Here is a 67,988-nt window from a genome sequence, read left to right as displayed (position 1 = left end):
AAAATCTGGAGCACACCTACCGTATCTTCCTTGATCACACCAAACAGACCATAGAAATATATGATCCCTTAGATAGCCTGGCCCTATGCCATACAGTACTTTCAAGTTGGAAATTGGCAACTTTAACTGCACCTAGAAACCAACTGGTAACCAGAGCATATTGTGAAGCAGTACAGGTAGGGTCACAGGTTCATGTGCTGCTCCTGCCATTACTTGTGTTGTTGCATTCTAGACCAGTTGTGGCTTCTGGGCGGTCTTCAAGGGCAGCTCCATTGCAGTAATGCAATTGTGAAGTGGCCAGGGCATGACTGACTGTTTGAAGAGCCTGCCAACTCAGAAAAAGGTGCAAATGTATCTGTGCAAAGCCCTCTTGGACACAAGTGCCACCTGATCTTTGAATAGGAACTGAGAGTCCAAAGGACCGCAAGATTGTGCCCTATGGGACACAATCAGATGGAAAAGTACCATCCCATTGAGACTTAAAAATGGAATTGTATTCCTAGAACTGATATGTTTGTGTGTGTGCGGGGGGGGGGAGGAGACAACCACATAGTCTTTCTAATATTGAGCCTGAACCTCTTCCTCCCATCCAGACCCACTTAGCTTCCACATATAGAGCTACGACTTCAACAGCATTGCCTAGAATGGTACAGGATTAAGACTTAAAACTGGATATAATCTGCTTACTGATGATACTGGATCTCAAAACAATGACCTCATCTGGAAAATTCCTTGTAGATGTTAAAACAGAAGGGGAGAAAACGTTGAATTCTGCAGTACTGCCCAAGTGGCAGGCTATGGGCTCTGTCTCTCTCCACCCACCATCACTGATTAGAATTGGCAACAGAGAAAGAACCACTGTAAAATAGGGTTTCCCAACCTCAACCCTCAAAGTTCAACACGATACCATGAAAGCCATAGAGAGATCAAGGAGCACAAGGTGAGAGGCAGTACGTCTTCCTGATTTCACCATAATCAGCTAGCATGACCAATGTGGATAATTATATTTTCCTTCAATTTTTGGTAGCTGAAATAGTGATTACTATTACTATTTTAGGTTATGTGTTAAAAATCACCTTGAGATAATACTCTATATAGTGTGCTTCTAAATCATCAAGACCTAGGTAATGTTACTGAAATCGTGTATGTCTTGATGAAGGGGGAAGTCCTTTATATATATCTTTTCTTTTTTCATTGTTTTTCTCTGCATTCTTTTCATACTAATTAGTTTGCATTGGGTTTTGTTTGCATTTGCAAACTTTAATAAAATTATTTTAAAATACCATCAAGATCTTCTGATAAAAATGATTTATTCTGAACTACATCATAGACTGAGGGCTTATCTGCACAGCATGAGCATGGCCCACTCTTTCTCAAGGACAGGAATGCACAGCGTTGTCCTCTATCTACCTTGGGAATGCAGCTTTCACCCATCTTTTTCTGCTATGCATCAGGAATGTTTTTCAACCTGTTCCAAAATAGCAGAGCAGATTTGCGCTTCATTTCATTGTATGCAAAGACCTAAATTCCATGGCTCCTCCGATTCCTGTATTTCTTTCAATCTGGATTTCTGGTGAACGTGTATGTTTTTTCATCTTCTGAAGAAACCTTGATTGACAAATCCCTTTTTTACCCCTTCAGTTCATCCGTTGATCACTTTTTAAAAATAAATTAGTAAAATATTGAAAGACCAATCTCATTCCCACTCTTCTTCAGTGATAGAATAGTGAAAATATCAACAGAAGAAAATATTTGTAGCTGAAGATTGAATTGTGGAGTCCTTAATGCTCTCTGAGCCTGGTGGTTTTCCAGCATACGTTTCATTATCAAACTAGGTAATGAACTACTAGGTAACATCAGTGCTAGAAGTCTAATCATCTAGCACTGATGATGTTACCTATTTTGGTAATAAAATGTCTGCAAGAAAACCAAGTTCAGAGCACCAAGGACCCCACAATAGTAAAAAGTGAAAGGCTGGACCTTCTTCTCCAGTAAATTTTGCAAGAATTTTCCCAGTTTTGCCTTAGAGCCTTTCTTGCCCTGGGGCCTTTCTTGGGCTCTTCCTCAAATAACAGGAAGAATGATAAAACTGCTTTTCTTTTTATTGGTCTAAAAGTGGATGTCTAAATAGGAAGATACCTAGTATGAAGGATAATCAGCACAGGGGGCTAATACAAAAATTGTATCAAAGGGACCCATATGACTGAAAATTCTGCCCATGCAAAGGTGGGAAAAATTTTAAAAATTCAGGAATCAACAAACCAGTGCTGTTTTAAGACAGTCTGGACAAAATTCCTGGCCATCACCCCTGAATGGGATTTCTTAAGCAAGCTTTATTCCTGGCTGCTTTAGACATAGTATATAGACTATGTAATACTACAGTGCAGAAAAGCATTAGGTGACAGTAAAATCTGCTAACTGACACATTAACCCCATTTCTAGATCTAAAAATGTTGTCAGGAAATTCTTATGATTCCTAAGTGCTGCCCTTTACAAACCACAATTTTACTATAGTATTAGTACTACTTATTGCTGATGGAAGTAGCAACTACAGTATGACTTTCCACAATTAAAGTATAATGTATAAAGTAATTGATAATCCACTTTTATCCCACGATATTGATCAACACAAAAGAGTGGGGGTTGGCTATGACAAGAACAGGGCCCTTATGTTAAGTGAGAAATTTGTTAAATGAGTTTTGCCCTTTATAACTTTTCTCGCCACATTCGTTAAGTGAATCACTGCAGCTCTTAAATTAGTAACACGGTTGTTAAGTGAATCTGGCTTCCCCATTGACTTTGCTTATCAGAAGGTCACAAAAGGACTGACCCCAAGTATCATAAATGTGGGTCAGTTGTCCAGCATCCAAATGTAAATCACGTGACTATGGGGATGCTGCATCGGTGGCAAGTGTGGAAAAACTGGTCATAAGTCACTTTTCTCGGCACTCTTGTTACTTTGAACGGTCACTAAATAAACTGTTTTAAGTCGAGGACTACCTGTACTGAAAAAAAGACAGCTAATCCCACTAAACCATTTTTCTAGAAACTCAAAACAACCGTACCTTAAAATAGGGCATTACTTGGTCCTGCCTTATACTTATGCTTACATCACCAAGTGAACTATTGCACCCCCCACCCCGGAGCGGATTAGGGACTCGCATTTTCCAGACGCTGAGGAAGCAGCATCCGCCATTAACTTCCCTTTGGGGTTTTCCCGCCTTTTTTTCCCAAGCGGCCGGAGGAAGGCGCGCGCCCCAACCGCCAAGCCCTCTCCTCCATCTCGGCTCGCGCCTTGGATGAGGAATTGTTCTCCCCTTCTCTCCTTCCTCCTCCCCCCATTTCCTTTTCTGAGGGAAGAAACTCCTTTCCGTCGCCATGCTTTTCGACGGGCGGAGGAACGCCTTTCTCACACGCACATCCCAGGCTGAGGTGGTCGCCGTGAACTCCTCCCTCTTGTTGTAATTCAGGGGTCCTCAAAGTTTGACAACTTGAAGACTTGTGGACTTCAACTCCCAGGATTCCTCAGCCAGCAAAGCTGACTGAGGAATTCTGGGAATTGAAGTCCACAAGTCTTCAAGTTGCCAAGCTTGAGGACCCCTGCTGTAAATTAATCCTTCCACGCCGTGAGCAGAAAGCCTTTCTAGCGTGGTAGCGTTTCAAGGACTGCAGTACTCGGTGGCTTGGCAGTTCCCCTGTTCAGTCGATTTAACGCGGGCAGATTGCTACCGGTAATATCGTTGCTAATTGGTTGTCAGACAAACCAGGCCGCATTTTTTTTATTATTATTAAAGAGTCAAAAAAAATTTTTTTTTACAATACATATCCCCAAAACCCACCCGCCCCAAACCACCTCCCTTCCCCCCCCACTTCCCAGAGCTGAATACAGGGTCATAGATATAATAATCATATTCTAACTAAAATTAACCATTATAAAATTAACCAAATTCATAATGTGCTTTAACTCTCCTTTAACATTGATACATTCAAATTATTAAAAACATAATAATAACTTAAACAAAATATAATCAATACTAATACTAAAATTAATAACAATCTAAAATCTACTCATAAGCTAAATGGAACTTTTTAGTCCCATATTCTGAATATAATCTATCCATCTCCTCCAAACTGAAATATATCTTTCTTGCGAGTGATCCTTCAAATAAGCAGAAATCTTAAGACATTTCTGCAAGATTCGATACCTTAAGTACCCATTCTTCCATAGTAGGCAAACTATCCTTCTTCCAATATTGTCCCACCAGGCCGCTTTCTTAACTGTTCCCAACCGAACCTTAATAGTAATCAACTAATGGAACATGTAGTTCATAGCTATTAGCCCTTAAACAGTGCCTTGTGAGCTATAATCTTTATTTATATAAGACCTTGAGGACTGCTTTAAAATTCCCTGTCTTCCTAAGTGAACAGCATTCTAAAAAAATGATTACATGCTACCATTTACTTTTTTTTAAAGGGGGAGGGGCTCAAATGTCCTAGAATCTGCCATTTATAGTGGGTTGGATTAATTGATCGATTGATTATATGCCACCTATATCGTCAAACTTTACCAACCACACATGGGTTGGAAATTCCAAATCATTTGGCCAAAAGAAATAATTTGGTCAGATGTCTTCGTATGGAGAGATTAAATAATTCTAACTTCATATTTTTTGTTTAAATACATCTGAAGTTGTGCCTACTTTATCCTGGGAACAGTTTATTCCTTTTCTAATCCCCCTGTGTGTGATGAGAAATAAATAAAGTAATATATTTGTTTCTTGACAGTGTGACACACTGGGAAATCTCTTCCAATTGCATGAAAACATCACAGTGTCCTATAAAAGGGAGAAAAGTATTGTTCCTAATTAGGGGGATTTATTACTACATATTCTAAATGCTTCTCCACTTCTAACCATATAAGGCCTAAAACAGACTTGTTGCACAAATGTAATATGGTATACTAACCCCCTTTCAAAGCCAACCAAGACATGAATGCTGCAACCTGAGGATGGGTTTTTTTTAATATTGTTTTAATTTATTGGTTTTAGTAATTAATTATGCCCCTTCATGGATTACTGCCTTGTCGTGGCGAAGGGGCTTGCGTAATTCAATGAAGCTATGAGCTATGCCGTGCAGGGCCACCCAAGACGGACAGGTCATAGCTGAGAGTTCTGACAAAACGTGATCCACTGGAGAAGGAAATGGCAAACCACTCCAGTATCTTTGCCATGAAAACCCTATGGACAGTACCAAAAGGCAAAACGATATGACGCTGGAAGATGAGCCCCTCAGGTCGGAAGGCGTCCAATATGCTACTGGGGAAGAGCAGAGGGCTAGTACTAGTAGCGCCAGAAAGAATGAAGCGACTGGGCCAAAGCCGAAAGGACGCTCAGCTGTGGATATGTCTGGTGGTGAAAGGAAAGTCCGATGCTGTAAAGATTTTTTCTCCATAGGAACCTGGAATGTAAGATCCATGAATCAAGGAAAGCTGGACATGGTCAAACAAGAGATGACAAGACTGAACATCGACATCTTAGGTATCAGCGAACTAAAATGGACAGGAATGGGTGAATTTAATTCAGATGACCATCAGGTATACTACTGCGGGCAAGAATCCCTCAGAAGAAATGGAGTAGCCTTCATAGTCAATAAAAGAGTAGGAAAATCAATACTGGGATACAATCCTCAAAATGACAGAATGATCTCAGTTCGAATCCAAGGCAAACCATTCAATATCACAGTAGTCCAAGTCTATGCCCCAACCACCAGTGCTGAAGAGGATGAAATTGACCGGTTCTATGAAGCCCTACAGCACCTTATAGAAGTAACACCAAAAAATGATGTCCTTATCATCATGGGGGATTGGAATGCTAAAGTAGGAAGCCAAAAGATAACTGGAATAACAGGCAAGTTTGGCCTTGGAGTACAAAATGAAGCAGGGCACAGGCTGATAGAATTTTGTCAAGAGAATACGATGGTCATAGCAAACACTCTTTTCCAACAACCCAAGAGACGGCTCTACACATGGACATCACCAGACGGTCAACACAGAAATCAGATTGACTATATGCTCTGCAGCCAAAGATGGAGAAGCTCTATACAGTCGGTAAAAACAAGACCAGGAGCTGACTGTGGCTCAGACCATGAGCTTCTCCTTGCAAAGTTTAGGCTTAAACTGAAGAAAGTAGGGAAAAGCACTAGGCCACTCAGGTATGAATTAAATCATATCCCTGTTGAATATACAGTAGAGGTGACAAATAGATTTAAGGAATTAGATCTGATAGACAGAGTGCCTGAAGAACTATGGACAGAGGTTCGCGACATTGTACAACAGGTAGCAACCAAAACCATCCCAAAGAAAAAGAAATGCAAGAAAGCAAAATGGCTGTCTGAGGAAGCTTTGCAAATAGCTGAGGAAAGGAAGGAAGCGAAAGGCAAGGGAGAAAAACATAGATATGCCCAATTGAATGCAGAATTCCAGAGAATAGCTAGAAGAGATAAGAATGCCTTCTTAAATGAACAGTGCAAAGAAATAGAAGAAAACAATAGAATAGGGAGGACCAGAGATCTTTTCAAGAAAATTGGAGAGATGAAGGGAACGTTTCATGCAAAAATGGGCATGATAAAGGACCAAAATGGCAGGGACCTAACAGAGGCAGAAGAGATTAAGAAGAGGTGGCAAAATTACACAGAAGAACTATACAAGAATGAGCTTAACGTCCCAGATAATCACAATGAGGTGGTCACTGACCTCGAGCCAGACATCCTAGAATGTGAGGTGAAGTGGGCCTTAGAAAAGCTGAGCAACAACAAAGCTAGTGGAGGTGACAGTATTCCAGCTGAGCTATTCAAAATCTTAAAAGACAGTGCAGTACAAGTGCTACACTCAATTTGCCAGCAAATTTGGAAAACTCAACAGTGGCCACAGGATTGGAAAAGATCAGTTTACATTCCAATTCCAAAGAAAGGCAGTGCCAAAGAATGTTCAAACTATCGCACCATTGCACTCATTTCTCATGCTAGTAAAGTCATGCTTAAAATCCTACAAGCTAGACTTCAGCAGTATGTGGATCGAGAACTACCAGAAGTACAGGCAGGATTTCGAAGAGGCAGAGGAACTAGAGATCAAATTGCCAACATACGCTGGATCATGGAGAAAGCTAGGGAGTTCCAGAAAAACATCTACTTCTGCTTCATTGACTATGCTAAAGCCTTTGATTGTGTGGATCATAACAAACTGTGGCAAGTTCTTAAAGAGATGGGAGTACCAGACCATCTTATTTGTCTCTTGAGAAACCTATATGCGGGTCAAGAAGCAACAGTGAGAACTGGACACGGAACCACTGATTGGTTCAAAATTGGGAAAGGAGTCCGGCAAGGCTGTATACTGTCGCCCTGCCTATTTAACTTATATGCAGAGCACATCATGAGAAAGGCAGGGCTAGATGAATCAAAAGTTGGAATTAAGATTGCCGGAAGAAATATCAACAACCTAAGATACGCAGATGATACCACTCTAATGGCAGAAAGTGAAGAAGAACTAAAGAGCCTCTTGTTGCGGGTGAAGAAGGAGAGTGCAAAACTTGGGTTGAAACTTAACATTAAGAAAACCAAGATCATGGCATCTGGCCCTCTCAATTCCTGGCAAATGGATGGGGAAGAAATGGAGGTAGTGACAGATTTTGTTTTCCTGGGCTCCAAGATCACTGCAGATGGGGACTGTAGCCAAGAAATTAAAAGACGCTTGCTCCTGGGGAGGAAAGCCATGGCAAATCTAGACAGCACACTAAAAAGCAGAGACATCACCCTGTCAACAAAAGTGTGTATAGTCAAGGCTATGGTCTTCCCAGTTGCAATGTATGGCAGTGAAAGTTGGACCATAAGAAAGGCTGAGCGCCAAAGAATTGAGGCCTTTGAACTATGGTGCTGGAGAAGACTCCTGCGAGTCCCTTGGACCGCAAGGCGATCAAACCGGTCAGTCCTAGAGGAGATCAATCCTGAGTGCTCTTTAGAAGGCCAGATCCTGAAGCTAAAACTCAAATACTTTGGCCACCTAATGAGAAGGAAGGACTCACTGGAGAAGAGCCTAATGCTGGGAAAGATCGAGGGCAATAGAAGAAGGGGACGACAGAGAATGAGGTGGCTGGATGGAGTCACTGAAGCAGTAGGCGTGAGCTTAAATGGACTCCAGAAGATGGTAGAAGACAGGAAGGCCTGGAGGAATGTTGTCCATAGGGTCGCGATGGGTCGGACACGACTTCGCAGCTAACAACAACAACAACAACAATTAATTATGGGGCTTTGTAATTTAATTCTTTTTAAATATTTGTATTACTGTTTTTTATAGTTGTTTTATTGTTGTGAGCCGCCCTGAGTCCTTCGGGAGATAGGGCGGCATATAAGTCCCATAAATAAATAAATAAAATAAATAAACCACGACGAAAAGCATGAAAGTAAATTCCAAAATATTGATTTTGTAATTCACATTTTAAATGTTTATCAGGTTTTTGCACAATGAGTAGATGGGAAGATTTGATGTAGCCCAATTTATAAATGAGTTTTATTTGTGGATATTCCATTGGATATTTTATTACGTCCATAAAGCCTGTTGTTGTAATTAGCTATAAGAGGCTTCTTTTTTATAGAATTTAGAACTGTTATGGTTTGTTTGTTACAAGATGATAAAAATGTCATCTTTTTCCTGTGAAAGAACTCTGTTGTAGATCAAAGCTTTCAGTGAGGAAGTACTTGTTAGTGATGATGGATCATGCTTATAACAACACTCTTGAGAACAGAGCAGTTGTGCAATTAACTACAGTTTTGTCAACAGAAAGTATTAGCTATTCCTGAAATTAATATTATAGCAGTTTATATTTAGTGAGTATCTGCTTTATGAACCATTATCTCTTCCTATTTAACTCTATTAAAATTCATGTATACTTTAGTTTTTATTGCCATCCTGAGTACAACAAAGAACTGGCTGCCAATTTTACTTGAATGAGAAACATTCAGTAAGATACCATTATGGCAGTTGGATGAGATATGCCTAGCATTTATTTGGGTTATGGATATACAATTTTTTGCAGGCCAGTGGCATGGGGGGGTGAGTTGGTCTTTGTTCTTTTGTGACTACATAGAGACTCTAAGCTGATGCCCTGCTTTATTCCTCCCCCCCCGGCTTTGCCAGTTTCTGTTCTACAGCACCTACATAAATAAAGATTTCTATTTTTTGCTCACATTTTGAATCAAAAGAATGTTATTGATTCTTTAAATATAGGAGTATATCTAATTTATGTGCTACCAAAATTGCACAATTCTGGTAATTTATAATTATAAAAAGACAATGTACAAAATGTAAAAAGTGCAATAAAATTAAACTTGAACATGAACATAACAGTAAATTTTAAAATGCGATGGAACCAATTCATATTAGGGAATATCAATTTTTCAAAGCCCTTTAGAAAAACTCCATTTGGCAGGTTTTTTTTTTAAAGATAGTGTGACATCTAGAAGAAGTCTATTCCACAAAATGGAAGCCTCAACAGAGAAACTGTTTCAGGTCTCTCCTAGATTTCGCCTTGTGTATTCTGGGAACCTGCAACATATACAACCAGCAGAAACAAATTGGGTAGAAAGAGATGGCTCTGTAAATACCAGGAACCAATTATTTAGGGTTTTAAAGGGTAAACCAACACTTTCAGTCTGGAAACCTATAAGAAGCCAGTGAAGAACCCACAATATAGATCAGAGGTCCCCAACCTTTTGGGCACCAGGGACCAGTCCTGTGGAGAGAGGTTTTTCCATGGACCGGAGGGTGCGTGGTTTTGTGTGCTGCCTGCATCTCACACATGGGGCTTCACTTGTTTGTGCAGACCGGTTGCTGACATGCTGTGGCCCGATACTGGTCTATGGACTGGGGGCTGGGGACCCCTAATATAGATGGTATGTCCTAAAGGTGCTTTTTCAAAAGGGAACTGGACTTTCTTGTTTGTTTTTTTTGAAGACAGTTCCCTTCTCATCCAAGTTTCTTCAACTCTGACTGGATGATGGGGAATGGAATTCCTTGCAGACAGCTGGTTATTTGCATTCTTTTAGAAAATTGTTGAGGCCACTTGGAGGTTTGTCTGGCCTCAGGGTCACCTGAGTAGTGTAAATGGGTATAGAGCCTTGGACACAGACAAACCTCCAAGTGGCCTCAACGAACCTCTACAAGAATGCAAATGACCAGCTGTCTGCAAGGAATATAAATCCTTCCATTGCCCACCATCCCAGATGGAGTTGAAGAAACTTGGATGAGAAGGGAAACGTCTTCAAAGAAAAACAAGAAAGTCCAGTTGCCTCCTGAAAAAGCACCTCTGGGATAACTAAGACCTGGATGACTGAGAATCTCCATAGACATATATATATAAATGGTATGGTTATATGGTTACATTCTGCACCAATTCCAATTTTTAGGTAGTTCTCGAAGCAGATTTAGTAATCTATCCTAGTGGTGATGAGGGCATGAATGAAAATATCATTGCCATGTATATTCACTCAGTGTCTATGTGTACTAGACGAAACTGGGTTAAGGCCTCCTTGATCACAGCCTCCTATCCTAGCAATAGCTTGGAGTACTGAACTGTCACAGACCTGCTCTTTCAGGAAGAGTGCTACCCAGGGCTTTTTTTGTCATAGAACGCTCAGAACGGAGTTCCGGCACCTTTTTTGGATGGAACCTTGTAGGGTAGGCAAGGCGGGTTGTATGACATGTGTGAGTTCCTGCACCTTTTTCTTTTACAAAAAAAACACTGGTGCTACCCATCCAGAATAACTGTTGGAACAGATAGAACTAGATGGTCTCTGGACAAACAGCAGCTGCCTTGTTCGAGTTCAGTCTGACTTATTTTGTCCTGTCTAGATCCTCACAGCTTCCATGTACTGAAACAAAATAGTCACGACATCTATAAAGGTATTCTTGGAATCAGGAAACAAAAAGCAAAACATGGAAAATGAGGGATATTTCAGCCTTAAGAAACAAGCAGTGCTTCAATCTTAGGAATTTATGAAGATGGGGTAGGGCACAGAGAACACATCTTAATGTACCTATTAACAATGAATGCTTTTTTAAAAATTTAATTTTGAAAATAAGTAAGTTATTCCTTTCCCCCCCGAAATTAAACTGATTATGTGTGAATCTTGCTTCCTGGATCATGTATTGCTATTGAGGGTTGAAAATATCTGGCTCATTCCAGGATACAATATACCACTGAGTGAAATTAGCATTCTCATGATATCAATCCTTGAACTGATGAATGATTTCATACTGAAACAGAAGAGGTAAAAGGAAATCCTCTCTGGGAACATCAAGGGAGTGACCAAGGGAATTACCCACAATAAAAAGTTCCTCCAGTTCTCGATCTTGGATATGATCATATGGATCATAATATGACCATTGACCATATTATGATAATATAAACATAATATGGTCAAATGGTATTAAATGCAGCCTGGAGATCAAAGGACCAGGAGCAGCGCACTCCCTCCAGCTCTTGACATAGGTAATCAATTCCAGCAATTAAAGCCATTCCAGCCCCATGTCCAGGTCTGAACCCCAGAGTGAAAACAGTTCAGCTATTTCATTGCCTCTAAAAGACTTTACAGCTGGAGCCAAAGGATCGTTTCAACACTTTCCCTAAAAATGAGATGTTGGAAACAGTGGTAATGTATTCATTAGCAGTGGTTCAGATACTTTCCCCCCCTTTCTTTATAGTAGATTCAGGGATTTGACATGTAGAGGCTATATATGTGTAACCATATATATGTATAGCTCAGAGAAATGTAAATAATAGAACATCCAAAGATTTCCTATGTACGTTCCAAAAGAAAAAAGTAGCAGTCTTTTTATACAGCTAAAAGTTATAGAGTTCAGAATCAGTTATACCTATGAAAAAGTTCAGAATCACTGACCATAGAGATCCAGTTAAGATTTTTCTTCTTTGATTTTTTTTTAAAGAGAGAAGAAAGGTCAAGAATAGATTGAGCAAATCTTAAGAAAAACATCCAATTTTTTTATTAAATGTAACTTCCTAATTCCTTAGCGATGCCACAGGACAGCATTGGTATCAGCAACAAGAACATCATTTTGAATGCAGGCCAGTACTCGGAAGAACAGGTTCTAAAATGCACATTCAAAGCATGTGATCCAGAAGAAACAGGTAAAAAGCATTTTAATATCATTTGGAAGCACTCAGCATTTAATCAAAGAACCCCTCTTTGTTTTGGTAAGAATTTTTGAGAATATAATGATGTGCCATATTATTTTACCAATGGTACTCGAACAGAAAATTTAATCTCAGTTGAATGGGGTTTGATTTAATAGTAGTCCTTGCTTAACAACTGGCCTGTTTGGCAACTGTTTGAAGTTACGATAATACTGAAAAAGTAACTTTACAACTGATTCTCATACTTAGTTGCAGCATCCCCATGGGCACATGATCGCCATTTGTGCGCTTCACAGGCAGCTTCTGACAAGCAGAGTCAGTGGAAAAGCTGGCAGTAAAATCTCAAGTTGCGGTCATGTGACATCTCACTTAATGACCATGTTGCTGAGTGACAGACTTACCACTCTCAATTGTTAAGGGATAGAAAGTTCCAGTTGTTAGAGAGAAGACTACCTATATTTTGCTAGTCTTAGATCTCGCTAGTCATTATCCAGGTATATCTTCATTCTATGAGGGATATAAGCTTGAAAAACAAATGAAACCTAAAGTGATGAAGAAACTAACATAATTTTTCATGCTTGTGTAGTATAGCAGCATATACCACAGAGTCCAGGCTGACAGTGATTTTTGGTTATATGCAGATTCTCATTCCAACCGGTGAATTCTGTAGTAAAATAAGTTTTGTAAGATGGGTAGGTAAAGGGCATTCAAGGACTTAAGTCATTTTGTCACTAGACTTAAAGCATTTTCCGACCCATTGCGACCCTATGGACAACATTGCTCCAGGCCTTCCTGTCCTCTACCATCTTATGGAGTCCATTTAAGCTCACGCCTACTGCTTCAGTGACTCCATCCAGCCACCTCATTCTCTGTTGTCCCCTTCTTCTATTGCCCTCGATCTTTCCCAGCATTAGGCTCTTCTCCAGTGAGTCCTTCCTTCTCATTAGGTGGCCAAAGTCTTTGAGTTTCAGCTTCAGGATTTGGCCTTCTAAAGAGCGGTCAGGGTTGATCTCCTCTAGGACTGACCAGTTTGATCGCCTTGCAGTCCAAGGGACTCGCAGGAGTCTTCTCCAGCACCATAGTTCAAAGGGTTCAATTCTTTGGCGCTCAGCCTTTCTTATGGTCCAGCTTTCACTGCCATACATTGCAACTGGGAAGACCATAGCCTTGACTATACGCACTTTTGTTGGCAGGGTGATGTCTCTGCTTTTTAGTGTGCTGTCTAGATTTGCCATGGCTTTCCTCCCGAGGAGCAAGCGTCTTTTAATTTCTTGGCTACAGTCCCCATTTACAGTGATCTTGGAGCCCAGGAAAATAAAATCTGTCACTACCTCCATTTCTTCCCCATCTATTTGCCAGGAACTGAGAGGGCCGGATGCCATGATCATGGTTTTCTTAATGTTAACTTGTGGGCCAAGTTAAAAAACAACAACAGTGGATTCTCTGGCTTCATTTTCCTTTTCCATCAAATTTTTACCTGCTTAGCACGGGGGTGTCAAACTGCTGGCCAGCAGGCCGGATGTGTTATGGCGAAACCACGCCCACCCCATTGCCCGGCAGTGGAAAAAAAGTTGCGATGCGTCGGGACAGGTCACGTTGACGTTGCGAGTTTGACACCCCTGTGCTAGCAGAAGAAATATCTTCCAGGCTTGTGTGCAGTGTGGAGAGTTTGAATGGGTACTTAGAATTACAAGCTTACCCGCTTGTTAAGTTGTTTAGGAGAGGAACCTCTCTCAGTGGTCCTTTTGCAGCCCTTTTCTGCACCTGGGACCAGCCACATTATTTCTTCGCACGTTCCAGTGCTATTCTGAAAGAATGCTAAGCCTGAGTTCAGGAATACCCCAGCTGGTAGGTAAAACACAGAAGAGGGATGCAGAGTGAAGTGGGAGGGAGTAATGCTAACAAGCACACCTTGTCTTTAACTAGTGCTGCAAGGGAAGAGTTGGGCCTGCCAAAAGGACCAAGTAGTTCATTCTGAATTTTATCTGTTGCCATTTGCACCCAGTTGTAGCCAATAGCTGGATTAACTTGCACCAAAAAGTTAGTAGTTAAAAGTAGTTAAAATTGGGGGGGAAATATGGCCACTACTACGCAAAACTTCAGCGGCCAAAAAGCCAACGCAGTCCTGGGCTGCATCAACAGAAGGATAGCATCAAAATCATGAGAAGCGATAACACTGCTGTATACCACACTAGTGAGGCCACACTTGAAATACTGCATACAGTTCTGGTCCCCGTGATACAAAAAAATAATAATAAAAATGCCGAGACCCTAGAAAATGTGCAGAGGAGAGCAACAAAGATGAAAAGGGGTCTGGAAGCTAAATTGTATTTATTTATTTTATTTATTTATTTTTGGGACTTATATGCCGCCCTATCTCCCAAAGGACTCAGGGCGGCTAACAACAATAAAAATCCAATAATACAAAAGTTAAAAAAGATAATGAGCAGTTGAGGGAGTCCAGTATGTCTGGGCTGTTGAAGAGAAGGATTATGGGGGACATGATAACTGTCTTCCAGTACTTGAGAGGCCGTCACAGAGAGGAGCGGATTGACTTGTTCTCCAAAGCACCAGAGTGCAGGAGAAGAAGTAATGGGTGGAAGTTTGTTAAAGAGAGATCCAACCTAGAAGTAAGGAGAAATTTTCTGACAGCGAGAACTATTAATCAATGGAATAGATTGCCTCCTGGATTTCTGGGTGCTCCATCAGTGAGTTTTTCAAAAAATAGACAGGAAAGCCATTTGACCAAGAAAGTATAACGCCTCCTGACTTGAGCAGGGGGTTGAACTAGAACAGGGCTTTTCAACCTTTCCCCCCATTGTGCCACTTTTAGGATAGGGCAACATCCGAGCACCACCAGTCGCCTGGCAAGGTGTCAACTTGATGACCCCCCCCCCAAAAAGGAAAAAACTGATGAAGTACAGGTAGTCCTTGACTTACAACAGTTCGCTTAGTGACAGTTTGAAGTTACAATGGCACTGAAAAAAGTATACCCCAATCCACAGCCAAGCAAGACACCTGCCTGCCTGCCCGGTGGCGCTCTTCCTCCTGTCCGAGGTTTTCATTGTTGTGAACATTTCTGTTGAGGATTGGCAGCAGGGGTGGGGTGGGGTGGTTGCATGACCCTGGGACACTGTGACCGTCATAAATATGAATCAGTTGCCAAGCATCTGAATGTAAATCACAAGACCCTGGAGATGCTGCAACATTCCAGCTGATCGGCGCTTTTTCTAGGCTCAACAGACATCCTGGGATCAGTGCCACTTTCCAGCTGGAGCCTGGCGCTTCCACTGAGCCTTGACAGCCCCAAGAAGTGCTGATCCTGGCGCATCCACTGAGCCTTGACAGCCCTGCAGCTTCAGCCGTCTCTCGCTCAGGCTTGTGTGGTGCTGCCACCGGTTCAGCTCATTCCCCTCCCCCGCTACCACTTTTCTAGGATGGTCGCGTACCACCTGCCAGGTGCCAATGTATCACAGGTGGTACCCGTACCACTGGTTGAAAAGCCCTAGACTAGAAGACCTTTAAGGTCCCTTCCAGCCCTGCGGTTTATGTTGTATGAAACTACATTTTGGATAACAGAATATTTGTAATGTATTCAGTGTTGATAGAACTAGCAAACAACATATGGCAGAACCTGGCTCTTTCCCAGTTTAAATCAATCTGTGCAGCACAGTGCTCCTACTTTTCCAAAAGAGCTACCTCTGATCAATCTGTAAGATCCGACAAATGGGCAGATTACTCTGTGGAAGTTAGGTATCCAGTTTCACTCAGCCTTTTATAAAATAGTCATGGAAGGCAGTACTTAGGATGGAAGGCTATGCCCACAGTAGCCTAAGATAACCCATAAATTGTGGGCAGATTGCAGCTCTTGACCACATAACCTGCCTCATAACTGTTCGATATAACAGTAGCTAAATGGCTGCACAAAATGCTGGGGAAATTATCATAGGAGAAAAATGAACATATTTTTATCTTATTTAAAAAAAGTTTATTAAGTGGAATATCTAAAGTTAATGTAGAAAAAATAATAACATATAATTAACACAGGGAAATGATATATTAAGCTGAAAATGTTTTAAAATTTAGTGAAAACGTTTAGGGTATTTTAGACCTTTCCCTACTTCTATATTGAGGCTTCAGTATAGAATGTTTTCCTGCAAGTGATTTTCTGCGTTCATAAGAAACTCATTTAAAAAAGGAAACAAAAATTATTCTACATTAAAGATTTCAGACAAATTTCCTTCTGTGTTTCCTAAGCCTTTATTCATTTACAGAGCACATAGTTTCTTGTAGTGGTTAAAGCACCAGGCAGGAAATATGAGACTGTGAATTCTAGTCTTGCCTTTGGCACAAAGCCAATTGGAGACCTTGGGCCAGTCATTCTCTCTCAGCCCTAGGAAGGAGGCAATGGCAAACCACTTTTGAAATCTTGGCAAGAAAACTGCAGGGACTTCTCCAAGGCACTGTCTCAAAGGCACTGAAAAAAATGTTACATGCTAGTCATGTTTAACAATGACAATCTCTCTCTCTCTCTCTCTCTCTCTCTCTCTCTCTCTCTCTCTCTCTCTCTCTCTCTCTCTCTCTCTCTCTCTCTCATACATGAAGATACACATAGCTGTTCCTCTTCTCCTCCTCCTCTTCCTCCTCCTTTTTTATCTGTCCTTATATGTAAAAACTAACAAGGGAAATCAGTTTAATATCTTTGGCCTTATATATTAGTTTTCTCCCCTTCATGGATTACTGCCTTGTCGTGGCGAAGGGGCTTGCGTAATTCAATGAAGCTATGAGCTATGCCGTGCAGGGCCACCCAAGACGGACAGGTCATAGCAGAGAGTTCTGACAAAACGTGATCCACTGGAGAAGGAAATGGCAACCCACTCCAGTATCATTGCCATGAAAACCCTATGGACAGTACCAAAAGGCAAAACGATATGACGCTGGAAGATGAGCCCCTCAGGTCGGAAGGCGTCCAATATGCTACTGGGGAAGAGCAGAGGGCTAGTACTAGTAGCGCCAGAAAGAATGAAGCGACTGGGCCAAAGCCGAAAGGACGCTCAGCTGTGGATGTGTCTGGTGGTGAAAGGAAAGTCCGATGCTGTCAAGATTTTTTCTCCATAGGAACCTGGAATGTAAGATCCATGAATCAAGGAAAGCTGGACGTGGTCAAACAAGAGATGACAAGACTGAACATTGACATCTTAGGTATCAGCGAACTAAAATGGACAGGAATGGGTGAATTTAATTCAGATGACCATCAGGTATACTACTGTGGGCAAGAATCCTTCAGAAGAAATGGAGTAGCCTTCATAGTCAATAAAAGAGTAGGAAAAGCAATACTGGGATACAATCCTCAAAATGACAGAATGATCTCAGTTCGAATCCAAGGCAAACCATTCAATATCACAGTAGTCCAAGTCTATGCCCCAACCACCAGTGCTGAAGAGGATGAAATTGACCAGTTCTATGAAGCACTACAGCACCTTATAGAAGTAACACCAAAAAATGATGTTCTTATCATCATGGGGGATTGGAATGCTAAAGTAGGAAGCCAAAAGATAACTGGAATAACAGGCAGGTTTGGCCTTGGAGTGCAAAATGAAGCAGGGCACAGGCTGATAGAATTCTGTCAAGAGAATGTGATGGTCATAGCAAACACTCTTTTCCAACAACCCAAGAGACGGCTCTACACATGGACATCACCAGATGGTCAACACAGAAATCAGATTGACTATATGCTCTGCAGCCAAAGATGGAGAAGCTCTATACAGTCAGTAAAAACAAGACCAGGAGCTGACTGTGGCTCAGACCATGAGCTTCTCCTTGCAAAGTTTAGGCTTAAACTGAAGAAAGTAGGGAAAAGCACTAGGCCACTCAGGTATGAATTAAATCATATCCCTGTTGAATATACAGTAGAGGTGACAAATAGATTTAAGGAATTAGATCTGATAGACAGAGTGCCTGAAGAACTATGGACAGAGGTTCGCGACATTGTACAAGAGGTAGCAACCAAAACCATCCCAAAGAAAAAGAAATACAAGAAAGCAAAATGGCTGTCTGAGGAAGCTTTGCAAATAGCTGAGGAAAGGAGGGAAGCGAAAGGCAAGGGAGAAAAAGAAAGATACGCCCAATTGAATGCAGAATTCCAGAGAATAGCTAGAAGAGATAAGAATGCCTTCTTAAATGAACAGTGCAAAGAAATAGAAGAAAACAATAGAATAGGGAGGACCAGAGATCTTTTCAAGAAAATTGGAGAAATGAAGGGAACGTTTAATGCAAAAATGGGCATGATAAAGGACCAAAATGGCAGGGACCTAACAGAGGCAGAAGAGATTAAGAAGAGGTGGCAAAATTACACAGAAGAACTATACAAGAATGAGCTTAACGTCCCTGATAATCACAATGAGGTGGTCACTGACCTCGAGCCAGACATCCTAGAATGTGAAGTGAAGTGGGCCTTAGAAAAACTGAGCAACAACAAAGCTAGTGGAAGTGACAGTATTCCAGCTGAGCTATTCAAAATCTTAAAAGACAATGCAGTAAAAGTGCTACACTCAATTTGCCAGCAAATTTGGAAAACTCAACAGTGGCCACAGGATTGGAAAAGATCAGTTTACATTCCAATTCCAAAGAAAGGCAGTGCCAAAGAATGTTCAAACTATCGCACCATTGCACTCATTTCTCATGCTAGTAAAGTCATGCTTAAAATCCTACAAGCTAGACTCCAGCAGTATGTGGATCGAGAACTACCAGAAGTACAGGCAGGATTTCGAAGAGGCAGAGGAACTAGAGATCAAATTGCTAACATACGCTGGATCATGGAGAAAGCTAGAGCGTTCCAGAAAAACATCTACTTCTGTTTCATTGACTATGCTAAAGCCTTTGATTGTGTGGATCACAACAAACTGTGGCAAGTTCTTAAAGAGATGGGAGTACCAGACCATCTTATTTGTCTCTTGAGAAACCTATATGCGGGTCAAGAAGCAACAGTGAGAACTGGACACGGAACCACTGATTGGTTCAAAATTGGGAAAGGAGTCCGGCAAGGCTGTATACTGTCGCCCTGCCTATTTAACTTATATGCAGAGCACATCATGAGAAAGGCAGGGCTAGATGAATCAAAAGTTGGAATTAAGATTGCCGGAAGAAATATCAACAACCTAAGATACGCAGATGATACCACTCTAACGGCAGAAAGTGAAGAAGAACTAAAGAGCCTCTTGTTGCAGGTGAAGAAGGAGAGTGCAAAACTTGGGTTGAAACTTAACATTAAGAAAACCAAGATCATGGCATCTGGCCCTCTCAATTCCTGGCAAATAGATGGGGAAGAAATGGAGGTAGTGACAGATTTTATTTTCCTGGGCTCCAAGATCACTGCAGACGGGGACTGTAGCCAAGAAATTAAAAGACGCTTGCTCCTGGGGAGGAAAGCCATGGCAAATCTAGACAGCACACTAAAAAGCAGAGACATCACCCTGTCAACAAAAGTGCGTATAGTCAAGGCTATGGTCTTTCCAGTTGCAATGTATGGCAGTGAAAGTTGGACCATAAGAAAGGCTGAGCGCCAAAGAATTGAGGCCTTTGAACTGTGGTGCTGGAGAAGACTCCTGCGAGTCCCTTGGACTGCAAGGCGATCAAACCGGTCAGTCCTAGAGGAGATCAATCCTGACTGCTCTTTAGAAGGCCAGATTCTGAAGCTAAAACTCAAGTACTTTGGCCACCTAATGAGAAGGAAGGACTCACTGGAGAAGAGCCTAATGCTGGGAAAGATCGAGGGCAATAGAAGAAGGGGACGACAGAGAATGAGGTGGCTGGATGGAGTCACTGAAGCAGTAGGCGCGAGCTTAAATGGACTCCAGAAGATGGTAGAGGACAGGAAGGCCTGGAGGAATGTTGTCCATAGGGTCGCGATGGGTCGGACACGACTTCGCAGCTAACAACAACAACATTAGTTTTCTAGTACAGATTTGTTTATATTTATATCAGTTTAGCCTGTGTTTCATTAAAAGAATAGTACATATAATTTTGGATTGTCTATCCACATTCTTAATCCACTCTATTCTGATCATAGGACATGTTTCTGTTTCCCACATCATTGAATACTTACAAGAAATGACAGGGCAAAGCTGTGAAGACTGGAGGCTTCAGTCTCTCTACAAGAGATTGGACCCTGAAGAACAAGGACTTACTGTTGATTTTTCTACCTTTTATTCTGTTATGAAAGATTGGATTGCAGACTGTCAACAGGAAGGGTGAGTATTAAGAGTATTGAGAAGTTGTCTTACAGTTTGCTCTGGCATCAATATTAACTTTCCCAGATTAATCCATTTGTAATCCATTAATCCATTGTTCTCAAATGTTGTGATTTTTGTGATATTATATTAAAGAAAGTTAGGCATGATAAATGTTTGTTTTACTTTATGTTCATGTCACCAATTTTCAGAGGCCTTACATGGTTAACAATGAACAGTAAACAATGAACATTTAAAATTCCCCCAAACCAAATCCATATAAAACCCAAATCCATATAAATAAGCCACGTGTGCTACAGATCTGATCTGCATTTTATGGAACTCCTCTACTGCTATCTGGAAAAGAAAAGCTTTGCAAGTTTTCTTGAAATACAGGAGGGATAAAACTAAAAAGTTGGCCTGAAATTACCACAGTCTCAGTACAGGTATCAGCTATTTTGTTTGAAAATGGAAAGATTGAAAGTTGTAATACAGCATTTCTGGGAGGCGCCTATTTAATGGAGGATGAATAAAATGATGCTTGCAAATATCCTGAAAGTAGGCAGCTAAATCTCTTGCCTTGAATCTCAAAGAGTCTGTTAATGGAGTTAAATGTTGCATTTTTGGAAGAGTGGTCATTAGTGTAAAATTGCAGGATTTAAATTTGCCATATCTGGAGCTATTTGAAGCCAAGAAATTAAAATGATTCAAATAAATGGCATAATTGTGCATTCTGAAAATTGGTCAACATAATGGATAAATATTACTGCCAAAATTGACTAAGTAAAATAGAGTATTTCCAAACTTTTGTTTGTTGGTAATAAAGTTTGGTGTAGGTTCGTCATCTGTTGGTACTTCTGGATTCCTGTTGCACATGGCGGAGTATGCTGCATGAGAATGCAGTCTGGCATGTGGATTTGTAATGTGGCATTTTTTATGTTTCGTTGCCCACAGTTCAATAAGGTTACATATTTTCACCAAACTGCAAATAACTACCTTATTCCAGTAGCAAGTCTCTCCTACCCAAAGAGTGAACAGTCTTGACTCTTTCATCAAGTGTATTCTGCCCATACAGGCAATATTAATTCTGGTTTCTTTATTCTTGCTGCTATCTTCATCTATGTTTCTGTGTGCCTGTAACTGAATACTATCATTTTATAATATATCCTCAACCTTCACTCCTGAGTTTTGCCATCAACATTTCCAGTACCCATTTTTTTATTTTATTTTATTTTAATTCCATTTATATCCCGCCCTTCTCCGAAGACTCAGGGCAGCTTACAAGCTTAGCAATAGCCTTCATTCTATGTATATGCCTGCTTATTAGGGCTTTCACACACACCCCAGCGGCATTATTACAAAGTCAGCTTAATTGCCCCCAACAATCTGGGTCCTCATTTTACCTACCTCAGAAGGATGGAAGGCTGAGTCAACCTTGAGCCTGGTGGGATGCGAACCTGCACTAATTGCAGGCAGCTGGTGTTACTTAAGGAGGCATTAGCCCACTGCTCCACCAAGGCTCTTGATCCTAGATGAGATGCCCGGTTTTGAAGAGTTAAAGTGCATTTGTATAAACGTTTTGATCAAAATATGGCAAACATGATCTTCAGTTTATTTTTATGTCAATTAAGAGTCTTCTTATAATTCCAGAAGGTTGGATAAATATTCTGCTAGCACTTAGTAGGACAATCAAATTAAGGTTGTGGCAAATCAAAAGGTCATTCAGTGCTGATTTAGTTCCTCAAGTTACTGATTTTCAATGGAGAAAATATCTGATTTTCTCCTTGTTCAGTATTTATACAGTATTTATCCACATGCATAGTATCCATTTGGACTGTCAACTGGACTTCCAGTGGGATGGTAATGCAGGGGGCTGCACGTACCTAAGTTTCAAATGATACTTCTAAAATTTATTCCATAAATATTGTGCAGGAGCTTTTTTTAATTGAAGCACACAGCATCAGTATCAGCTGTAGTTTGACTGCGACAAGCTAAGTTTGCAGAAGTGCGGTATGCCAATAATAAAGAATGTAAACTAAAGGTGGAACTCCAATAAACGTATCTCACATAGTATCAATTTTGAGAAGCATGTGTTAATTATAAAGACTGATAAGAGAAGTAGTTTTATATTTTTGTTTAGCTTTCTCAATAATGAACATGAGTAACCTCTTCAACACAATGTAGAAAAAATATGATATACAGTAATGCTATTTCAAGATGTAATATCTTCTGGAATTATTCTTATAGTCAATCCTTACTCTCTTGCTAAGATAGTTTTAAAAAGAATTATATGCCACAAAATGTCATGTATTCAAGGTAAAAAAAAAGGTTTTTTTAAAAAAATGTTCTGCTTACTTTCTACATATATGTGGTATATATACAATCTAGCTAACTGACTTACAGTACTATTTGTCAGCCACTATGGAAACATTTTGAATAAGAAGTGAGGTGAATAAGGTTTTAGATGTCTAGTACACAACAAAAGGTATATATACCCAGTATTTTTGATAATAGATGAAATGGTGAAAGGTTACTTCCACTGAACCTATAGCTTATATCAGAAGAACAGTGAATACTGTATGTCATGGTTCCGATAGATGAAACCAGTAAAAGAACTTCAAGGCAAGAATTCTTCTTTAAAGAACATTTTATTCGGAAACAAAATATCGGCACTTACATAGTTGAACCCAAAACTGAGATTCCTCCCCCCAGATACAAAGTAACAAGTTGCAATTCTCATCCCTGAAACGCTGTCATAAATCACATTCCCCAATTAACGCAAGACGCAGGCTTTCCTCGCCGGCCTCTCAGCCCGCCAAAATCTTATCAGACCATGTCCTTGGGTTCCCATACTTCTACGCTGTTATGGCTAGCTAAACCGTCAAGCGTTCATCCCACCCACCCCTTCTACATCTGAACTCTAAAAGAATAGAAAAGGCACGTTAGAAGCAAAAGTAAAAATGGCTGCTGATTCCCTGTTGTCAGAGTGACGACCGCCATTGTCACAGCGTGGACAGAATTATTGGCAATAGGAACTGTCCGTTCACAATTATTCTGGACCCCACAGTTGTAACGAACAATTTGTTGCTTAAGATAAAATATTTGATCCAATGTTGCATACCATACGTAGGCTATGTAATGATGAGTGTGGCATAGTTAGCATTGTAATGGAATATCATTGCAAAAATCACTTTCCAATTTATTGTTTGGGTTTTTTTTCTGTTTTTTCCCCAAGAAGGGAAGAGGCTACTGATTTGACAGACCGTATCGAGGACTTACACCATGACAACAAACAGCTAGCAATGCAGAATGTTAAACTACAGAAAACTATTGAGGCTGCTGAAGAGCTCAATTCAAGACTCTCTGAAGAGATTTCTCAATTGAAAGGGAAGCTGAGAAGGTAAATGGCAGAACTGCCTTACATGATTGTAAGGATTGATAAGGATGAATCTCAGAATGCAACTAGTACATTAAGAATGTGAGAAAGTACTTAGGAAAAGGAAAAATAATAATAATTTGACGCCTTTATGGAGCATTATGCATATATTAGGGATGCGGTGGCTCAGTGGGTTAGGACGCTGAGCTTGTCGTTCAGATGGTCGGTAGTTTGGTGAGTCGAATCCCGAGTGCCGCGTAACAGAGTGAGCGCCTGTTATTCGTCCCAGCTTCTGCCAACCTAGCAGTTCGAAAGCACATAAAAATGCAGGTAGAAAAATAGGGACCACTACGGTGGGAAGGTAACAGCGTTCCGTGCACCTTTGGCGTCTAGTCATGCCGGCCACATGACCACGGAGACGTCCTCGGACAAGCGCTGGCTCTTCGGCTTTGAAATGGAGATGAGCACCGGCCCCTAGAGTCGGAAACGACTAGCATGCATGTGCGGGGGAACCTTTACCTTTACCTTACTATGCATATATTGCTGAAATTTAAACATAGAAGTAACTCAGTGAGGGATCAGTACAGACCTTTGAAATATTCCCTCTACACTGAACATGTCTTAACACCTCATATATTTTTCTCTGTCAACATCTTTTTATAATGTTTTTTTTTGCTTCTTTCTGCAGTGCCAGCTTCCCAATATAGGTTTGTGCCTAGATTAACTTCTGTCTAAATTTTGAGCTATTATTTCTCCCTTTCTTTTTCAACTTTGTTTTCTGTTCATCACATATTCATGTTAATAAAGTTTAAAGGCAGACTTCAGACCATTACGACTGAACACATACTTTATTATATTACAGCAACCAACAAACACTGGAACAAGCTAAAGTCTTGGCAAATGAATTGGAAGATCTGAATTTTTTTTCAAAAAGTATGGAGGAGGAAAATAATAGATTACACATACAAGTGCGGCAGCTGGTAGGTCTCTCTGTACATTTAATCTACCCTGTAAGGTAACTATATTGCTAAGTGATGCAGTCATTAAGCCTTGACAAATCAAGGCTTGAACTATCTTGCTTTGCATGTAACGAGTCTATCTCATATATTAGTTTCCCCTTTTAAGTTGCATTACTGAAATAAATGAACTTTTGCACAATATTCTAATTTTTCGAGTTTCACCTGTATTTACAATTATTTTAAAAAGTGACTTACTATTGGTCCCCACACTTAGGATCATCACAGTGTCTCTAAGATTACATGATCAAAATGTGGGTGTTTGGCAACCGGCATGCGTGTGTGTGTGTGGGTCACACGATCAATGTTTGCGATCTTCCCTGGGGCTTTCCAACAAGCAGAGCCAATGAGGGAAGCTGGATTTGCTTAATGATTGTGTGATTCACTGAATGACAATAATGATTTGCTTAATAAGCGTAGCAAAAAAAAATTGCAACATTGGAGGCAACTCACTTAATGACTGCATCGCCATGAAAATATAGCATGGACACAACTTTTTTCAGAACTGTTGTGACGGCCATTCGGTCAATATGTTTTCTTCTATATACTTTAGGAAAAAGAGCAGCATCTTCTCTCTGTTAAGATGGATAACCTTCAGGATGAGGTAAGGTAAAGAGGGGGAGAGTTCAGAAAGTGAGGTTATAGTAGTTATGCCTGAAATAATTGCAGGGCTCACTAGCCACTTCCGTTTAACAGAATTTCAAAGGCAGCAGAAAATTGTACCAGCTTGAAATTTTCTATCCTCATTGCTGATCCCTATCTAACTTCTGTTCCAAGTCACTACAATTGCCTAACCTGCCTCTGAGATACTGAGTAACAATGCCTAACACACATTCTTACTTTAAGGCTGCCTTCCGATAGTGTCAGAATAAAAGTGAGATATTTTTTAACACATGTACAGCTAATAATCTTTTATTTCAACAAGAATCACTGCATGAAATTGCACGTTACCCCCATAAAAGTGTAATTGTATCTATTAACTACTCGTTGCACGTTGGATTTTATTATCTTCCTCACTAAGCTGGAAAAGAAACTAATCAAAACACCATCAACACACAGAGGTAAGAAACATTAATAATCTGTTCTATTTGTCTTCCAGAACAAAAAGTTGCTTCTGGAAAAGGAAAGCTCAGAGGGTAAAATCAAAAAGCTATTTAAAAAGAAAGCCAAAATGAAGGTATGAATGAGCTGAATTGTATACATAGTTTATCAAAAATGTCAGTGTACCCCTAGTTGGGTAGTTAACTGCAGTGCTTATAATTTGGTTATCTGATTGCAACTACCGTACTTGTATTTTTATTTCCTCATAGTCACAACTCTCTGAGTATGAAAATCATATCTCCTGCAAAGATGCTGCCCTTAATAAGGTAAGTTGTTTGTCCAGAGTATGCCAAACTGAAAATGTAGCTATGTCATAGTGGGGAGGTAAAATAACAGTGTGCGTCTTATGATATTCTATGCCTGTGGTGGCGAACTTATGGCACGCGTGCCACAGGTGGCACGCAGAGCCCTCTCTGTGGACACGCGCGCCATCATCCCAGTCCTAGGCCTTCAAGTTGGGTTTTATAAAACTTTTCACTTTAGGCCTCCACCGCCATGTGCAAAAAAAAAAAGGTTCAATCAATCAATTTCAACTTCTTGCGGGGAAAAAAAAAGATCTTGCAAAGTTGGAATTGATTGATTGAACTTTTTAGTCCCACCCAGTCTGCCGTTACCACCGCAGCCATGCCTACCCAATGGGCCACACCCACCCAATGGGCCACGCCCACCCAGCACCCGACGATACATAAGTGGGTTTTGGGTTGCAGTTTAGGCACTCAGTCTCTAAAAGGTTCGCCATCACTGTTCTATGCTATTATGATTATAGGGATTAAAACAACTGAAGAGTTTTTGCTATCCTAGCTATAATAATAAATGCAGATACCATTTTAAACACTCATCACCACTAATTTATTAAAGCTGCTTCACTTTTTCAGACTTTTATGAGCCTGAAAAATTGATGTTGCAGAGGTATACATTTTACAGCAATTCAAAATGATTCTTCTGACGTTAAAATAATTGACAACCTCCGGCTAACTTGTTTTGTTGCTGCATTCAGGAATCCCTAGGTGTCACTACAACTTCAATGTTCAATTTAATTTGATTATGAAAAAAGAAGCAATTCCTAGTTTCAGATAGCTACTTTCAAAATCTTTGCTAGAACACAGTTTGCTTTGTGATGCTGAATTACTTTCTTGTTTGGATTTTATTAATGTTTATATTTACAGAAAACAAAACAAATTGAAGAACTTACAGTAACTCTGGATGAATATCAAATGATGGTACAGGTGATGTACATTTTAATTGTGACAAGAAGGAATCTAGCCAGAGTGTCATTAAGCAATCCAGGCACAAGGTTGCTTGGAATGTCAACAAATTATTATCCTCAAGTTTCCCACTTCACTTCCATAATTGTAAAAGTATTGGTAACTCATATTAGGAAGGTGAAGATTCACAGGTTTTTCAACCCTTGCTTCAGTTTATGGCAAGTGTTCCACATCAATGGAATTACTGAAATGTTAATGAAATTGAACATTCCTGTAAAGTACGGTAAGTCTATGCAGATTTCTAGATATTTCTGTTAGGCTGCTGTCTTGCTTCTTTTCTCTACACTATTATAGCAGGTGTTGTACATAATCTTATACTGTACTGTCCATATAGGAATTGAAACTGGAAGTTAGTAGGCTTCAGGAACACTTATGTCAGTCCTATCAAGACCTAAAAATGTAAGTGTTAGCAGCATTGGATATTTTTAGTGTGAACGTTTTAAGATGTGCTGTAATGCCTATTGAATGCTAATACTATAATATTTGCTACAAACTGTATTTTTAAGGAAAGACTAAAAAGTGATATTTAATAAATACCATACATAACTGCTATTCCAACAAATCTTGAGGCTAATTTGTAATTACATTATTCTTTTTCAGCCTGAATCATGGTCAATCTCATATTTATTCACAAGAAATTATGTAATGCATGTGTAATATAAAGCCTTTTTGTTATATTAGCTTAACTATATCTTAATTTTGGGAGGACTTTTTATTGAACAAGAATAAATGATTAATAAAGAATAAATACAATCTTTTCCAATTTATTCAATCTGTTTTATTATATATATTTAAACCATTTTTCATACCAGATGTGTAGCTGCAGCAATGTAACAGAAATGGAAATTTTTCTACAACTCGGCAGTAATTTTTTTTTAATGCAGGCCGCCAACAAACTCTCTACAAAACATGAATGGTTCCATACAGAGATCCGCACAGTCACTCTACAAAGAGATTGAAGAATCACGTAGAGTAAGAAGCATTTCTTTTTAGAGAGTTATGCCATTGCTTTAGATCAGGGGTGTCAAACTGCCGGCCTGCGGGCCAGATGCGTCACACCGAAACTACGCCCACCCCATTGCCAGCAATGGGGAAAAAATCACGATATGTCACGACAAGTCATGTGACGTTGTGAGTTTGACACTCCTGCTTTAGATGAACTGATAATAATCTTGGGTATTTTGAACATAAACTGGGAATGTATTAAAGAATAGAAACCAGAAATTTATCGTGAACATTTTGCATTTAACTGCATCTTACCCACACAATGAAATGAATAGATAATTGCTACTTGCATTCTTCGAAGTACAAGCAGAGCCAAGTAAGACCTAGCCAACAAAACTAACTCTCTTAGGTTTCTGGAAGACTTTTAAGACCTGGCTCTTTCCCCAGGCCCGGTATTAGTGGAACCCTTGTTGTGGGTTTGTTTGATTTTTTGTTTGACTACTAAGGCTGTTATGTTTTGTTGTTAAGCTTTTAATTCTTTGAAATTGTAAATTTGCTCAGGATCTTTTAGAATGGGACAGTTATAATAAATCTAATAAAACTGCAAATGCAACAAGTTTATTAAAATTAAGAAATTTATGAAATGCTAGATTAATCTTTGGAAAGTCGGTAAAGATTGGGATTGTTTGAATTTAAGGGCAAAAAAAAAGCACTTTTAAACTACCTGCTTGCAATTCTTTAAAGCTGGCAGAGTTTCACCCAGGATTTGACAATAAATTTCTGAAAACACAAATCTGCACCCCAGAGCAATATGAAGAGAGTTACTTTTACTACAGATAGAAGCCCAGACAACTAAAATCAGTTCCTACGTGATCAAGCCCTCTATAAACAAATCATGGTTTAAATGTTACAATCCCTCTACATGTTTTTACATTTCTCAGCTCTGAATGTGCAGGGTACCTATGCATGTTTTGGTAATAGTACTGTCTGATCTCAGATTCTTTGCTTCTGGCTTTACCAGTTCATTCCACACAAAACGCTACTGCAACGCTCTCTACATGGGGCTGCCCTTGAGGACCACTCGGAGGCTTCAGCTGGTGCAGAATGCGGCCACGCGAGTTGTGATGGGGGTTTCCCGATACTCCCATGTAACACCTCTACTCCGCGAGCTGCATTGGTTTCCGGTTGCCCTCCGGGTGAGATTCAAGGTGCTAGTGATGACCTATAAAGCCCTAAATGGCTTGGGTCTGGGATATCTGAGGGAATACCTGCTGCTGGCATCAAGTTCCTTTCGTCCACAGGGAGGGTCTTCTCAGGGTGCGCCTGCCCTTTGGAACCAGCTGCCCGCGGAGCTTAGGACTGCCCCCCTACCTTCGTTTCGCCGGGACCAGAAGACCTGGCTCTTTGAGCTTTCCAGCCCAGGCTGAGAGTTTTAATCGGGGTTTTTATATTTTTTCAGGGACTTAATTTAATCTTTTTAATCGTTTTTAATTTTTGTATCGATGTTTTAAGTACCCTGTAAACTGCCCTGAGTCCTTCAGGAAAGGGCGGTATATAAATTCAATAAAATTCAAATTCAAATTCAAAATATCTGCCTCCTGGAATTGCATAATTCCTTTCGTATTCTTGTGAAGATGAATGTAAGGAATTGCAATTGTGCTACCTGTATCCATGCTCCAAAACATATCTTTCTTTTCAGATTTAAACTGTTGCACAATACCTGTAGAGATGCTAATATTAAATTATAATTAAAGTTGGATGGTCACACCTATGTTGTCTTATACTTAGTCATTAACAACTCAAGCAGCGTGGGAATGGAGTTGTCACACTACAGTCCAGTACCAGAGTGGGATTATCACATTACAGGCCAATCCTGGATTGTTATAGTTATAATGCATATAACATATGTAGTAGAAGCAGATTTTCTGGGAGTGGAATAGCATTTTGCCAAGAACAAAATATTTTGCTCTGAGTGTTAGAAAAAAGCAATCTCTGTCATGAAATGCTATTTTAATAAATATTTAACTGTACAACATTCCTCGAACTATGACTTGATACACTTTTGTTGTATGTAGCAGGAGATCAGTAGGGAATGTGGCTTGCCTAGTCCTCTGTGTGGGATGTTGAATTCTTTGGTGATACATCCAGTGGCTGAAGGAAGCATTGATTCTTTGACAGAACAGGTAAGTATAGAATCACAAGTACACTGGGTTCCCCACCCCCCTTTTTCCTGACACATGCTGTAGATTTCATAGCAGTGAGCACTTAAAGTTTAACTCCTGCTTTAATTGTGGCAAATGATTCCAAAAGTTGATTTGGACACATTGTTTTGGTAGCCCCTACTTCTCTTTTTAGTTTTTTTTTTTTAAATTAACTCCAAGCGATATCTCGAGCCAATTCAACTTTGCATGTCCAGCTTTCAGCAGATGCTGTTCAGGATTTCAGCACACATTCATCTACTCATATACATTCCCATCAGCAGAAGGTGACTGGTTAGCCAACAATGACTTATTTTCAGCCCTTTTGCTTTTGGAAATCTGCTGTAATGGATTAAAAGAACCTATAAAAATCACCAAGATAACTTTCTTCTTCTTAATTTAGAACTCTTTGGATGAACCTTGTAGCATTAAAATTAATATATATATATACTTAATTAGAATTCAAAGCATTGTCTTTATTCTTTCATATGAAAGATAGACTCTCACTTGTACTTTTCTCTTTCTTTAACTATCTGGGCAATAATTATCTGGATATTTGTAGCTTATATATGATAGCGCTACTTTCATAACCTTTTTAAGTAGGTTAAAAAGTCCTGTTTTCAGTCTTGTTAAGAACTGATAAAGACCTAATGTGAAATTCACTGTTCCAGCAGCTATTCCTTTTCTCTTCTAGAAACATAGCAAGAATGGGTCAGATGATACCAAGGCATTACTTCCAGTTTCACATAATATGCCTCAGTTAAGCCTTGCGACTGGTGGTAGACTGATATCGAAGAATCAGGAACATAAACAAGACCGAAATAATCTTCTATCAGAGAAAGGGGGAAGGTAGGAACAATGATGACATTGCTGAATGAGGGAGAATGTTTTACGTCTCAAAGATATTCTTTGATCGAGACTTTAGCTATAAATCGGGTGAGTGATTGGGAATACCCAGACCTCCTTGGAAATAAACTGTTCTTTTTAACACTTGAATTCTTCCAAGAGAGATGTAAATAGAGACAATAACAGAAAAAAAAAGGTTGGAAAATGAGAGCAACAGATGCCGCCCCAGCGAGATTTTATGACACCCCAAGACACACAAAATAGGAGTCCCCCTCAGACTATTATAGCGCTACAAGATACCCTTACTTACAGCCTGGCTAAATGGCTGGCACAACATTTAAGCTTCCTGAGTCTCATCTGTACACTTTTCGACAAAACCGCAAGGCTTAAATGTGGCTCCTGATGAGATCATGGTCTCCTTTGACGTAGTTCCCCTATTTACATCCATCCCTCCTCACTTAGAATACGAATTAATAGATAAAAAACCAGAAGAAGAGTACAGCACAGATAAACAATAACCTAAAGGTAAAGTTCCCTCCGCACATGCGTGCTAGTCGTTTCCGACTCTAGGGGCCGGTGCTCATCTCCGTTTCAAAGCCGAAGAGCCAGCGCTTGTCCGAGGACATCTCCGTGGTCATGTGGCCGACATGACTAGACGCCAAAGGCGCACGGAACGCTGTTACCTTCCCACCGTAGTGGTCCCTATTTTCCTACTTGCATTTTTACGTGCTTTCGAACTGTTAGGTTGGCAGAAGCTGGGACGAGTAACAGGCGCTCACTCTGTTATGCGGCACTCGGGATTCGACCTGCCAAACTGCCGACCTTCTGATCGACAAGCTCAGCGTCCTAACCCACTGAGCCACCCTGTCCCTAACCTAACCTAACCTAACCTAACCTAACCTAACCTAACCTAACCTAACCTAACCTAACCATGTCATAAATCATGAAGCTACTCCAGTACTGCCAACATGTCTTCTTCACATTCAAAAGGGAGATGGATGAGCAAATAAAAGGGACACCCATCGGATCCCCAATATCAGGACTCAATGCAGACACTGCCCTGCATGAACTAGAACACCATGCCTTTCAAAACTGCACTCTGAAATGTTGGTGCCACTCTGTGGATGACACGTTTGTCGTCATCATCAAAAGAAAAGCAATGAAAGACTTTCATACTCTGCTGAACTCCCATTTTTCCAGACATACAATTCACAACGGAAGAAGAAGCAGCTAGACAATTACCACTTTTAGATGTGCTTGTCAAGAGGCAGGAAGATGGAAGCCTAGAAACCATGGTTTATTGCAAGGTCACCAACACTGCAAATGTTCTTAGTTTCAACAGTAACCATCCACTGTCAAAACAATATATGGCAGGGTGAGAACCCACTGTAGTACCCAGGAAGCTAAACAACTAGAGAAATGGTACCTACGTGAACAATTCAGACAGAATAGGTACCCACAAGCATTTATTGCAAGATGCCTGTACAACATGCAAGGAAGAGAAATGAAGAAAGAATGTATAAGACCAACTTTATGGCCCACCTGCCATACATCAAAAACATTTTGGAAGCAGTAGAATGCAGCTTCCAAGATGTGCAAGTGGGCACTGCGCGCCGCACAGAGGCTACAATACGAGGACAAATCAGGAATTGCAAAGATCACTTGGAGTTGGGAGATACTTCTACTAGATTCCCTGAATGGATTGCCCCTGTGACTGTGTATGACAGATGGAGAGGAAGCTAATCGCCCGACTGCAAGAACACAAGCGAGCGGTCAGATGAGGAGACCCAAACTCATTGGTAGCCTCACATTGCAGTGAACAAGGACATAACATTCAATTTCACAGCTACTAAGTTTGTTGGCTGAACAGGTACAAAAGTAGCCAGGGAAATGATTGAAGCCTGGGAAATGTGTCCCTTGTCAGTCAACAGGAGTGCTGATTTACCCACTAGCTTATCAGGTACTTAGGAGCAAAGGACTTGACAACACAAGGAAACCAGTAGCCGGCCATCAACACCAGTTACGCACTAGGAAGCCACACCGATGAGGCACCACATAAATATGACACATAAAGTAGCCCAAAGAACACATTATGGTAGAGAGAAGTTCCCTGAGGATGGGCTCCAGCATGAGTCCAAAAGCTTGGAAGACTAAACCTCTGGTCCTGGTTGAATGCCCCAGCTTGGATTCTGCAAACTTATTATAACTATCAACTAGTTCTGGATAGCATTCCAGATTCCTCCCTTGCTTATTGTGGCTTACATACCTAGCAGGTATGTAAAATGAAGGTGAAGATTATACTCACAGAAAATCTGTTATGACTTATGCTTATTTAAAGGGGAAAACTACTTTAAAATTAGAACAGCTAAGGACAACTTAAGACTGCCTTAAATATGAGTTGCCAATGTCTTAAGGATATGGCAAAAAAGAGTTTCTAGGCATGTTCTGCCATTGTTATGTAGAAAAGGGAAATGTCCATGTACAGTGAGCATTTTAATCTTATTGTTAAAAGTTTCCTCAGTTCAGACTGAAAAGGTTTTCTGTTGTATCTGTGTTTAATAAGTTATCTTTTTTTTTTCAACCCAGCAAGGAGGAATCAAAACAAAGCCTGACAAATGAACACACTGGCAATAGCAAGGCTCTTGAATTGACTCTAAAGAACATGGATGTGTGGACTTACCCATCTAATGTAGAGTCTCAGGTACTTTCTTGTAATTGCAAAGATAGATAATGACATAGAGATTTCTAATTTGGAATGGGGATATTTTTAGATAGACTGATTGGCAGCCCTTTTTATGCACTGAATCAACAATTACTTTCTTCTTTTGCTGTCTGTTGTTCCTTATTCATACCATATTCCTGTATGACTTTGAATCTAAGCCAGGGTATAATCTATAGTTGATTCTCCTTCAAGAATGAAGGCTTTGGAGTGACCACAAAACAAGACTGTTTCTGTATTCTTTGTTAGCCCTGTCTTATCTTCTCAAACTCTGAAGAAGAAACAAATGGAAACAAAGATATTGGTGGGAATAGGAACTGAGCTTTTTTCAGCCTGTCTACTGTAGCTGTGACTAAGAAATATACAGCAGTAGTGAACTTATTTTTTTCAATTTATTCTCCTATCCATTGTTAGAATTAATTCTCACAAAGCCAGAGAACGGTTTCATTTTTTAAAAAAAATGCCATTTATATCCCGCCCTTCTCCGAAGACTCAGGGCGGCTTACAATCTAAAGCACAAATCAATGGGCTTAGCAATAGCCTTCATTCTATGTATATGCCTGCTTATTAGGGCTTTCGCCCCCCCCCCAAGCGGCATTATTACAAAGTCAGTTTATTGCCCCCAACAATCTGGGTCCTCATTTTACCTACCTCGGAAGGATAGAAGGCTGAGTCAACCTTGAGCCTGGTGGGACTCGAACCTGCACTAATTGCAGGCAGCTGGTGTTACTTAAGGAGGCATTAGCCCACTGCTCCACCAAGGCTCATAACAAATAAGGTTTTTTTTCAATCGCTTCCTATTTTATTTAATTGCCTTTTCCTAGGTAAAAGAGTTGTCTTCAATGTATGTAGTTGCAAGTATCTTGTGGAAAGCTAATTGGTGTTCTCTTAGGAAAAAAATAACATAAAAAGCATATTTTTTGCTTAATAGGCTTTAGGCTCTAATAGGAATCATGAAATATTAAGCACAGTATAGAGGACTATTTCTGGCAAATGGGATCTCTTTTTGTCTATCATCTCTTTATTTAATTTTACTGAGTTAATATTTTTTTTAGAAATAGTTTCAGTTTGACTGAATAAAAGAAGGTATGTAAGTAAATTTAGGGACGCGGTGGCTCAGTGGGTTAGGACACTGAGCTTGTCGATCAGAAGGTCGGCAGTTTGGTGGGTTGAATCCCGAGTGCCGCGTAGCAGAGTGAGCGCCTGTTACTCGTCCCAGCTTCTGCCAACCTAGCAGTTCGAAAGCACGTAAAAAATGCAAGTAGAAAAATAGGGACCACTACGGTGGGAAGGTAACAGCGTTCCGTGCGCCTTTGGCATCTAGTCATGCCGGCCACATGACCACGGAGACGTCCTCGGACAAGCGCTGGCTCTTCGGCTTTGAAACGGAGATGAGCACCGGCCCCTAGAGTCGGAAACGACTAGCACACATGTGCGGGGGAACCTTTACCTTTACCTTTAAGTAAATTTGGGCAGGTAATACAGTCGGTCCTTGGGTCTTTCCCATTTTGTCACTAGCCATTGCATAAACATGCCCTAGTAACATCTATTTTCTTTTATATACCCTTGATACTGCTTTTGTGTCATTTCTGGCCCACGAGCCAGAGATTTACCGTATTTTTCGGACCATAAGACGCACTTTTCCCCCCCCCAAAAGTGAGGGGGAAAACGAGGGTGCGTCTTATGGTCCGAAGGTGATCCGTATGGCCAGCCCCAACCTCCGCAAGTGGAAAGCAAGGGAGATTGCCAGGAGCACAAATCGGCACGTGCTGAGAAACGCCGATCTCATGCTCCTGCAATCTCCCTCGCTTGGTTTCAGCTTCCCTTGCTACAAGAGAAAGCAGGCTGAAACAAAGCGAGGGAGATTGCCAGGAACACAATCAGAACGCATTCTGGAACAATGTGACCATCATAAATATGAATCGATTGCCAAGCATCCGAATGTAAATCACATGACCCTGGGGATGCTGCAACGGTCATAAGTGTGAAAAATGGTCATAAGTCGCTTTTTTCAGTACCATTGTAACTTTGAATAGACACTAAGAGAATTGTTGTAAGTCGAGGAATACTTGTACTTTATCATTTTTTTTCCTTTTTTGGGGGGGTCAAGTTTTTGACACCTCGCTGGGCGACTGGTGGTACTCAGACATTGCCTTGTCCTAAAAGTGGTAGAATGGATGAAAAAGTTGAAAAGCCCTGTTTTAGTATACTGATACTATTTGGTTCAGAATATTTTTTTCTTGTTTTCCTGCTCTAAAAACTGGGTGCGTCTTATGGTCCGGTGCGTCTTATGGTCTGAAAAATATGGTAACTTAACCTAAGCCAGAGGTAGGCAACCTTGTTCTCTTTTATGAGTCGTAGACTTCAACTCCCAGAATTCCTGAGCCAGCCGTGCTGAGGGGAAAGGAAGAGGTTTCCAAGCTGAGCCATGCTGGCTCAGGAATTCTGGGAGTTGGAGTCCACAAGTCATAAAAGAGCCAAGGTTGCCTACCCCTGACCTAAGGTGTACTGGAAATAAAGGCTCATTCTCAGGTACTCCTCTCCGCAACATGAACATGTCCCAATAACCATTTTTTTTAAAAAAATCATATCCTCATGACATTGCCTTTGTCTCATCCCTAGTCCACAGCTGAGCTAGCTTAAAGCCATATTTAGCTGTTCCAGTTTTAAAGTGGTGCCCTCTTCTCCTATATTGTTTTTGCCATGGATATGATACAGCATGCGTCATCCACAATTTAGTTGGTGAGAGAAACAAGGGATATTTGCAATTTTAAGCTGCAAGGAGGGAGATCTCCTGGTTGCTGAGAAGTGCTCTCTACAGCTATTTTGGTTGGGGCTGCAGGAGAGACTGGACATCTATTTTCACTTGGTTGCCTGCAAAACGCATGACAAAATTTTTGAAATGCTTCATAAGCATTACATAGTACCTTTTTAAATACAGGATCGGTATTCCTTTAAAAGAACTTCAAAAAAACAGCTTCCTGATCTCTTGAAAGTGGGTTAGTCTTGTGCTACACAGAATGTCAGTTTAAACTAGGAAAGAGAGTTGACTTCTACTAGTTAATAGTGCTAGCTTTGGGGGGTTGAGGGGGAGAAACCAAAATGTAATAAGCAAAAACAAATCAAACAGGTAAGGTTGCTGGTAGATTTGGTTGTATTTAATACAAGAGATGGTGGGTGGTGTTATTTTACCGACATCATTTCAGATTTATGGCAATCTATGGGTTATTTCTTGCTGCTGCTATCCCCCAAAACAGAAGTGAATTTGCTGCCATTTCATTATTTTCTTTATTCAAGGACAGAGTTCACTTGCCTTGGATTGCTCTCTCCAGTTTCAAAATAGGGACCACTACGGTGGGAAGGTAACAGCGTTCCGTGCGCCTTTGGCGTCTAGTCATGCCAGCCACATGACCACGGAGATGTCCTCGGACAAGCGCTGGCTCTTTGGCTTTGAAACGGAGATGAGCACCAGCCCCTAGAGTCGGAAACAACTAGCACGACTAGCACGCATGTGCGGGGGAACTTTTACCTTACCTTTATATATATTGCGAGAGATAAGAAAAAGATTTAAATAATTGAACAGACATTTTCATTAATATTAATCAGCAGTAACATGTTATTCATTTTTCCTCCAAGATGGTGCATTTTAACTTTCAAGAAATTATGGTTTTCCGCTCAGCAGAATTGTAAGTGCATATGTTGAGTCCATTATGCAGAATAAGGTGTTGGTCTACTCTTAGTAGCAGAATTTGTACTTTCACTGAAGAACAATGAATAAATATTTTGAAGAAGCAATTGTACTTGCACATGGGATATTCATGCTGCTTCTTGTTTGGTTCAGCACCTGTGAGCTCTTTTCAGCAGCTGAGCCAGTTTAGTGCAAAAGAAATTTTTTTAAAACTGGTTTTTAGCTGTAACTCTTAAGAATTGTGGGTTTATCCATTAAAGGAGAAGTTTTGCTTCATTCCTTTTCTCTGAGCTTCAGCTGTCCTGCCAAGTCCTGTAAAAGTAACGTTAACAACTTAGTATCTCTACTTCAGATACTTTGGTGATGCAAAGTAATAGAATTATAGGGTTGGCAGGGACTGCAGAGATCATCCAGTCTATCTTCTTGCATAATTATAGGGGTCACTATGCCACCTTTTAATATATATGGTGAATTGACAAGTTTCTGTTTTCCTATTTGCTTCCACAGGAGATAAGTTACATGTCAAATACAAGTTTTTGCCTTCCTTTTATTTATTTATTTATTTATTTGTGGGGATGATGGGATTTTTTGTTGCTGCATAGCTTAGGGCAGGGCAATTATTTTTACTCCTTATTCTTAGCATTCCTGAATCATCAGGAAAGGCCAATCATGTTTTTTTTTTCAAAGCTAGTTTCAAGGAATTGGGAACAGGGGTTTGGAAATGCCCAAGACTAATAAATACAAGTGTTTTTAATCAGTAAAATAACTGCATGATGTCACAATTTTAAAACTGCATTCCAAACGAGTTATTTTTCTGGTTATTTGAAATTAAATATAATTTGTATAGAATATATTCTTGGAAAATATAAATATATATTTATATAAATATTTAAATATTTATATATATTTAATTTTATTGAATTTGTAAACCGCCCTGAGTCCTATGGGAATAGGGCGGTATACAAATTCAATAAAATAAATAAATAAATAAATAAAATATACTATTACACTATTTCATTCTGAAGCTGATATATACTCACAGTTTATTTATTTATTTATTTATTTATTAGTTTTTATAAACCGCCCTTCTCCCGAGGGACTCGGGGCGGTGTACAGAGGAAGGAAGGTATACAGATGAACAATAAAAATAATAAAAGTAGAAGAAAAATATATCACAATCTGGATGGGATAGATTATTCCAGAAGTTTCCAATGATTTTGTTTTACTCAAGTCATAGCAGACACAACAAATCCCAGGTGGCAATAACATAGGTGTATATTGTCTTGAATGAAGTATGTTAGCATATAAGTTCTATAATATGTGGGGCTTTTGTTCCAGAAGTTCTGAAGAAGCCTTGCAGAAACACCCTTTTGTCCCAAAAGATGGTGAGCTAATCCCAAATGTTTGGAAAAACACTAATGGCTACTCATGTGAACTCCTACTTCAAAGGTAAGGAACCACTGTATTTGTCACATACTTTCACCAATAATATCTATTCTTCCATATAGTATTATTACAATTGACTTACAACAGTTCATTTAGAGACTGTTCATAGCTACAACAGCTTTGAAAAAATTCAGAGGCTTGGCAACTGATTCATATTTATGACAGTTGCAGTATCCTGGTGTCATGTGATCACCTTTTGCGACCTGACAAAGTCAACTAGGAAGCCTGATTCACTTAACAATCCTGTTGCTAAATTGATAACCGAAGTGATTCACTTAACAAATGTGGTAAGAAAGGTCGTAAAATGGGGCAAAGTTCACTTAATAAATGTCTCAGCAATATAAATTTTGGGCTGAATTGTGGATGTAAGTTGAGGACGACCTGCATTTTTTTTTGTATTCTATTATGATTTTTACAAACTTTTTTGTGCCTTCAAATCAGTCCTTTACTCCTGGTGCCTGTCTTGAAAGTCTTGCAGTTTTCCTGACAAGATTTTGGAAGTGGTTTGCCATTGCTTGCTTCCTAGTTCTGAAGGAGAGTGACTAGCCCAAGGTCACCTTGTTGGCTTTATGCCTAAAGTGGAACTAGAACTCACAGTTTCCTGGTTTCTAGCCTGGTGCTTTAACCACCGCATCAAATTGGACCTTTTTTATAGGAATTATATGTAATTTCTTTGTTTCCCATGTACTATATACAGTAATTACCATGTCTAGTAAATTCATTACAGATACTATTCAGATAGAAATTGGCCTAGAAGTAAATCTAGGATAAATAGTCAATATAGTACTAGACCAGGTTATGCTAAAACAGATAATTTTAAGGCCAAGGAGAACGCTGCTTTTTCCATTACTAAGATTCATATACTGGACATCATAGTTAAAGATGGGTAGCTTCTCAGGAAGCTAATTATTCTTTCAGCTAGTAAAAAGTACTGTATAGTATTTGCCTTTTTGATAAAGTAAACAAGGGATATAAAATATTGAACTACTAGACCATGGGTGTCAAACTAGGATCACGTCACATGACATATCGTGACGTATCATGACATGTTTTGCCTTTGCAGAGCTGGGGTGGGCATGGCCTGCGCGTGACACATCCGGCCCACGGGCCGCCAGTTTGACACCCCTGAACTAGACTCTTGATTCTCAATTTCAAAATATAACAAACGCTTCTTGAATATTTCCCCAGTTTTCTTGTATCTACAGTATGAAATAAAACAGACTTAATGATGTATATGCAATTGACATAGGATATGCCGTTGACATAGGATCTTGAAATGTTTAAAAGTGGAACATAACAGAAGAATAATTAAATAATTAAGAATATAGCCACTGAAGCATATTTTTACATCCATGTAAAACGTGCTGATTTCTCAACATATTGTTTTAGGCTTGATTAAGGAAGAACTTTATCAGGGGTGCAGAATTGCAATTTGTTTTCTTGATGTTTAAATGCTGTTTAAACACTGAAATTAAAAAAAATGGACCCAGTTAATAGAGGCCACGTTCTTTTCCTGTGAAAAGAGCTACAATCCAGCTGTTTGGGTTATTTCTATTTTGTATATGCAAAATTTTAAAAGAAGAAAGCCACAGTATCATTTGTGTTGCTTTTTGGTGATTTTTAAATATTTTATATCTGTGCCCATAGTAAACAGAAGTGATGAATTTCATACTGTTAGCTCTAATTTAAAAGGATCCTGCTAATCCCCAGTCAGCAGAAACTCATTACAGCTTCTGTGTTTCCTGATTCTGTATCTGACTTAATATCTTATCTTAGTATTTGTTTCCTTTCCCCCCTCTTCTTTCCACACAGATTTTTTGACGTCCCATTAGGCTATCTAATCCTGCACATCCTCCAGGAACTATTGCTCCTTGGGCTGCTGCTTGTTTTGTGTGTTTCCTTGCTAGCAGTTTTCTGTTTAGTTATATTCCACAACCAATTTTCGATGTGGATTGAGCCAGAGGGAAAATTTTGGCATTTCTTGTCACTGCAGTATCGACATCTACCACCTATCTGACCATTCTCCCATCCCTTAAATCCATACAAAGGAAAGGAGATGTCTGGGAAGATCCAACATGTAAATAAATATTTTACAAGAATAAATTAAATGCGAGCCTTTTTTCAATCAGTAGTTGGATATAAGATGGGATCTGCCTTCTCTCATTAACGGGAAAGGCAAATTACCTAGTTTTTCAAGGGAAAAGGAAAATTCCAATGAATTATTGTAACCAGATTCAGCTGATAAACATGGTTCCAGTTGCTCTTTAGATATTTCCTAACAAAGGATGGTTGAAGATGAAATTAGTTTTTGAGATGTTATCTGTATATCTGCTTCCGCACTAATTTGAATGTGAGACAAAGGACATTGTCAGCCATCAAGTGTGTATGTATGGGTGGGAAATGTTATTTGAGTATTCTGAAAGTTGTGCGATAACTTATGAAAAAATAGGCACCTGTATCATGGCTGAGAAATATCAATTTAGGGAGATATCACTTATCATCATTAGTTCTTTCCTTATCCAATCTGGTATTGCCTGCCTTGAAGGAGATGGTAGACGTTTGTTAAAGAAACCCACTTGAAATTATTCCATTTTTTAATAACCATAGATGTGTTTCAAATTTACCATTCTGTTTCAGATTTACCATTGAAACAAATGATGGCCACATGCTTCAAGATGAAGCTGATTTTCTGATCTATTTCAATCCAGTTTCAGGCACAGAAACAGACTAGTCACCCTAATGGATAAAGAATATATACTGGGAGTGGTTATCAGGATGTGTGGGCTACATGTTATTTATACAATGCCCAGATATGTTTCTTTCTATTATCAGAAGTGTCAGGATCCTACTGTTTTGAGTCAGATTATATACTGGATCAGATGGAACAGGTGAAAGTTAAGTCCAGACAAATGAGAGGGTCTAATGACTTGGGTAGATAAAAAATGTCGGAGCCCTTACTTATACTAAACAGGGTCATACTCCCGATGAAGTTTGATTTGCTTGTCTTTCTGTAGTTTTCTGAGTCAAATTCATGCTTATGTTAACATCTAAATCCCTTAATGGTTTGGGTCCATCTAGCCAAAGTAATGGATTCTCTTCTGTGTTGTGAAGCTGGAAGTTCTGTAAGAGCTTATTCTAGAATCAACAAGGAGTAAGGCTTTTTCGGTGCAAGCAATCAAGTTTATGGAAACCTTCATTCTGGAATTCAGATTGTTCCCTCTCTGCTTTGTTTTACAAAGATTAAAAACTTCATTTTAAAAATGTTAACAAAGTAGCTGTACTGGCCCATATGTTCTAGATGTTTCATTACCTCAGATTCTTTAAAAAAAACACCTGAAGAACAAAAATTCTAATACCCCCAAAGTTCAGCAACAAAACTAAGAGACCTTTCAGAGATCTGCCAGTTAATGAGATTACCTTTAATTTTGAAGAACAAACAGAATGCTAGCCACAACAAAGTGGATGAAGGAGGTAATTGGCTTCTCAAAGATCCATAGTTTTGAGTAAGCTATTTGTCTAGTTCTTGACATTTCTAATATTTACCTGGTAATCCTATCTGTAGGAGGTGGCGCAAATATCAGTCAGCTAAATGCCGTGTGCTTTTGTCTTCATTAGTCTAAGCAAGAGAGAACATACACCGAAAGAGGGGACTTAGAAAGAAGTGAATATCTACAGTATATGAGGCAAAAGAAACTGATAAGAACATTCCACGGTTGTAAAAATTGTAAAGTTGTAAATGTGCATGTGAAGTAGAATGCAAAGATGTATAAAAAGGGTCACCAAACTCTTTGCCAGGCACTCATTCCTCTTTTGGAAGTGCGCCCACTCAGTCCTGATTATGAAACACCAGATTCAACAGAAATTCTGGAATTGTTCTTGCCGTGGATTCTTCTTGTTACTTTTAAACACTTCATTTGCCACACCACTCTCTTAAGTATACTTTTTCTAGGTTGCATCTAGGTCAGGGGTAGGCAACCTTGGCTCTTTTATGACTCATGGACTTCAACTCCCAGAATTCCTGAGCCAGCTGGCTCAGGAATTCTGAGAGTTGAAGTCCATGAGTCATAAAAGAGCCGAGGTTGCCTACCCCTGATCTAGGTACTGGTCCCTGGATGATGAGTTTCCTTGACAAATAATTCAGCTAGATAACAATGCCATTGTTATCTTCCAAATACTGTATATCAGCGAGCAAGAAAGTTGTAGGTTTCAACATTTCTTCACCTAACCATTGATTCTAAGCTTACAATATTGCATGCTTCTTATGTCAATCCAGCATGGATAATATTCTGGTAGATGCTCGGCAGATCCAGGGGGCAAATCAGGAACTGCTTGTTCATCGTGTTTCATTAGATCTTTGCCCTCAGTAGGCTTATTTGATTCTTGGAACAATGCCCAGTCGTAGTTTCCCAACATAATCTGTCCTCTGGGTCATGATCTGTCCTCTCTAAGGAGATTTCCCCCCCACACACACATTGAATAGATCGGGGGTTCAGCTCATCAACCGCTTCATGAATTTGATCGTTCATTGAAGCCAAAGGGGTTTTTTTGTTTGTTTTTAATCCCATTTATATCCCGCCCTTCTCTGAAGACTCAGGGCGGCTTACAATCTAAGAAGCACAAATCAATGTGCTTAGCAATTTGAAAGGTTTGTTATATGAAAATTAATTAATTAATGAATGCTTTACAGTATTTATTAAATTTAAATAGAACTTTAATAGTTCCATGAACAATAACAATAACAACAATAAGAGCCTTGGTGGAGCAGTGGGCTAATGCCTCCTTAAGTAACACCAGCTGCCTGCAATTAGTGCAGGTTCGCATCCCACCAGGCTCAAGGTTGACTCAGCCTTCCATCCTTCTGAGGTAGGTAAAATGAGGACCCAGATTGTTGGGGGCAATTAAGCTGACTTTGTAATAATGCCGCTTGGGGTGTGTGTGAAAGCCCTAATAAGCAGGCATATACATAGAATGAAGGCTACTGCTAAGCTTGTAAGCCACCCTGAGTCTTCGGAGAAGGGCGGGATATAAATGGAATTAAAATAAATAAATAAATAAATAAATAAAACAGTATGGAGAATTCAAGGCCACTGTTTCTGGTGGCTGATCATCCAACCCCGGGTAATGTTGTCATGTATCTAGCCACTTCATCTTCAGAACTGGGCACTGGCATGGAGCTCCCCAAAGACCCCAAAAGATTGACCCCAATCGGCTTTCCTTTTATCCATCGCTCATTGACCCAAAGCCATTTACTGACCCCCTAACTTTTTATCCACTCCTTGGATAATCCCACTGACTTTGAGGCTCATTAAACTGAGTATTTTGGGGGAACCCAGGAGTAGAGATCCTTTCCACCATTCCACCTTAAAGGAAGTCAGCATCTACAGTGCTAAGAGAGCCATGCTTCTCCTCTCCCCTTAGCTGTTGAAGGAAACATATCTTGATTCCTCTATTGAAAGGCCCTCAGAGGCTTCATCCTGACCTGAAACTGCTGGGGTCGAGAGCAGTTTCCTCATCCTTATTTAAAGATGCGTTTCAAGTAGCACGAAAGCTTTCCTCCTAAGCTAAGTGCAAGAAAGCAGACTGCATTTGTCAGAGTAGAAGTTATTTGTAGAGAACTGCATTTGTCGAATCCAGATGGTTTGATGTATCCCAGATGTTTGGCTACTGGTTTCTCAATTCCTTTTGTCTTTAGTCTCACAGAAGTCTGACAACTTTCAGAGAAATACACATCCTATTGTGCTTCCTTTAATCCAGTTACCTCTTCTATTACGTTATCCCATCTTATTAATGTATAAACCCTTTGAAGTTTTACCTGGTATGTTCAGTTCCTGTTTTTTAAGGCTGCATTTCTGATAGCCATTACTTCTAGAGGCAATAATTTCTGGGCACTGAGCAGTCTTTTCTTAATTTCAACTTTGTATGGGTAAAATACCCCTTCAGATACCACATTTCTCCAAAGTGGTTTCATTTGAATAACCTTTGGTTTGCCATCGTTCTTTCAGAATCCATTCTTAAGATATAGATGTGCCTTACTTTTTCCAAGGATTAAACTGAAGCTTTCTACAAATCTAAAAGGCCCTTTTTGTATTATTTTTGCTCAGAATGGCTTACGCATTTCTTTTTAACTTTTGTTAAGGTGACTTGACAGACCATCTGACTTTATCTTGCAATGTCTGCAACTTCCAAGAGCTCTCTGGGGCCAGTCTGCTTGGTTTCTTCCACATCACTACCCTGCAGAGTTTCTGTATCAATACTTTGCATGACAATCACATTGATCTACGTGCATTAAGCATGTAACCTTCCCCCCCCATGATTGCTACTTGCCCCAACTCCTACAGATAGGTTTCCCAGGTAAATTATGAGAAATGTCAAGCAGACAAATAGCTTACTCATAACTATGAATCTTTTGAGAAGTCAAGCATACAACCCACCCACCTTTGAGAACTGTACCGAGAGTGTATTTATTAATGGTGATTCATGAAACTGGAGAAAGGCATTAAAATATGGTCTGACGTGTCAACCCTGGACTCTTCGAAATTTTTGCTAGTAACTTGGGTGAGGAAGTAGAAGGAATCCTTATCAAAGCTGGAGATAACTCAAAACCGGGTAAAATAAGATAGCTTATTCGTTTCATTGAATCACAATGGAACACAACCTCCTGTCATATCTCCACTCTACCCATCCAAATCATTTTAAAAGGAGCCAGGCTGCAGGAATCTTAAGTGCCTCAAATTTCAGTGTTCATAGAGGTGCACGCCCAGCAGGCAAAAGGCTACCCCAAACGGTGAAAGCCAGATCCCCATCAGCGTCATGGCCGCACAGGCCCAACAGAGACGGGGCGGCGGGTGGGGAGAGAGGCCCGCAATCCTGGCTGGGACTGGGGGACCATGGCGCCAATAGGGATCTGTCTTTCCCTGCTCGGGGTGGCCTTTGGCTTGCTGGGCGGGGGCTTGCTAACCGGCAGTTTTGCCTCCTTTGTGCTGGGCGGGCCAGGCATCCGGGTGGCTGCAGCAGCCTAATGGACCTGTGTGAGCTGCTGGCAGCGCCGACCCAAGGGGGGGGGGAAGGGCAGGCGATGCAGATTCCCCGTGCATGAGACTGGGATTTTTTCCCCCACTATGGGATTTTCGCTACCAGACTGTTTAACTTGATGCAGAAAGGGAAGGATATGCATTCTGCATCAAGTAAACTTTTAAGAAGTTAAAAAGAGTCTGGCAGCGAAAATCCCCCTCCCCCTGTGCTTCAGACCAGCGCCGCCAGCAGCTTGCTTAGGTCCATTAGGTTGCTGCCACCGAGAAGAGTGGTGAGGTTTTATGCCAGTTAGCTGGCCAGCCGGCCGGCCAGGCAAAAAGTATAAAGTCAGCAAGAACAGAAACATTTCTTGACCATTAATTTAGTGAAAGAAAATGATTAACTGGGAAGTAGAAGTAGACACTTCTACAACTTGTAACCATCAGAACCATCTTTTTACAAAAGAAAGAATGCTTAAGAACTTCACAGGTTTTTTGTTTTTTTAAGATCAGATGTACTGATGCAGAATTCATAAATGTAAAACGTTTTTAAAAGCTGAAAATTCAAAATAAAGTGAAATTTGATGTAAGATTCTCCAGATTAAATAGTAGTATGTATCAAGGTCCTTTTTGAACTGACAATCGACAATCAGTTTATTAAAAGCCTCCAGGTTTCACAACTATCCCACCCCCACCCTCAAAAAATATTGTTCTAGGAAATACTATAACCAAGAAAACTAGCAACAGCAAACTCAAGAAGGATTATACTCTTCTGAATTTGATATTCTCTTAAGAAAAAAATATTGAATTTCATATCAGGTAGCTTATTCACAGGTTTATTCCAAGTGGTGGCATGTATTTATTGTACAGTTCCTTAGGAACATAGGTAACAAAGGATTTTGAATTAGGGGAGGAAGAACAAAAAGTTAAATATACAAAAGGACAATAACTGATATTTTAAAATACTAACAGAACGATAATTCAAATTTCTTCTGTTTTCTCACTGCCAATTTTTAAGTACCTACACTTCCTACTCCCAGGGATTAGACAAAATATTCAGATGATTAAAAGGGACAAAGTGATAAAGAGATCTTCGGATCACATTCTTCTTTTCTGTTTTCTAAGATGTGTAAACATTACCATATTCCCCAAAACATGAATACCTATTAAGTGAAGGGAACAAGACTGATAAGATTATAGTTAGGATGTTTCACAGTGCCAGCATTCAATCATCTTCAGAGTTAATTTTCAAACAACAATCATATTTCACTACATTTGGAAAGAAAGTTTCTTATATTACCCAAATAGTCCTACTTCTCTTTCACACTGTTGATGTATCATCATTTCTGGTTCAGTTTAGAGAGCACAGGAAATTTTGCCCAGAAATTACACAAAAAAAGTCCAATGAAAATTAGGAAGAGACAAAAAATTAAATATTGAACTTAAACCATCCAGAAAAGCTGAGCACCATCTATTTTAACAACGGAGGGCTGAAACAAGTCAGGGTTTCACGTTCCACATTCTTGCAGTTGGTATTTCTTGCCACCTTCAAACAGTCTTATTTGTTCTCCAGGTAGCAAAAAAAGGTGACATCACATCTATTTGACTTTTTCTTCAATCTTGCAAAGAACCAAAGTAAAAAAAAAATGCTACAATGAGAAAGACCACTAGGTAATACTCTGATGAAACACTGCCTTCCTGTTCCTTCAATTTAGTTTCTGGGATCAGGTTACACCAGATGATTTTATGGAGTAATCCTTATTATCCTAAGGATTTTTTTTTGAAATCTGCAGAGAAGCAACAAGACTATCAAATGTGGTTATTAATATTGGTTGTGAGGTCCAAATTTTAAAAGTAGCAAAAAAAAAAAAAGACATTTTAAGAACACCACCACCTTTGCCTTCCAACTGAAAAGGATGAGGGGACAAGGCCATCAGAATTTATCTTGCAGGCTGGGAAAATACCCAAACTCAAAGGTTTTTTCCCCCCACACTTCCAGCAGTGCAACAATGTCTCTCTTTTAGAGGATAATACACTTCCTTTTAGAAGATTTCTTCTTGCGTCCATTGCTGATCTTTTCTTTGTGCTTTCGAATTTCCCGCACCAGGGTATAGAAGGCATCTTCCACTCCCTTTGGATGAATAAAAATACAAAAAGTGGAGAAAGGTGTAAGAAAAGGCTTTATTAGTACTTTTAAAATTATATTAGCTATTTCAGGTGCATTAATTTTTATGAAGTGGGATTTCAAACCCACATTTAGGCAACAAAAATGATCAATACAAAGATCCCAAAGTAAGAAATACCTGGGTTCTAGCTAACTTTTCTTAGGCTGTTACCTATAGGTAAAATTATTTGGATGGGGGAAAAATCATTATTTTTATGTACTGTAGCCTTGTTTATTCTCCCCACTAATTTATTTAGTAGTGAATAACCTAAGATACAAGGGACGCGGTGGCTCAGTGGGTTAGGACGCTGAGCTTGTCGATCAGAAGGTCGGCAGTTTGGCAGGTCGAATCCCGAGTGCCGCGTAACAGAGTGAGCACCTGTTACTCGTCCCAGCTTCTGCCCACCTAGCAGTTCGAAAGCACGTAAAAATGCAAGTAGAAAAATAGGGACCACTACGGTGGGAAGGTAACAGCGTTCCGTGCGCCACATGACCACGGAGACATCCTCGGACAAGCGCTGGCTCTTCGGCTTTGAAACGGAGATGAGCACCGGCCCCTAGAGTTGGAAACGACTAGCACGCATGTGTGGGGGAACCTTTACCTTAACCTAAGATACAATTTATTATCTATATTCAGAAACCTTTCTCAAACAGGGAATGTGTAGTAGCAGAACAATATGTTGATAAAACATCTCTCAATAAGATGTACATGAAATGAGAAGACTGACATAAACCATTACAAGGGTAATTTTAGATAAATTTTATTTCTACCCTCTTAGGTATAACCACAGGATACTGGCTTATAGTGTCAATCCCGCTGCTTCAGTATTAGCATAGCTACTGTAAAGCAAAGCAATTGACATTTGGCGATTGGTGATTCACATATAAATAATGAGGCTGTGAAATCAGACTGAAATATAGCAGTTTATCCTACTTGCACAATACCACACCTGTCTGGTTTTGGCTGAAGTCTCTACAAAGGGGATTCCGTAGCTTCTTGCAAGCTCCTGAGCTTGTTTCGTATCCACTGTTCGAGAAGGCAGGTCACACTTATTGCCAACAAGGACCATGGGAACATCATCAGAATCCTTCACACGATTGATCTGTTCCCTGGAGTTACATAAGAGGAAAATGTGAACAAGGTGCTTCTGAATAAATCAACAGTTCCTAAATTCAATCCTGAGTTTCCTAGATTTGAATGAAATATATTCCAGTACTTCACTTTGCCCTGTGTGTTCCCTTATATTTAAAATAGATGGACTGAAATCCAGATTACATGCAATATACATTAGAAATACAATTCCCTTTCCCTCAGTTTTTGGTGCTTTAGTAATCAAAACCATGAGTCTGAATGGAGGAATGCTAGCATGGGGTGGCAGGTCCTGTATACTTTCTCTTTTAAACCCTTTGCTGATTTAAATCGCCTCCCACCAAAGAAACAAAAAACCAACTAAGTTATTTGGAGCAAAAAATATCTTTGTCAGATCACAGAACAGTTCTTATCAATAAGGTGTTTACAGTGCTTTTTTTGTAAAAGAAAAAGGTGCCGGAACTCACAGACGTCATACAACCCGCCTTGCCTACCCTACAAGGTTCCATCCAAAAAAGGTGCCAGAACTCCGTTCTGAGTGTTCTATGAGAAAAAAAGCCCTGGGTGTTTATATATGCAATGATAAGTGCACGTCTGCCCTTAAAGAAAAGGCTGAGACTTTCAAAACTGAAATAAAAAATATGAAGTAACGGTATTTCCCTTATATAAAAATACTTGGGCAATGAACTATTCTATTTTAGTCTTCTCTATTCTACTTGCATTCATTCTCTCTCTCTCTCTCTCTCTCTCTCTCTCTCTCTCTCTCTCCCCCTCCCTCCCCCACCCCCACTTGAATTTGCTTGCTGCTCATTTAGCTTGCTGCTCATTTAGTTTTCTGGAGAAATCCTGTTTTGGAAGAGACACTTTAAATGGATGTTTGCATGGCAAAACAAAATGAAGTTTCATATTTTCGTATGATTTTTATTAAAGGTTTTCATAGAAATAAACAAGCATGAAATGATATAAAGATTAAGAAAAAAATGGGAATAGTACAGATGGGGGGGAAAAGCTACATAGAACAGCCATTTCTAATCTTTTTGGCATTTACAAATGTAACTGCCCTCTTTAAAGTTATACCATAATACAATTCTTCTCTCAGTCATTCTTTTTTAATCAGCAATATTACCAATTAATTTTTCCCCACATTCTTAGTAAAAAATAATAATAATCTGTAAGTTCCATCATATTTTCAGTATCAGAGAGGTTTTGGGTACCCTTGTCATCATTGCTACCGGAGAGAAGCTAAGAAAAAAAAGAACAGATGCTGACTGGCGGACCACAGAACTTTACTTGTCCTCTTACCTATAGTGGTGAACATCTTCAAAAGACTTTGTATTGTTGATAGCAAAGACACACAGGAAGCCTTCTCCTGTCCTCATGTACTGATCACGCATGGCACTGTATTCTTCTTGTCCAGCTGTGTCCAGGATATCTAAAAGGCATGTCTCTCCATCGATAACCACCTGCTTCCGGTAGGAATCCTGAATTCAGAAGAACACACACACACAGACAGAGAGAGAAAAATGTAACACAGGAGAAACACAGGAGAAGGGGAAAAACAAAAAGGCAGAAACAAGGTAATACTTTGTCACAACGTTACTGTGCATAAAGATCTCCAGTTACCAGGATAAAAAAAGGAGTCAGTCCTGAAGAAGCGAAAAAGATTGTAGCAGTTTGATGAAGTGATGAGCATCCTTTAGCTAGTCGGAATTTATACCTAACCCTAACCAAGATTGCTTTATCCTATTACTTTATCTCTGAGCTTTTAGTTTTTTTGGGGGGAGGGGGTTAAACTGTTAAGCCCTATTGAGCATGTTAATCCTAACTTCATATATGTCTTTCCCAAAAGGGCTAAGGAAATGAGCAATTGTAGGGGAGGAGCGCAATAGTTCTTCCCCCCCCCCAAAAAAAGGGGGAAAGCTTTATAGGTCAAATTTAGATATCATCCATATCATTCTCAGAGTGAGCTAGATGGTGTAGTTAATGTGTGTGTGTATACATGTATATATATACACACACAAACATTCAAAACTTTGTGGCTGACAAAAAGTTAAAGGGAAACTAGTATAGCTATTTCAAGCCCTTTAGCTCTCATCAGCTAGTCATACACCTATGGGGTGCAAACCTGGGCAGCTTGCATGTTAGGCAGCTGTGTTAACCTGTAGGTTACAAGTTCCCCTCACTCCTGTCAGCAGAAACCAGGGAGGATGTATATCTATCTATATGTTGGGGGTAGCACCCGGTCTACCAAATATAGGATAAAGCAATCTGTTCTGCGTTTTGCTCGTGTCTAGGAGCATTTTTGCAGGCAGATGTCACTACTGTGATAACTGTAAATTCAAAATTGGGGGGCTGACAAAGAGTTAAAGGGAGACTAGTATAGCTGTTTCAAGCTCTTTGGCTCTCATCAGCTAGTCATACCCCTATGGGATTCGAACCTGGGCAGCTTGCATGTTAGGCAGCTGTGTTAACTTCTAAACCACAGGTTCCCCTCACTCCTGTCAGCAAAAACCAGGGACGATGCATACCTATATGTTGGGTGAAGCTCCCGGACTACCAAATATATGCTCCTAGACTGGAGTGAAACGCAGAACAGATTGCTTTATCTTATATTTGGTAGACCGGGTGCTTCACCCAACACACACACACACACACACACATTTGTGTGTGATAGATATACCAATATATATATCAATAAAAGTAGCCAGATAAAGCCGAGCAACTTTGAACTGTGCTATCTTGTATTAAAATATACTGCTCAAAAAAATAAAGGGAACACTTAAACAACACAATGTACTGTATTTAATAGTAGGATGTCTTATTTTAAGTTTACGTTTATTGAATTTATATACCGCCCTTTTCCTGTAGGACTCAGGGCGGTTTACAAAGTTATTTAAAAATGACAATACAATACAAAAGTTAAAAACAGTTAAAAATAATTAAATTTGATCCCTGAAAAATATAAAACCCCAATTAAAAACTCTCAGCCTGGGCCGGAAAGCTCAAAGAGCCAGGTCTTCAGGTTCCGGCGGAATGACTGAAGGTCGGGGGCAGTCCTAAGCTCCACAGGCAGCTGGTTCCAAAGGGCAGGCGCACCCACTGAGAAGGCCCTCCCCCTGGGTGTTATTCCCTTTATTTTTTGAGCAGTATATATGTAGCTCATTAAAAAAGGATGCATCAGGAGTCAGACATTCACAATCAGTAAATGTGTATTTTGTGTTTTAAGAAACCTAGGAAGGACAATGGAACAGATGGCAGAATCAAAGAGCAGTGAACTCTTTGAACAAGACAAAATAAGAGAATGCAGACACTGGGCAATTCAAAGGTCAGTGCCAGTGCTGCAGTGATTATATACCTCTATAGTGGGATCATATTCATCCACGAAATGATTCTGGATTAACTGTATGGTTAATGCACTCTTTCCAACGCCACCAGCACCCACAACTACCAGCTTATATTCCGTCATTTCTGCTGGGCTCCAGAACAAACTAAAGAAAAAAACCCAAAAACAAACAGAAGACACTACAGTAAATTCATTTTTTTCTTCTCAGTATTGATGTGATCTTAAAAGTCACATTTGGGCAACAATTTCTGAATATTTGCTGCTATTTCTGAGAATCAATGGCTTGCACTAGTCTAGGGTAAGCAGATAGAGTTTGGTGTTGTTTGAATCAGACAATAGCAGTACAAGATCAGAAGATGTGAAGAGACCTGGTCTATAGATTTGCCAAGAGTCGGACATGACTGAATGGATAACATCATCATCATCATAAAGAGGTTTCTCATCATTTAACTTAGAAAAGCTCCAGACGCCAGGATTTCTACCAATCTCTTACGGAAACAGGAATCTCTTCCAAAACTGATTGGAAAGAGGGAAACCTAACCTTCCACTAACAATTCTATTATCTCCAAAATTCTTATTCTGGGAGGATTTCTTTCACTTTCTGGCTGGTATAATTACCCGTCCCATTCCCTTTGTTTCTTGGTTTTTCCTGTGAGGGTGTGGCCATTTCTTTGGTGCCCCTTTTTCAACACAATTTCTGTAATTTCTATCTCTTCTGTCTCTATTCCTTTATCTGTGCCCACTATAATTTTGTTTGTGCCTGCTACTGACTGGTCCTGTACGCTTACCCAGCTGTATCTTGCTGACAAATAGTATGTATATTTTTGACACATGCTCACTTTCCTGTTTGTGTCTGTGTTAAAGAGAAACACTTCCAACAATTTTGGAATGGATGCATCACATGGCAGCCTGTGTGCATCTCCCTGCAAAATAGATGAACCATACACACATTTGCCCACAGGTAGTAAAAAGCAAAATGAGATGGTATAGCTCCATGGGTTCTTACTATTTCTTTACACAGTACCTTTAAGGGTATGTTTACAGTATGTTTAATAGATTGATTAGCATGGAAGTCCCTTTCAAGGGTTAAGAGAGAGAAGGGAAATAAAATAGTGGGAGACAGTTAAGTTTGGGTCCTCATCATCCTTTTCGCCATTGTCTATCCACTGCAGGATCAAGATCTCTTCCACGTTTCCAACCAATATGGTCCTGAGCTTTCTTTTGCGCTTGGACCCACAATACTTGCTGATGTCATCAATCCATCTTGTTTTAGGTCTCTTTCACGGATGCTTTTTACCAAGTGGGATCCATTCTATGACTGCCTTGGTCCACCTGCCAACAATTCCTCTTATTTTTTTAATGAGACTTGTATGCTGCCCTATCTCCCGAAGGACTCAAGGCAGCTAACAACAATAAAATACAATAAATACAAATATTAAAAAGCAATTAAATTATGTCGAAGTCCCACTAAAACCAATAAAAACATTTAAAATCATAATTAAAACCCCATTATCATCAGTCCAGGTCGGCCTGTTGGAAAAGATATGTCTTAAGGTCACGACGAAAGGACCGAAGGTCTGGGGCCATCCGGACCTCCCGGGGGAGCTGATTCCACAAAGTAGGTGCCCCAACAGAGAAGGCCCTCCCCCTGGGGGTCGCCAGCCGACATTGTCTGGCCGAGGGCACCCTGAGGAGGCCCTCTGTGCGAGCGCACAGGGCGATGGGAAAACGTTCCTGGCAGCAGACGGTCCTGCAAATATCCCGGGCCTAAGCCATGTAGGGCTTTATAGGTAAGGAGGACCAGCACCTTGAATCTCACCCGGAGGGCAACTGGTAACCAATGCAGCTAGCGCAGGAGGGGTGTAATATGGGAGTATCGGGATGCTCCCATCACAACCCGCGCGGCCGCATTCTGCACCAGCTGAAGCCTCCGGGTGGTCTTCAAGGGCAGCCCCACGTAGAGAGCATGCTATGCGACCAGCCCATTTCTATGTTTTTTTTTATGTTCGGGTAGGGCAGAGAAACTAAAGGAGTTACCAAAGGCTGCTAAAGGTTTGCACTTCATGGATAATAATAATAATAATAATAATAATAATAATAATAATAATAATAAGTTGGAAGGGACCTTGGAGGTCATCTAGTCCAACCCCCTGCTAAGGCAGGAAACCCTATACCATTTCAGACAAATGGCTGTCCAGTCTCTTCTTAAAAACTTCCAGTGTTGGAGCATTCACCACTTCTGGAGGCAGGTTGTTCCACTGGTTAATTGTTCTAACCGTCAGGAAGTTTCTCCTTAGTTCTAGGTTGCTTCTCTCCTTGACTAGTTTCCATCCATTGCTTCTTGTCCTGCTTTCGGGCGCTTTGGAGAATAGCTTGACTGCCCTCTTCTTTGTGGCAGCCCCTGAGATATTGGAACACTGCTATCATGTCACCCCTCACCCTTCTCTTCATTAAACTAGACATACCCAATTCCAGCAACCGTTCCCTATATGTTTTAGCCTCCAGTCCCCCAATCATCTTTGTGGCTCTTCTCTGTACTCTTTCTAGAGTCTCAACATCTTTTACATCGTGGTGACCAAAACTGGATGCAGTATTCCAGGTGTGGCCTTACCAAAGCATTGTAAAGTGGTATTAGTACTTCACTTGATCTTGATTCTATCCCTCTTGTTAATGCAGCCTAGCACTGTGTTGGCTTTTTTGGCAGGTGCAGCACACTGCTGGCTCACATTGAAGCGATTGTCCACTAGGACTCTGAGATTTCTCTCACAGTTACTACTATCGCGCAAGGTACCACCTATACCAGGGGTAGGCAACCTCGGCTCTTTTATGACTCATGGACTCCCAACTCCCAGAATTCCTGAGCTAGCACAGCTGGCTCAGGAATTCTGGGAGTTGAAGTCCAGTAGTCCTAAAAGAGCCGAGGTTGCCTACCCCTGACCTATACTTATACCTGTGCATTTGATTTTTCCTGCCTAAATGTAGACAAATAAAGAGATAGACAAAAGACGAAGGGCATCCATTAGCTGCTGATTTTTTCAGATGTCTCTCTCCCCACCCACCCACCCCACCCCCGCGCAGAAAGTAGCTTCGCGGACAAGTTAACAGGTCTAGACCTGCCGAATCACCGCACCTGCAAAACGCGAAGGCAGGGCAGTCGCCACTTCCCACCAGGAAGGCGAGGGAGAGGGGGGCCGCCACCGAAAGTCGGCTTTAGCAGCAGCATTCCCAATCGCAGGCTTCTTCCCCTTTACGGGGGGGGGGCAAAAGCCAGCACCGCCAAGCCAAAGCGAGCCTCCCCTCCGCCACCCGCCCGCCCAGCAACCCAGTCTATCTCAATGGCCAGGATTCCCAAACGAGGGCCCCACCCTGGTGCAAGCCCTACAATGGCTGCCCTCTTTTAAGGACTCGGGCAAACTCCCCCCACCGGCACCTCCAGAACGAACCTGCAGCCTCCTCTTTCCCGCCCCCCCCCGCTTTCGTCCCCCGCCATCCCAGCGCTCCGTTCCTTAGCGCAACTCTTCGCGCAATTAAATCAGTGCTTTTCCCCCCACCCCGCCCCAGCCGCCGCCCCGCCCGAACCCCGGCCGTACGCACTCACCCAACCCGTCGAAAGGGGAAGGAAAGCCGCGCTCAGGCACCCCCCATGGGGACAGAGGGGCTAGCGGTGTCGGGCGGCCTCCTTCTCCAAGGCCAGGGCCTAGGGCCGGCAACGCAAGACCCCTCCCCTCTCTAGCCTGACAGCTCCCTTCCGCGCCCCGCCACGCAGGGCCGCCCAACCAATAGGCTGGAGGTAACCGCCCCGGAACGACCAATCGGAGACGACGATACCATAGAGACGAGATAAAGCGGGTGGTGGGGGGGGAGGGGTGGTCAGGCTAGAGGAGCCGCTGAAATGGCGAGGGCGGGGATCTGAGAAGAGAGAAAGCCAGAGCGTCGGCAGGAAGCGGTGCGAACGCGGCGAAGGGGGAAGAGTCTTAAAAAAAGAAGAGCCTCTTTTCCAGTGGGTTTCCCCTCCCCCCCCCGTCGCCGCCGCCCGCCGCTCCTCCTACGGTACTAGCAGATGAGCCAGCGGTGGAAGTTAAAAGCGGCGAATGAGATAGCGGTAACTGAATGGAGCTTCTGCGTGAAGAGTAGTCTACCTGCACCAACCGGGAAAATTAGGGTCACTCCCAATTTTTGCATCTTCGAAAACCCTGGGCGGGATCGGGTTTACGTGGCCCCGTAAAGCAGCAGTTCTGTTCAAAGAAAACAAGCTCAAAGAAAACCAAGAAAGTCCAGTTGCCTCTTGAAAAAAGCACCTTTGGGAGACCAGTTCTATTGTTTGTCCTTAGCTGTGTGTGTGTGTGTGTGTGTGAGAGAGAGAGAGAGAGAGAGAGAGAGAGAGAGAGAGAGAGAGAGAGGGAGGGAGGGAGGGAGGGAGGGAGAGGGAGGGAGGGAGAGAGAGAGAGAGAGAGAGAGAGAGAGAGAGAGAGAGAGAGAGAGAGAGAGAGAGAGATCAGCTACGGAATTTATTTCATGGGAGGGTATTCCATTGTTTGGTTCATCTATTCTAAGGAGCCTTTGCCCACATGGAAATTAATTTTAAAAACTCCTTTGAGAAGACACTGCTTCCCCATCCGTAATGGCAGTAAAGGTAAAGATTCCCCCGCACATGCGTGCTAGTCGTTTCCGAATCTAGGGGCCGGTGCTCATCTCTGTTTCAAAGCCGAAGAGCCAAGCGCTTGTCCGAGGACGTCTCTTGACTAGACGCCAAAGGCGCATGGAACGCTGTTACCTTCCCACCGTAGTGGTCCTTATCTTTCTACTTGCATTTTTACGTGCTTTCGAACTGCTAGGTTGGCAGAAGCTGGGATGAGTAACAGGCGCTCACTCTGCTACGCGGCACTCGGGATTCGACCCGCCAAACTGCCGACCTTCTGATTGACAAGCTCAGTGTCCTAACCCACTGAGCCACCGTGTCCCTATAACGGTGGAAGCTGTGTTATATATTGTGTATTGTGTTCGGGGTGGGGGGGGGAGGTGATGGGTTTTCTTGGATTTTTTTATTTTTTTTAAGCTGCTCTGAAGCTGGAAGGATTCGGTGGGATGGACATTTAATAATAAAAATTCTATCTCAGAACAGGCTTTGGGTATGGATGTTTTTAGGCAATAGTTCCATCATTCCTTAGTCATCACTGGTATCTGGAAATTATCAAATTGAAGAAAGTTATCCTAAAGGGTAAGCTGAGGGATAGGAGCTTTGGGCTACATACTCCTTATCTGCAGGCAACTAGGATCCAAACTGAGACACTTAGTATGCCCAGCAAAATGTTATCTGCCACCTTATACAAAATAGGTTTGCACTGAGCACTTACAATTGTTATTACACCCAATCTCAAAAGTATTTTGGCCTTCCTGTTGAGTTGGTTTCAGGGTTTTTCAACCAGTGGTACCCGTATCCCTAGTGGTACGTTGGCACCTGGCAGGTGGTACATGTACGACGGGTTGAACAGCGCTGTAAAAAAGGTGTAAAAGTGGATGAGGTGAAGCGGCAGCAGCGCCGCACAGGCTTGTGGGAAAGTCAGCTGGAACTGCCCGTTGCCTGGGTCCTACTGAGAGCTCAGGATCAAAGCGTGCAGGTCCAGCTGATTGGGGGAGGCCTTGGGCGTGGCAGGCAGCCTCACGCAGTCTTGGGGTGGAGATTCAGCTGGAGCTGCGTGAGGCATTGCTTGCCTGGGTCCTGCGGAGAGCCCAGGATCAGCCCGTGCAGCTCCAGCTGATTGGGAGTGGCAAGCAGCCTCACCCAGTCTTCAGGCAGAGTCAGCTGGAGCTGTGTGAGGCATTGCCTGGGTCCTGCTGGGGGGGAGAGAAGAGAGGATATTAAAGGGGGTGAGGGAAGAGGATATTAAAGGGTGAGGGAAAATATATTAAAGGGGGTGAGGGAAGAGATGATATTAAAGGGGGTGAGAGGATATAAAGGGGTAAGAAGATATAAAGGGGTGAGAGAAGAGAGGATATTAAAGGGGGGTGAGGGAAGAGATGATATTAAAGGGGGTGAGGATACAAAGGGGTAAGAAGATATAAAGGGGTGAGAGAAGAGAGGATATTAAAGGGGGTGAGGGAAGAGAGGATATTAAAGGGGGTGAGGGAAGAGGATATTAAAGGGTGAGGGAAAAGATATTAAAGGGGGTGAGGGAAGAGATGATATTAAAGGGGGTGAGAGGATATAAAGGGGTAAGAAGATATAAAGGGGTGAGAGAAGAGAGGATATTAAAGGGGGGTGAGGGAAGAGATGATATTAAAGGGGGTGAGGATACAAAGGGGTAAGAAGATATAAAGGGGTGAGAGGAGAGGATATTAACGGGGTGAGAAGAGAGGATATTAAAGGTGAGGGAAGAGATATTAAAGGGGGTGAGGGAAGAGATGATATTAAAGGGGGTGAGAGGATATAAAGGGGTAAGAAGATATAAAGGGGTGAGAGAAAAGGATATTAAAGGGGGTGAGGGAAGAGGATATTAAAGGGTGAGGGAAGAGGATATTAAAGGGGGTGAGGGAAGAGATATTAAAGGGGGCGAGGGAAGAGATGATATTAAAGGGGGTGAGTGGATATAAAGGGGTAAGAAGATATAAAGGGGTGAGAGAAGAGAGGATATTAAAGGGGGTGAGGGAAGAGATGATATTAAAGGGTGTGAGAGGATATAAAGGGGTAAGAAGATATAAAGGGGTGAGAGAAGAGAGATATAAAGGGGTGAGAGGAGAGAATATTAAAGGGGAGTGAGGACTACCTGCACTTTTATCACTTTTCTGTGGGTTTTTTGGCGGGGGGGGTGTCATCAAGTTTTTGACACCTTGCTAGGCGACTGGTGGGACTTTAATATTGCCTTGTTCTAAAAGTGGTACAATCGGTGAAAAGGTTGAAAAGCCTACCTGGTGGGACTGACCTCAGTCTTACAAGTTTCATTGTCATTGTGCCTCCTTATTCTCAATGAATTGGGAAAGTGTCTGCCTGAACCACTTCTGAATGTTTCCTTGTAGTTCTGGACTTAAAAAAAACCACGACGCTTCAGCCTCTTTTGCCTAGGTAATGGTTCCTACATATTTCCATCGGGGTCATCTTCCTTATTCTCGACAAAACTATAACTCTGCAGAGAGGGCACTCCTTTTTGAGCTCATGGATATAGCTACGTACTGTAGCTCAAAGATTTTTGGTTTGCAGTCTCTGAAAATCATGGAACGTTACAATACGTAATGAACAGTGGATGTGCAAATATGCTTTTTGCACCTTACAAGAGGCCTTTGAGGGCCTCTTTCAACCTTTGAGAGCTTATTAATATCCAACAAAGCAGCTCTGACTTATTTGGTACCCTTCCCATAGCATCCTGAATTCTTAACTTGAACTTGACTCTTTCCCGAAAGCTCTTCACCAAGGCTGAAAAACGTGGAGGGGAGGAAAAGATAGTTCTGTGATTGGTGGCGTAGGAGCTCTAATTGAGCTATTACAAAAGAGGACCCACTTGGGCTTCAAAACAAGTCTTTCTGCTAAAGCCAACAACTGAAGAGATGTAACAAAACGCTGTGAAAAGCAGTCTGAGAAGAAATCAAAGCTCAGAACAATTTCTTCTACACAGTACCTCCAACACAGTATGTACCAGACCTAGGATTCTCAGTGTTCCAAGCAGCGTGCTCATTGCGTGTGGTAGCACAGTGTTTTATGGTACAAAACATTCCAGGAAGTCAGTAGAATCTACACAGGCTGCGTGGAAAAGATTTCTACTTAGGAAGGATCATGGAACATGCAAATAGGGCCTATCTGGGGCAACACGGGATGGCCTGTTTATTTTTAAATGTTTTAGTGACGGTAATTAGTTCTGGCAATCTGATTATTAAGTGAAGTGGTCGCTAAGTGAAAAATCACATGACTGTGCCTACAACTTTCCTTTGCTGAACAGCATCAAAGAGATCCTGCCCCAAATGGCCAGCTAATACCAAATGGAGAGGAAGGTTTCTGGAGCAGAACTCATGAAGAAGCTGGATAAAAGGGCAAAGCATAGCCCCTTTCTCCCATTCCCCTATGTTTTGGAATGCTCACCCTGGTGTAGGGATAGTTAGCAAGAAAAGGATTGATGTTGGCACGTACATTCATTGGAAAGGATTACAAGAGTGTAAGCAGACACATAATAGGGCAGGGCTTTTCAACCAGTGGTACGGGTACCACCTGTGGTACATTGGCACCTGGCAGGTGGTATGCGACCATCCTAGAAAAGTGGTAGCGGGGGAGGGGAATGAGCTGAACCGGTGGCAGCACCGCACATGCCTGAGTGAGAGATGGCTGGAGCGGCCGGGCTGTCAGGGCTCAGTGGAAGCGCCAGGATCAGCGCTTCTTTGGGGCTATCGGGGCTCAGCGGAAGCGCCAGGATCAGCGCCAGGCTCCAGCTGGAGCTCAGCGCTGATCCTGGCGCTTCTGCTGAGCCCAGAAGAAGCGTCGATCAGCTGGAATGTGGCAGCATCTCCAGGGTCTTGTGATTTACATTCAGATGCTTGGCAACTGATTCATATTTATGACCGTCACAGTGTCCCGGGGTCATGTGAAATGACCAAAACCTGCTGCAACCACCCAGTGGGGGGGGGGAAAATAAAAACCAAACAACTCCCCAACCCCACCCCCGCTGCCAATCCTCAACAGAAATGCTCACAACATTACAACATTGAAAACCTCGGACAGGAGGAAGAGTGCGGCCGGGCGGGCAGTCAGGTGTCTTGCTTGGCTGTGGCTTGAGGGGGGCACATTTTTCAGTGCCATTGTAACTTCGAACAGTCACTAAGCGAACTGTTGTAAGTCAAGGACTACCTGTACTTCATCACTTTTTTCCTTTTTTGGTCATCAAGTTTTTGACTCCTTGCTAGGCGACTGGTGGTCCTCGGATGTTGCCATATCCTAAAAGTGGTACAATGGGTGAAAAGGTTGAAAAGCCCTGTAATAGGGAATACACACCCAATGGAGCAAGCAGTTTGGGAGGCAAATAGAAGAGTGAAACTGATTAGGGTCAATTTCAGGCAGCAGCTGAACCTGGAGGGTTCTATAATAATCAACTATAATAGTATTTCTTCACCTTGGAAGCTTTTAAGATGTGTGGACTTCAACTTCCAGAATTCCACAGCCAGCATGCTGGTTCCAAGAATCACTGAACTGTAGTAATTAAAGTCATGGAGCTGAGTTTAACTTGCCCTTAGCACTTTGGGTGGTCTTGCACTGCAGAGAAAATCAGCTTAGGAAGAGATAGTTTAACTTTAGGCCAGGAGTAGGCAACCTTGGCTCTTTTATGACTCGTGGACTTCAACTCCCAGAATTCCACAGCCAGCTGTGGAATTCTGGGAGTTGAAGTCCACGAGTCATAAAAGAGCCAGGGTTGCCTACCCCTGCTTTAGGCAATCTGCAGGGGGAAAGGGGAAAAAAAGATGACACCCAGAACAATGTATACTAACTCACTGTAATGGCAAACACATAATAGGGATGCTGCAAAGGTTGTAAATGCAGGCATTGGTCCCAATTTATTTTTTTATTACCATCATACAGTGACTGGCAATCATTAAATGAGCACTGCCTCTAAGGTCTTAGTATATTATTATGTGTATTTGGGAATTCTAGCTTGCTTTGTCTTATTGGTTGTTTCTTCCTATTTGGTTGATGATTTACTTTATAGGTAGCTGAGATTCCAGTATAGTACAAGTAGTCCTTGACTAATTATCAGTTGCTTTAATTATAATGCCTTGGTAAGGCCACACTTGGAAGACTACATCCAGTTCTGGTCACCACTATGTAAAAGAGATATTTGGTTGTTTTTTTTAAAGTATTTTATTAATTTTCTGTCATTACAATTCATTTATGCTTAATGAACAAGGTGTTGTCTGGGTTAATTTTTGATTAGTCATTAAAAGTTAAATTCTTACTTAAAATTCTTATTCTCAATTTTGCAACCATTGATAAAATAAGTTCCATTTTTGAAAGTATTCTGTATCTTCTTTTTAATTCTCAATGTGAGTCCATTTCTGCACAGTCCAGTATTTTCTTCATTAGCACTTCCTCCGATGGTGTTATCTCATTTTTCCAGTGCTGCGCAAATGCAATCCTCGCTGCCGTTAGTACATGTAATGTTAAATATACATTTTGTTTATCAATTTTTTCTGGCATTATGCCTAGTAAAAAAAGTTCAGGTTTAAAATCTACATGTTTCCCCAACACAGGGGTCAGCAACCTGAAACAGTGAAAGAGCCACTCAGAACCGGTTCCCTCACAAAAGGAAAAACTGGGAGCTGCAAAAAATATGTGTGCATGCGCTTACATGCGCAGAACAGGGTTTGACTGAAGAGTGGAGCCAAGGCGAGATATGCACCTACCCTGCATATTTGAATTGATTGGTTGAACTTTTTAGTCCCACTTTTTTTTTTTTGACTGCACATGGCAGAAGACCGGGAGCCGCAGGAGACAGCTGAAAGAGCTGCATGTGGCTCTGGAGCCGCGGGTTGCAGACCTGTGCCCTAACATCTTTTCTAACCAAGTATGTATTTTGGTCCAAACCTTTTTTGCTTTAACACATGTCCACCATAAGTGATAGTATGTACCAGGATTTTGATTGCATTTCCAACATTTATTAGACATATTTTTAACCATTTTTGCTAATTCAGCAGGTGGAAACTGCCATCTATAAAACATTTTATATAAGTTTTCTTTGTACGAAGTAGCCATTGTCAGCTTATAATTTCTTTCCCGAAGATTTTGCCATTTTTCTAATTCTATGTTATATCCCAAAAATTTGCCCATATAATCATTGTTTCTTTCATTTGTTCATCTTCCATTTTTAAATTCAATAAAAGGTTATACAATTTTTTAATCATTTTTTCATCAGAAGTCATCAACACTTATCAAACATCGTCTGATCTTTGTAAAAACCATATGTTTTAACATCTTTGTCATACCTCGATTGCATTTGCAATCGGGGCGACCATGATAAGTCAATGCCCTGGTCTTCTAGCTCTTGTTTAGATTTTAATTTCCCATCTGTATTCAAAATGTCCTTATATGCTAAGATTTTTTAAAATTTAACTAGATTTGGGTGAGCAAAAGCTTCCTTCACTGATAGCCATCCTGGGATTTTCATGTAAATTTTAGGTTTTATCTTTTCCTATAGAGATAGTAATGCATCTCCTATATAATGGTTTTGGAAGTATCTATGGGTTTTATTCTTTTCATACCATAAAAATGCGTGCCATCCAAGTTGCAGGTCATATCCTTCTAAATATAGCAATCTTTTGTTTCTGAGAGTTATCCATTCTTTTAGCCATGTTAAAGCACGTGCTTGGTAGTATAGGACCCAGTCTGGTAAACCAAATCTTCCATGTTCTTTGGTTTCTTGTAACATTTTCAATTTAATCCTGCTTTCCATCCTTGCCAAATAAATTTCAAGATCAATCTATTGAAATCATCAAAAACCTTTTTTTTCTATTTTTACAGGTACTGTTGGAAATAAAAAAAGACGTTTTGGTAAAATATTCATTTTCACAGTAGCTATTCTTCCTAGTAATGATAATTGTAGGTTTTTCCATTTTTCCAAGTCTATTTTTATTTGACTTAGTAATTTTATGTAGTTATCTTCTTTTATCGTTGCACAGCTTGCTCTTAAATATATTCCCAAATATTTCACTTTCTTAACTATTTATAAGTTGTGTTTTTTGACAGTTGTGTTTTTTGCTTTTCTGTAAGGTTTTTAACTATAGTTTTGGTTTTTTCTCTATTTATTTTCAATCCTGCTATTTCTCCAAATTCTTCTATCTTTTTCAATAATTTAGACATCATATCCAACGGTTCTTCTAGAATAAATACCAAGTTGTCTGCAAATGCTTGTAGTTTATAACTTTCATCTTTTATTTCCATTCCTTTAATTTCCGAATCTTGTTTGATGTTCCTATTGAGAACTTCCAACATTAGTATGAATAACAGTGGGGATAGTGGACATCCTTGTCTTGTACCTTTCTTTATATTAAAGTTTTCCATATAGGTAGTCTCCATTGACAATTACTTTTGCTGTTTGTTTATCATATATTGTCTTAATAGTTTTTATAAACTTTTCTCCAAAATCCATACAGTTTAATTGTTGTATCATAAATTGCCAACTTACATTATCAAAAGCTTTTTAAGTGTCTAGGAAAATTAAAGCCATTTGTTTTTCTGAATGCATTTCATAGTATTCCAGTGTATCTAAAATAAGCCTCAAATTATTTTTTATTTGTCATTTTGGTAGACAAAGACACATATGTAAAAAAGATGTTGAGTCTCTAGAAAGAGTGCAGAGAAGAGCAACAAAGATGATCAGGGGACTGGAGACTAAACCGTATAAAGAACGGTTGCTGGCATTGGGTATGTCTAGTTTAATGAAGAGAAGGACGAGGGGTGACATGATAACAGTGTTCCAATATCTCAGGGGCTGCCACAAAGAAGAGGGAGTCAAGCTATTCTCCAAAGTACCTGAAGGCAGGACAAGAAGCAACAGATGGAAACTAATCAAGGAGAGAAGCAACCTAAAACTAAGGAGAAATTTCTTGACAGTAAAAAGAAAATTAATCAGTGGAACAACTTGCCTCCAGACATTGCAAATACTCCAACACTGGAAATTTTTAAGGAGAGATTGGACAACCATTTGTCTGAAACGTTACAGGGTTTTCTGCCTGAGCAGGGGGTTGGACTAGAAGACCTCCAAGGTCCCTTCCAACTCTGTTATTCTATTCTATTCAAAGTTATGATGGCTCCCCCCAAAGGCACTTACAACCCAGATTCAAAGTTCTGATGATTGCCCCCGAGCTTCTTTAGATTATAGTATAAGCAAATTCAACGGAAAGCTGTCATATAAAAGAGCCAATTGCTCTTTATTTCCAAAATGGGTCCTAGCAGTGTTGGATTAAGAATGAGGAGATCCAGGTTCAAGTCCACTTTCATTCATAGAAGGTCTCAGGTGATTTTGGGCCTCAATTTACAAGAGTTCATTTAGTGACCATTCGTAGTTACAATGGCACTGAAAAAAGTGACTTATGACCCTTTTCACACTTATGACTATTGCAGCATCCCTGTGGCCATGTGATCAAACTTTGGACACTTGGCAACTGGCATCTATTTATGATGGTTGCAGTATTCCGGGGTCATTTGATCACCCTTTGCAACCTTCTCACAAGCAAAACCAATGGGGAAGCCAGTTTCACTTAGCAACTTGTTACTAACTTAACAACTGCAGTGATTCCCTTAACAATGGTGACAAGAAAGATCGTAAAATGGGGCGAAACTCACTGAGCAACTATCTTGCTTAGCAACAGAAATTTGGGGCTCAATTGTGGTCGTAACTTGAGGACCGACTGTACTACATGTTTCATAAAATCTCCCTTATTTTAACGCATTTGTAAAAATCACATCCCCATTTTACAAAACGAGCAAAATATGCAAAATATACATTTGTAAAATACTCAAATACTTTGGCCACCAGATGAGAAGAGAGGACTCATTGGAGAAGAACCTGATGCTGGGAAATATGGAAGCCAAAAGGAGAAGGGGGTGGCAGAGGATGATAGTGGTTAGAGAGGGTCATCGATGCAGTAGGCCTGAAGTTGGGCAGACTCCAGGAGATGGTGGAGGACGGGTGGGTTTGGCTTGCTATGGTCCATAGGGTCCCAAAGAGTTGGACACGAATAACAAACAAGGTACAAAGTATATAAATAATATAAATATAAATGAGTAGAATCCCATTTGGATTTCAGGGATGTCATGCTTTAATACAGGGGCCCCCAACCTATGGTCTGCGGCTCAGGACTGGGCCCTGGGCTCTTGGCCAGTGGGCCGTGGAAACTGCTGGCTGGTGCGTGCACACGTGGGCGTGCATTTCCCTCCCCACTCACGCTAGCGCCCGTGGCCCTGTGTGTGCATGTGCACAGGCACAAAAGGGAATGCTAGCGCGGGGCGGGTGTATGCAACCCATTTGCACATGTGCCACTAGCCCAGGCGGTTTGTGTGACCCATTTGCACATGCGTGAATGGGTTGCTGGCCGCTGGGAGGGGGGGCATGGCCATTTGCACATGTGCATGATGCCAGTGCATGCTGTATGCGCAAACAGGACTGCTAGTGGAGCACCAGTGTGTGTGGCCCCATGCACGCACGTGCGCACACACACCAATTTTGAAGCTGCTCTCCTTTCCTCTGGTCCTTGAGCCCGGAAAGGTTGGAGACTTCTGCTTTAGTACACAATCCTTCTCCCTGACCTGCAAAATCAAGGGCTTGTTGAGCCCAAAATTTCTGTTGCTAAATGAGAGATGTGTGAAGTGAATTTTGCCCCATTTTATGACCTTGTTTGCCACATTTGTTAAGTGAATCCCAGCACGTTGTTAAGTTAGTAACATGGTTGTTAAATGAATCTGGTTTCTCCATTGACTTTGCTTGTCAGAAGGTGACAAAATGGTGATCACATGACCCCAGGACACACTGTAGCCGTCATAAACATGAGTCAGTTGCCCAGCGTCTGAATTTTGATCACGTGGCTATGGGGACGCTGCAACGGTTGCAAGTGTGAAAAACCTTTTTCAGTCTCATTGTAGCTTTGAATGGTCACTAAACAAACTGTTGTAAGTGGAGGACTACCCATATTTTCAGCTCCTTCCAAGTGCCTCGTGGACCTGATGACAATATCAAGGGAATGGAAGTGGCTGAAAGTTTTCGCCTGTTGATTATTTAGGAGAAGTAGTATTAATGTTTTCCTGTTATTACCCCTTCATGGATTACTGCCTTGTCATGGCAAAGGGGCTTGCGTAATTCAATGAAGCTATGAGCTATGCCGTGCAGGGCCACCCAAGACGGACAGGTCATAGCAGAGAGTTCTGACAAAACGTGATCCACTGGAGAAGGAAATGGCAACCCACTCCAGTATCTTTGCCATGAAAACCCTATGGACAGTACCAAAAGGCAAAACAATATGACGCTGGAAGATGAGCCCCTCAGGTCGGAAGGCGTCCAATATGCTACTGGGGAAGAGCAGAGGGCTAGTACTAGTAGCGCCAGAAAGAATGAAGCGACTGGGCCAAAGCCGAAAGGACGCTCAGCTGTGGATGTGTCTGGTGGTGAAAGGAAAGTCCGATGCTGTAAAGATTTTTCTCTCCATAGGAACCTGGAATGTAAGATCCATGAATCAAGGAAAGCTGGACGTGGTCAAACAAGAGATAACAAGACTGAACATCGACATCTTAGGTATCAGTGAACTAAAATGGACAGGAATGGGTGAATTTAATTCAGATGACCATCAGGTATACTACTGTGGGCAAGAATCCCTCAGAAGAAATGGAG

At 40.9% G+C, this 67,988-nt stretch overlaps 2 protein-coding genes across 2 annotated transcripts; one reads left to right on the top strand and one right to left on the bottom strand.

The window, feature by feature from the left end:
* Positions 1-12,082: 12,082 nt before the first annotated feature.
* LOC308678687 (protein KASH5-like) lies at positions 12,083-41,762 on the top strand (the record flags this gene model as incomplete). Its single annotated transcript, XM_081345924.1, has 11 exons — positions 12,083-12,197; positions 20,272-20,452; positions 23,670-23,831; positions 24,670-24,787; positions 25,377-25,427; positions 25,923-26,000; positions 26,134-26,190; positions 27,091-27,150; positions 27,524-27,588; positions 40,844-40,921; positions 41,669-41,762. 11 exons carry the CDS (start codon positions 12,083-12,085, stop codon positions 41,760-41,762), a joined length of 1,059 nt encoding a protein of 352 aa, XP_081202050.1.
* Positions 41,763-46,865: 5,103 nt separating this feature from the next.
* LOC308677150 (GTPase KRas-like) lies at positions 46,866-56,402 on the bottom strand. The gene is made up of 5 exons (XM_081343315.1): positions 56,237-56,402; positions 52,651-52,783; positions 50,598-50,776; positions 49,156-49,315; positions 46,866-48,172 (listed from the first exon to the last, which is right to left on the bottom strand). The coding sequence occupies exons 2-5, from the start codon at positions 52,759-52,761 to the stop codon at positions 48,062-48,064; spliced, it is 561 nt and encodes a 186-aa protein (XP_081199441.1). The 5' UTR covers positions 52,762-52,783; positions 56,237-56,402; the 3' UTR covers positions 46,866-48,061.
* Positions 56,403-67,988: the final 11,586 nt, after the last annotated feature.

This window comes from Vipera berus (genome assembly GCF_964194415.1).
Source record: "Vipera berus genome assembly, chromosome: Z".
In the NCBI taxonomy this organism is placed as follows: Eukaryota; Metazoa; Chordata; class Lepidosauria; order Squamata; family Viperidae; genus Vipera; species Vipera berus.
This window is presented reverse-complemented; position numbering and strand designations above follow the sequence as displayed.

Bases quoted from the DNA above. Each gene is read 5' to 3' on its own strand.
- LOC308677150 (XM_081343315.1), bottom strand. From the start codon at position 52,761: ATGACGGAATATAAGCTGGTAGTTGTGGGTGCTGGTGGCGTTGGAAAG. The intron at 50,777-52,650 runs GTATATAATCAC...TTCTGAATTCAG, and splicing joins AATATGATCCCACTATAGAG to GATTCCTACCGGAAGCAGGT. The intron at 49,316-50,597 runs GTAAGAGGACAA...ATGTAACTCCAG, and splicing joins GAAGATGTTCACCACTATAG to GGAACAGATCAATCGTGTGA.